This window comes from Nicrophorus vespilloides, unplaced genomic scaffold, assembly GCF_001412225.1.
Source record: "Nicrophorus vespilloides isolate i.1.1-1 unplaced genomic scaffold, Nicve_v1.0, whole genome shotgun sequence".
Lineage (NCBI taxonomy): Eukaryota > Metazoa > Arthropoda > Insecta > Coleoptera > Silphidae > Nicrophorus > Nicrophorus vespilloides.
Window position 1 is genome coordinate 1 of NW_017099825.1, and position 72,089 is coordinate 72,089.

At 28.9% G+C, this 72,089-nt stretch overlaps 2 protein-coding genes and 1 long non-coding RNA gene across 3 annotated transcripts; all 3 read right to left on the bottom strand.

The window, feature by feature from the left end:
* Window positions 1-709: 709 nt before the first annotated feature.
* On the bottom strand, window positions 710-13,435 carry LOC108565707 (hydroxysteroid dehydrogenase-like protein 1; the record flags this gene model as incomplete). The annotated part of the gene is given in 5 exon segments (XM_017925293.1): window positions 710-930; window positions 2,711-2,821; window positions 3,997-4,119; window positions 6,614-6,786; window positions 13,247-13,435. Coding segments are annotated over 4 exon segments (627 nt in total), but the record flags the coding sequence as incomplete, so codon positions are not given.
* An 11,013-nt stretch (window positions 13,436-24,448) lies between these two features.
* On the bottom strand, window positions 24,449-36,292 carry LOC108565709. The gene is made up of 2 exons (XR_001891185.1): window positions 35,643-36,292; window positions 24,449-25,313 (listed from the first exon to the last, which is right to left on the bottom strand). It is a non-coding gene; the product is annotated as an uncharacterized LOC108565709 (long non-coding RNA).
* A 34,851-nt stretch (window positions 36,293-71,143) lies between these two features.
* LOC108565708 (nuclear cap-binding protein subunit 2-like) lies at window positions 71,144-71,701 on the bottom strand. Its single transcript, XM_017925294.1, has 3 exons — window positions 71,651-71,701; window positions 71,379-71,596; window positions 71,144-71,321 (listed from the first exon to the last, which is right to left on the bottom strand). Exons 1-3 carry the CDS (start codon window positions 71,699-71,701, stop codon window positions 71,144-71,146), a joined length of 447 nt encoding a protein of 148 aa, XP_017780783.1.
* Between the last annotated feature and the right edge of the window lie 388 nt (window positions 71,702-72,089).

The following is a 72,089-nucleotide window of genomic DNA, read 5'->3' on the forward strand; positions in this document are numbered from 1 at the left end:
TCCTTTCCCAGGGTTTAATAATTTCTTTTTAAATTAAATATTATTTTTTAAATTTCAATTTAATATCAAAACGTAATTTAAATTACCCTCATCACTGCTTTCAACATTTTGGGCCGCACTTTTTGACATCGTCAATAAAAAGTCGTCTTAGGTCACTTTCAAAATTAGGATTTTCAGTATTTATATTATTTTGAAAATGTACGTGATATAAAATTTTCAAATGTATGTAAGTATATTTCAATACCGATTCATTTTTTTGACAGTTCAGCATAAATTATAAATGTCACAAGTGCCAACTTGATAAAAGATGAAAATGGACTTAAGCCACTTTCAAAATAAATGGCTCATTTGTTCTGTTATTTATTACATTTAATAATTCTTGTAGTTGACTCTAAGAAGATCATCAATCTGATATTCTTGTAACGTCATTTATTGGTTTGTGTATAAAGTTTCTAATTTGCCTTCTTTTTATCTCGATGATCCTAAATCTGCTACCTTTTTGGTACTTATCGACTACAAAATAGATACTGTCTCCTTTTATGATACAAAAGATCATTGTTTTTGAATTTGTCTTCTTATTTCATATGGAATAACATCAATAAAATTGTTGATTAGATGCAATGATATTTTATAATTTTCACTAATCATTAATTTGAATGTATTGATTTTCTCTAAGTAGATTTCTTTAAGCTCTTAGTTGTTATATTACTTTGGATGCAGCGTATGCGGTCATCAGTGGTAATGGTTGAAGTTCGGAGGCGGAAGAGATGTTGACGATGGCGCCTTGACCTCTGATCCTCATCTCTTCGACGAAGGTGCGCGTCAACAGCGTGACGGCGCCCACGTTGACGTTGATGATGCTCCACAGCTGATCCTCCGGCACCTCTCCGACGTACATCGGGTAGGCGTACTGCGATCCGACATTGTTTACTGTCGACAGAAGAAGAAGTGAAAGTGTTAGTGAACTTGTTTCGAGATTCAAAGTTACGGCAATCGGAGCATGTAGTTTACTAAGACTATCCGTAAACTACATGCACGAAACGTATTCAGGCCAAAACGTTTTACGTAACCGATCGCAGCCGCAAAAGTTTTTACCTTTTCCTCGTTTCTTAAAACCAGAAACAGTTGAAATGGAACTGCTCCAGGTTATCCCATAAACTATACACTTTTTCATAGCAAATCAATCAAGTTGCACAACTAAATAGTTAAAGCAAACTTTAGGAGTGCCGTAAAAGGAAAGCTAAAACGTAAATCAAGGCCTTTTATATAATAAGATTTCAAAAAAAAAATTATAGTTCTATAGAATTGTTATAAATATATTGAATATCTGAATTTATCTTAAGTATTTATGGAATAAATAATTGTTTTAGATAAGTATCATAATTAGAAATTTTTATCTAGTGCAGGGGTAAATTACCCCACTAGGGAGCAAAAAAATATTGTTGGGACTTTATCAATTAATTGATCTGATACCAAAATAACTCAATATTTATATAATTTGATCAAAAAAATATATTTTGGGTTAATACGTCTAGTCTAGTGGATTAAGTTAAGTAATATATAAAATAATACATAAATCAATCAAGAGTAAAAACTATTAATGGTTGTCATTTAGTTCAATGACATTGAAATCGGCAGTGATAACATACAAACATAATAGTTGGTACTTCTGACAGATATTCAAGTGTCATATTGGATCTATATCGCAAGCCCGACAACCGAAAGACCGTCTATTGAAATCCCGACTATATCAAAATCCCGACTATATGGAAATCCCGACTCCCATAATCCCGACAATCAAAATCCCGACTATATCGAAATCCCGACTACTATAAAAATGTTATTGTTGAAATTTATAATAATAAACACTGTCGGGATTTCGATATAGTCGGGATTTTGATTGTTGGGATTATGGTAGTCGGGATTTTGACATAGTCGGGATTTCGATATAGTCGGGATTTCGGTTGTCGGGCTTGCAATTGCCATCGGACATATTATACACTGTGTAGATATAATCTACTATTTTCATACAAATTTTTACCTAATTCACACAAATATCATAATAATAATTGAAGCATTATAGTTAATGAATAGATACAATATTTAATAAGCATATGATTAAAGCGTATCCAAAACAGCTATAAATCTAAATCCTGTTTCTCGTACAACGACCGACCCGAAAGATTACGCAATTTATTGCGAATGCTGCGCGATGTTACAAGAAAATTATGCAAATTATGGTCGTTGCCTCCTGCCGGTCGCCTGATTCAGAGGCCTTCTTTGTTTCGTTCATTTAATCGGTTCATTAGAGTGAGGAAATTCGTTTCACAAATCCGGTATAAATCAATAATTATCTTAAACTAGATTGCATGCAATTAAATGTACGTTCCTTCTAATGCATATGGTAATATGTACATGATACAATTAAAATCTTTAAATCTGTAGAAGTTAGTGTGAATAAATATTATTTTGTTAGAAACGAATTAAAAAATAAATCAATTTTAATTATGATTATTTTTTGTGATATTTTATGATATTTTCTTGATTTGATTTCTTGATAGTTATTTTTTCGGACCATAAGACGCATCCGATAAGATTCAATCAAATTTTAAGTCATATAAAAAGATGCGTCTTATGATCCGAAAAATATACTAGTTTTTTTTAATAAATATTTTTTTCATTTATAAATAAATAATAAAAATAAACTTACCTAAAATGCTAACTGGAATTTTTCCAATTTCCTTTTTGACAATATCGATGGCTTCTTGTCCTTTGGAAAAGTCTGCTACGATAATTTTAGTTTTAACTCCGAATTCCGACTCTAATAAAAACAAAAATATAATTATCTACATTAATTTTAGTCATTCATACTATTATGCAATTGAATATGACTATTATTGATAATTAATGCATATATTAAGAAGATTCAAATATCATGTGTTATATTATATGATCCACATTACATAATTTCTTTTGTTTATAGTTAACTATAGTTAAAACATTTCGAAATGACAGCTGTCACTATGAGTCATAAGAATTGAAGAAGGCTAATTTATAGTTTTTAAAAAATTGTAAAAATGACAGCTTAAAACATTCCAAAATGACAGCTGACAGGAACGCTGATTCAAAGTTTAAAAAACAGTGCAAAAATGACAACTTAAAACATTGCAAAATGACAGCTGTCACCATGAGTCATAAGAATTGAAGAAAGCTGATTTATAGTTTTTAAAACATTGTAAAAATGACAACATAAAACAATGCAAAATGACAAACGGTTTTACTACCATTTTTCTTCTGTTGAGATTATGATTTTATTTTGACATTTATTTAGTATTATTATGCAATTTTGTCTTGATGATTTTTTGAAAACATTGGCTAAAATCATATGTTTAAATAATACAGATCAAGGCAGAAAAAAATCGTTAAGATAAAATGTTTCTATTTTTATACTAATATTAAATATAATAGCAGAGCTGCAATTATGAAACAGTTAAATACTCATACTACTTTTATGATACGTATTTTAAACTCAAAAGTTTTGATTTGTCTTTGAACAACTATTGTAGCTGTCAGTGCATTTTAATCAAATGTTATTTTATGACAACTAAAATATGACAGCTGTCATATTTGTATGTCTCATTTCTGGTCACACTATATCTGTATAATGCACCATTACTATTAATTCTACCTCGCATTGTCCGTCTTCGATCAGTCAGGATTCACTATAGTACGATTTGAAAATTTCAAAACAAACTAAATATTAAATTAAATCACTTTTTGCGCAGTTTATCAATTAGTCTAATTTCAAATAATCCGGGATATTAGCCAATCCGATATTCCGCACTATGTGAGAACAGAACAAATAATATCCAATATGTATGTGTGTTTCTTTTCTAATTTAGTTACGTAAATAATTCAAAAGCATTATTATTTGTAGTTGTGATGAAATAAAAAAAATTATATTCTCATAATATTCGGAGATTACTCAATTCTTACCAATTTCTTTTGCTGTGGCGTTTAGCTTCTCCAACGTTCGGCTGACCAAAACGATGCTGTGACCCCTCTTTGCCAATTCTTTGGCATATTCTTTACCAATCCCATCTGTGCACCCGGTGACAACTGTAACAGAAATAGAGAAACGAAATCAGACGGCGTTGCGTAACGCTTAAACTACCGAGAAGATTCGCCTGTATATTTTTTTTCGGCAGATTTCTTTTGTTTGCAGCGAGATCTTTGGAACGGTTTCGTAAGTGATCTTCCGCGAGAAAGTCGCGGCGACACCAGAGAAATCTACAATTATCGCTATAATAATATAATGTACCATTTTTTGTCTGTTTTTCTTCAGATTGATACAAAGAGAGAAATTCGTAATTATTCTTTGTTGTGTTGTGAAGAACAAAAGCTGTTTTCCGATGCAATTGAATTTCCAAGACGTTGTTTTCATTAGCGACGTTGTTGTTTTTTTTTGCAAGTTATGCAACGCGTAGTGTTATATAAAATACGGTTTCGAGTGACGGGATTTTAATGAGCATTCAGCATTCAATGACAATAACCTGAGCGTTTGTGCAATTCGAACTGCTGCTGCTTGCAATTTTAGAATTACCCAAGTGAGATTTAAAATAAATCAACTCTAATTCAAAAGTTAAACTATTTCTCTTTAGTTTTGTCTTAGCAAAAGTAAATTTTAATAAATTGGAATTATTAAGTAATTATGTATATGAACGTTATAAATATTGATTAAGTTCGACGTGTAATTTATTAGAATGGTTCAGAATTAGTAATTTTATACTAATTGGCACAACATATGTATATTTGTGAAAATAAAAATTATATTGATAAATTATTCATAAAATTAGAAACTGCAAGTGAAAATGACAACAAAATAATATGATTTTTAAAGAATCACAATTATATTTTAATTTATCTCGTTTTAAATGAAAAAAAAAAACAACTATTGTTGTTTGAAGTAATTATTAATATTAATTATTTTCTCATAATTAGTCCAACTTAGTTTAGGTATAAGAATAAAAATAATATAATAAATGGGATAATTTAAGTATACATGAAAATATTAATCACAAATTTTATGTTTTCATTTCTGATTGGTCGAAATGAGCAATAAAACACAGTTTTTATACACGATTTTACTAATTTGTTATAATTAAAAAAAATATTTTTCTTTTGAGAAATTAACAATGTTGACATGTGATTGAAATTATTCGAAAAGATATATTTTTTTATCGTAATTTTCAAATTTATTTGGTAACAGTTTTTCAATTAAAAACATATTTTGAGCAATTAGGAACGTTGATTGGTGAAAAAGTTATTGAGAAGAACATTGCTTCATATAATAATAGATATAAGTAACATTTGAGTGTAATAACTCTCTTTAAAATTATGTGTATTTTTATGTAGTTGATTCATAAATCGTCGATGTCCTAGCAGATAAGCATGAGAGAAAACGATGGAGTGAAAGGTCACGATAATGTAGTAACACCATACTAAAATTGCAAACACGAGAGAATGTTAGACCGAAAAGTTCGTTAAACCGAAAAGTACCTTTGTTTGAATGTTTTGGTAAAAAAAGTTTGAAGAAAATCTAATTTTAATAAGATTGTTCAACTTGAAAAGAAAAATTCTTCTAAAGCTATTAAATATTAAGAAAAATTGTATACATAATGAAATAAATATGAATATAATTGGTTTCAGACAATCTTAGATTAGTAATAAAGTTCTTTAAATTGAAAAGTAAACATAAAATATGTTTGAATGAGAGTTTCTGACATGTTATCGTCATTAACTGAACATTTTGAAATAGTTTAATATATTTATTGGATATTTCAATTTATCAAAAGATGTTAGTTTTTAAAAAATTTTAGATAATTAAACTTAGTTTTAATGATTTTTTTTTTAAACTGAACAGTAAAAATTTGTAGAATACTGAAGAAAAGTTCCAGCGATTGGAACTTTTGGAAAACTGATGAAATAACTGAAAAAGTAAATTTATGATGATTTAATATGAAAATATTAGATAATTTAGAATTAAATTAGTATAAATTAGGATTAAAGTTAAAAAAAATATATTTCGTAATGGTTTGAAAAGTTAAGAAACATTTGAGAAATGATGATGATTTGATCATTGTCAAATTTTAGACAATCTTAGTTCATTAGACTAGTTTTAATGATTTAGATTGTTTTAATGAAATTTATGAAATGCTACGGTTTTGAAAAAAATTGATTTCATAGCTTAAATTAACGTAAAAAACGGATATTCTGAAATAATTGAGAAATGTAGAAATAATTAAGAGTTAAATTACTAATTATAATCAACTGTAATTTATCATTTAAATAATTTAATATTCATAGCAATATTAAAGTATATTATCTTAATTTGTGTACAAATATGTTTGGTCTCATATTCTTCAATATACACAAATATTGAAGGAATATAAGGTTCTCTAGCAATATACACTGTTCTACTAGATTGGCTTTCTAGGATTATATTTTACCAATTTTCATTTAATCATAAATCGATATTAGATGTGATTTAGATCAAGCATAAAAATATCATTTTTTTTTTGTCTAGTGAAAATCCTCGTATATTTGTACTCACGAGCCCAAAGACCGAACTTCTTCACCGACGATTCCTCCTCATTGGCCAATAAATACGGAGCTAAAATCGATCTCGTCATCTGCAGTAAATTCCATATAGTCTCGAACAGGAAAAATAACACTGCGAACGCCCCCAAAGCTGCCAAACACCAGGTGTACGTGTTGCAATCCATTCTGAAAAATAACTTAATCATTAATATCAAACTGAAATTATTTGCGCAAACAGTGCACTTTACAATTTATAAAACAAATAATAATAATGATGAAAACATACTTTGCGTGTTTGCATTTAATTGGATATAATCATATGTTTAATTGAACGACAATTGCTTCAGCGACCTTTCGATATTTCTTGCGTTTCTATGCACGTGTTTTTCAGGCCAAGTACGTTCTGCGCAACGAGTCGATTCGAAGGGCTCTCATGCAAGCAAGAAACAACTATTGCAGATTTATGTCTTCGTCTTATTTCAACTTTCCAAAGCAACAAAACGTTCAGTTTACATAGAGATTTAGTTACTTAGATTTCAAAATTTGTTTTACTTATACCAATAATTATAGTGAATCCGAACTGTTCAAAGCCGCACTATGCGAGGTATTACTGTTTTTTCAAATAATACAGTTAAAATATGTATAACAAGTTAATATAATTTGTAAATAAAAATGGAAATAAACTAATCTTACAAATTTCGTAAAGTTTTATATCTTTGCACAAGCTTTCAAAGCAAATTCCGGTAGTCGCATTAATAATGTGTGTGCATTTGCAAATAGACTCTTGCTTTGTACTAATATTTGCTCAGATTCGTATACGTCTGGTAAACGTTTCGTAAATTATCGAAACAATCCTACACAATTTGCGTATGTAGGTTAACAAAATCCTTCAAACAAAACTATTTTTTCGGTAAGCAGTTTCACAATGCATTCGTAAAACGATGATGATGCCATTAAGAAGAATTTCTATGACCTTTTTCGATATAGCAGCGAGTATCGAACGAAAGTTATATTATATATCCTGATTATTTTGTACGTCTGGAAAAAGAGAAAACCGAAGATTTGTCTTCAAAATCTAAATTAGGACAACTAAATAATTTTAACTATGTTCTTAAAGTCCTTAATTACGGATGCAATTAAAACGGTTTGCATTGTTAGTCGATGCTATTGAACGAAACGAAAGTGGGAATTCACGTTTTTGCTCACACCCCAATTCTGATGAGGGGAAAAGGAAACAAAAAAATTTTCAACTTGCTTTCTACAATCTCAGCGTATTACTTTCAGAACATTATAATATCAGCCTTGAAACAGAACTGGATAAGTTTTTTTTGGGTTCTTGCATAATGATTTGGAACTAATTCTTCGGGCTGGAGCAATTATTTTATTTTAAATGAGTAATGTTACGACACGTTCATTGCAGTGAAACGTGAATTAGCGAAATCGTTAAAATTTCAGTAATTTTAAATACACTTTTGTCATCAGTATAGATTATTTTTTGTCATATTTTTTCAATTAATATAAAATTGCAATTGCAAGAATTCAATGTTCTTCAAAGTTTGGACATTTTCTTTTTATAATTTTTCCATTAATATAAAATATTGAAAACAAAGTGGAACTCCAATAGTCGCCTTCTTTAATATTCGTCTTGTTATTTTGTTAAAATTCTTGTTTGATATTCGTGAAAATTCAATATTCGTCCCACCTCCCACCTGACTTGGCCGGTGAGCCAACTGATCGTCTTTTGACCGGCTCAATCTCGAAGTGTGTGTTAAGTATTATAGGAAAAATTTGTTCGATATTCGTCTTTTTTTTTCAATATTTGTCCCCTCCTCAGAAACGTATTAATGACGAATATTGGAGTTCCACTGCATATTACAATATATATAACTATGTTGTATATACATGGCGAGAATATGTGATTTTGTGGTAAACATACAATTCGTTAATCGAGGTATGACTGTATAAATAATTTAAAATGTTGAGTAAACATTGGAGCTAATACAAATTTGTAAATAAATAAAATTTGAATTGTATTTTTTATTAAAAAAAACTTAACCTCTTAAATTTTAGGCAGTTGGAATTAATTCATTAAATAATATGTAGTGTATACGCAGCTTTACACCTTATATTACTCAAAATTTGATTATTAGATATTTTTTGTATATTTTATTTATTTATCTCTTTAGCTGTAAATACATACATTTTTAATGTATTATAAAATTAAGAATTTTTTTCATTTAATTTGTGTTTTAATAATGCTAATATTAAACATACACAAAACTTCAATGAAGTATATTTTAAATAGTTTAACCTTTGTATTGTTGATATTAGAATAAGTTGGGTTAGATATTATGTACATCTGTAATGCAAAATTAACCTAAAAAACTAACTAAATATAAAATACAGAAATCTTATATAATCTAACCTAAAAACATATAAAATAAAAGAATATTACAAAAAGAACATGCTTGATTTTTCACTCCAGATTGAAAAAAATTATTAGCCTGAATATATTTATAAACCAATCCCACACAGTATTCGCTAATAACATTGCGTAACTTCAATGCGTAAAATTTAATATTAAAAAATGCACGTGGCACACATTATAAACTTGTACTATTCAAATTAAATCGATACTTATTTTCCAACGGATACATGTTTATTGCGTAATTCGATATTTGCAGATGCGATGTTAGTTTATGTAATATTATCAGAAGTAAATGTATATGAAATATCACTTGTAATTGGTAATTTCGGCTTGAAAGTTACAAATTTCTTGTAGGAGAAAAAGAAAATACTTGGATTTGCGTGATAATTGATAGAAACTGGGTCTGCACTCATTATTATACGTAATTAGTTGGCAAAATATGTTGCGTAACGCTTTTGCGTATAGTTTAATTTTAAAAATGCATATGACATATTTATATTAATTTTTATTATTAATATTTATATAATTTTCATCTTGTTTTGAATGGAAACTTTATTGAAAATGTATGTATTTTAATTGAATTTGGATTTTTATTTTAAGTTCAACTAGTTTAGGTTAATTTCATTGCATTACATATTGTAAAAGTATGATAAGTTTGCATAACAAAATATTTATGTTACTTAATGTCAATCTAAAATATATAATTTTAGGTTAGATTAGGTTTTAATTATTTAATCCATAGTTAAGTATTGTTAAATTAATGCTATAACAAGTTATATCATTTTAGATTAGGTTAGGTTTTACCCTTTGTGGATTATCGGCGGATATATCCGTCCAAATTTTATAGAACCGCAGTCATTAAATCTTAGTTCTTCTTAGCCTCTGCATCTGTTTTTTTCAGACGGAGCCGTAATGATTTTTCTTTAAGCTTTGACGTTAGACCTGTAAAGGTTTTGTAATTGTAAAACCCATGTTCAATTATATAAGGTTTGCTTAGGTTATATTTGGATAGCTTTGTTAATTAACGTAATTTTGTTCAAGTTGGATTAAGTTAGGTTAGGTACCATGGATTAGTATATTGTCATAGGTTGAGTATTGCAATATACATGATACCTAACCTTACTTAATCTAATGTTTAGGTTAGATTAAGTTAGGTTAATTTCCGTATATTGCAACTTAAATGATATCTAACCTAATTTAATATTATCATAGTTACGTTTAATTTGGTTAGGTCTGAAACATTTGTTCAATAGTTTTGTAATAATATTTAACCAATGATTGTAGATTGAATTCAGAATAGTTTTAATAAATTTGCAAAGCTTCTGAAGTATTATGTAATAATTGGTTAACTTAAAAAAATGTATACCACATGAAAATGTCTTAAGATTAAAAAAATGTACTAAGATAGAAATAATGCAATAGGTTTTTAGTATGCATATAAGCAATTGCTTAACAATGTTAATGAATATCTTGATTTAAGGAAGCGTGTCTGTGGGAATTCAATTAAATGAAGACGATTGCATCTTAATGATGATGATGTTGCAATGCTTCTACCATAAGCGGCGCATTGCAGTTTCTCGCGAAGTGCTTGCATTTTTTATTCACACAATTAACAAATCAATAAGATTCGATGTGAGCAGGAATTACGCGACACCAGGTAATTTCTAATTTATGAACAGAAATCAAAAGTAAAAGTGCAATTTAATGAGGAATTAAACATTATTTTTCACTGATAGTTTTCACATATATTTGACATTTAAGGAATGAAATACGTCAAGTAGATTTGATTACAAATATACGGAAATTTAAGAAAAATCCGAGGAGAAAGCTCTCAATGAAATTGGTAATATGGTAAAAGACTTGTTCAGGATTTTAACCTTTTATACCGGCATCGAAAAGGTGTAACGTCAGTGTGTTGCTTAATGCATAATGAATGAACCTGGTGTAATGTGTAATTTTCGATTGCATCAGGTCTTGAACTATTCAAATGATTTGTTTAGAAAACGTTAAATTGAAAGTTGAACGTTTTATAATGTTCTTTAATTATTGCAACGTTTGCAATAAATACAATTTTAATTAGTACAATTACAACAAAACTAAGTATTTGAATTTGTTAAGAAGATTTCTGTTTATTAACTATGACGTGTGTTTTATGAGAGTTATTTGTACTTTGAACTTTCAAACATCAACCTTTAAATAAACAATAAAAAATCTTACTATACTACTACAACTTACTATAAAAATATAAACAATCATCAACTTTGAAATTTTAACTATTAACCAGTAGAAAATTATAAACATTCTAGCTTTTAACCATGAATTATATTAATTACTATTAATTTAAAATATATTCCTTTATTCATTTACACAAAATTTGTTATATATCTATTATATAATATAAAATTAAAAATATATAATTTTCTAATTAAAACTTAAGTTTAAGAAATCAATTTAAAAGAAGGTTAAAGTGACAAAAAAGTGACTTTTGAATTAAATAATGAACACTAATAGATTATTACAAATTATTGTTTTTTCTTTATGTTGAAGGAAATAAAAATGAAGAAAAATAATTGAAGCATTTTCGTTTCAAAATAAATAGACTTTCGAATCTGTTGCGATAATATAAATATAAAAAAAATAGATATTTAGAAACATATTTCGGCATCAAATCGAAGCATGAAATTAGAGCTCTTATAAGTACACACACTTTCGTAATTGAAAACCGAATGACTCAGAGATATATTTCAATGAGTATTTATTTACTTCACACTTTACTTCTTAATAGTTTTTATAATTTATTTCAAATTTGTATTTAACTTTAGTTTAATTGTTGTTGCGATTTTTATCATTTTCAAGACAAATTTATAATATAAATAATGATATTTGTATCTAATATTAATTGAAACTTATATGATTAAACATTATTTGAAATAATTATAAAATTTCTAACAAAAGTAAAGATATAATTTTATGTGTAGTTTAGAAAGTGTATGAAAAATTTACAGTATTTCCAAATTATAATTATCTTTTATTTTGGTATCTAATTATTTTTTAAATTATTACAATCAATATGATAAAATATTTCTATTTTTAACTTCCTTCAATAATTGGCTACAAAAACAATTGTTAATTCAAACGAGGATTGATAATGTTAATTACGAACCAATTATAAGTAATGAGTAAACTGATAACAGTTATTTTGCAATAATAGTTTCAATAGTAACAGCAAGAAAAATGCATTATTAGCTTGTTTAGCAATAGAAACAACAAACCATGCTTTTAATCACTTCATGTTTATTAATAGTATGCGACATAAATTTGTTCATCAAAATAAGTATACATTTTATATGACATAGAAAAATTAACAGCAATTTGTATTCCATCATTTGCTGGATAAATCGATTTCTATTAGTATTCAATTTATGCTGTAACCTTTACGTATTACTTATTTGTTAGTTTTATTACAGTTTGTTTTATTATATAAAATAGATATTAAAAGTAGAAATGTTTTTCATGTGTTGTTTATTTAGACTTTACTGTTGTTTATTTATTACTGTTTAATAATAAATTTTGTTTATCACTTTCTAAAACGATACGAAAAAAAATAAGAAAGATAAGATTATTTCCACATAATAATAACATAACAATTTCAGGTTTCTTAATTGACCAATAAAAATATAGAATTTCAAATGATAGAAGTAAATAAATGAAAGTTACTAATAATTCTAATTATATTTATATTCTACATAAAAATGTAAACGACAAGAAATAAAAATAAGAACAAGCAAATATATAAAAATCATGCAAATTTTCATTACAAAAATCGTAATAAAAATTATATTAAAAAATAAACAGAAAATATATGACAATACCATCATATTAAGAAGGATTTGTAGTATCTTAATGTAATAATAAAAAATTGAAATTTTAAATATTGGAAGCAAATATATAAAAATCATGAATATTTCATTGACAAAAATTCTAATGAAATAATTATAAAAAAAGATAAATTTACAATTAAAATTTAGAAAAATAATAATAAGTACAAATTAAGCTCAGATTAAAGAAATAATTTAAATAAAAAGTATTTAAAAACAAACGTATAAATTGTTTGATTTTTATTTTTATTAATTTAACTTTTCTTTTGTTGATTCATTTGTACAGGTTTACTAAAGTCATGGTTATTTATGAATAAATTAAGAAGTATTTAAAACATACCTAGACTATTGTTTTCCGTTTGTAATAAATTGTATTTTTGTTTGTTTATTTTTTTTTTATTAATTTAACTTTTATCTTGTTGTTTCATTAACACATGTTTGTTTGTTGTTGATTGGTTTACTGTTTTGATCACTTCCTCTTTACACTTTTAATGCGTTAAACTTCATTGGAGTGACTGAGTGGCTTCGGATCGTAGCCTCATGACCCTAACAATTGTATGATAATGCCCCACTTTGTTGGGATCGAGAAGTGGGAACGCGCACCATATAAGCAAGCAACAAACATATTCCATTCCGTATACTCTCTATAAGCCCAACACACTCACTCACGATTTAGCGAGAAGCGAAGAAAGTAAATTTACATTCATGTGAAAGCTATCAATATCGAAGTTAAACCATCAAAATTAACGATCTATTCTTTAATGCAGACGTTAATTAGGGAAAAGCCTTATTGATATTCTATTCAATAAGTCTCTAATTAAGAAAGTTTTTTTTGTTAATTAATGAATCAGCATTAAAAATAAACTAAAAATTTAACGAGTTTTTATTAACGAAAGTATACAAATGAATTATTTTATTAAAAAAATACACACTTTCTGTATTTAAGATTAAATTATTGATCGAGACGTGAAAGCAAAAGATGTAATGTTTCCTTATGAAACTTTCTTTTCGCACAACCGAAAACGTGCTAATTTATAAGAATATAGTAAGAACAAATATAGTATTTAGTTTTTAGCGTTAGTTCAGATCTTATACTAATTGTGTTTCCAAACATAATAAAAAAATTAAAACAAAACTGAAAACAACAGATTTTTTTAAATTGAAATTCTAAAAAGTTAATAGTAGATTCAATTATGTAATAATTTTATTACAATTCGGTTACTTTTCATAAATCTACGATTTTCTCTAAATTTTTAGAATTTAAGAAGTTTACAATGAGATTGATGGAAAGAGTTTATTATGTAATTTTGAAATTTTTCATATTTAGTTTGTTTTAAATTATAGGAATATGTTGATTCTTGCAACAAAAAATTCAATATTCTCATTATTAGACTATTTTATTTATGTATTCATTAGTATCTAATTAATACATGAATATTTCCATGGTTTTTCTTTTCAATGACAAAAAATTTCCATTGCATAAACGTAGGAAGTTTTCTTAATAATATTTTTATATTTTCTACTCAGTATGTGTTTATCTTTACCAAACACAAAGAAATAACTTCAATAATATTTGTACAAATATAAACTTTTTTTTTATTATATCAGTGAACTTTTAGACGTTAATCTTTCAACAAATTGTTGCAGTTATTTCTTAGAAGTTTATAACGTTCCAAACCTTAATTAAACAAGAATTTGAACTAATAAAAAAGCTTTTATTACAATTATACAAAGTGCGAAAAAAATATATATACATAAAACATCTTTTTTTTAAATATTTATTTTTATTGTCAAACGGTATAAAATCTTGACAAATATGCAAAAACAAGACAAATAAAACCGTTAATAAATCATTTAGAACGCGGATACATAAATGAAACACAAGTACTACCTATGGGTCAAAATGACCTTTTATTTTTGTATCTAATTATTTGTTTAATTATTACAATCAATATGATAAAATATTTCTATTTTTAACTTCCTTCAATAATTGGCTACAAAAACAATTGTTAATTCAAACCAGGATTGATAATGCTAATTACGAACCAATTATAAGTAACGAGTATACTGATAACAGTACTACCTATGGGTCAAAATGACCCGTCTTTTAATAGTATTGATCCGTTTATTATTACAGTATGAGTACATGAGAAACCAAAGTTATTTTACTTTGAATTACAAATATTGATGATATGTCAAGAACGTATTTACTATAGACGGGTCAATTTGACCCAAAATAGACTCTACAATAAAATAAGTACCTCTCGCCGCGACACATTACAAGAATATCTAAAATATACGTTAAAATGATACAAAGTGTAAATTTAATTTCTTTGAAATTTTATTTCTATGTTTATTTTCAAACATGATAAAATCTTATGCAAAAAAAAAACGTAATTAAATAATTTAGAACACTAGTTCTGTGTTCTAAATTATTTAATTAAACAAGTCTATATTAACATTATACTAAGTGTGAAAACATTAAGTGTAAATTAAATCCAATTTTTTTGAAATTTTATTCCTCTGTTTATTGCCAAACTCTTAAGTAAAAAAAATCACATAATGTATGTTTTTTCCTTTATTGACGCAAATGGTGCGAGTTGCAGCTATTTATAATTGCTTGGATGCTTCTTCACGTTGGATAAGCACGATCGTCGCACTTGAACTACAAATTTTACATGGTAATAGAGTTGCGAACTTGAAAAACAACCAGTTTCAAATGGTATCGTATTCCATCATTTTATAAATTTACACGTGCGTCGGTTATCTGTATGTGGCAACAAGATTACGCGAAGGAATTTTTCGAACCGTTTTGCGCACATGGATTGGAAAAGAAATGAAGTTATTATGACCTTAAAAGTATACAAAGAGAAATAATAATTGTTGTTTTCAATTTTAACGATTTTCGCATACATTATTTATCGAAAAGTCTTGTTTTGTTTGTTTTAAATTGTAATTTCGTCTTTTTAGTGTAGACACATGAAAATATATTGAAATTTATCCATTTGATTAATATATGTATATTAATTCTTCTAAATTATATACAAGACAGACCATTTATTAAAATTGTTAAAAAAGATTACAAAAGATTAAATAACTGAAATTGGTTAAAATAATAACTAAAATTAATATATTACAATGAGACAACAGTTACAAGTATCACCAAACATGTAAACATATAAAGAATATATTTAAATTAATAATTTATTTATCGAGAAAATTGATTTAATAGATTCTTATAATTAAAGTTTTATTGAAAAAGGAAATTAAAGCTGTTGTTGATTGAATTTATCGAAAAACAACAGTTCTTTTTCTTAGACTCATTTAATTTGTTTAGAATCTCTTGTAGTACATTGATTCATGTTGTTTAACTATAAAATGAATCTATTGATGACTTGAATCTTCCTTCTTTGTTTTTATTTTCTTCATTTCTTTATATTATTGCAATTATACCTGAATCAAGTGCAATATGGAGAAATGTGAGGTGAATTAATTGTGAAAATTAGTATTTAAGGTGAATTATATCAAAAAAATGCAAGCACATTATATATATGAATTTATAAAGAAATTTATATAGTGTGGCTTCTGATTAATGGATGGCGCTTGTGGTATATTGACGCATTAACTGATACAATTTAAAAATTTGAATTTAGTTTCAAACAAAGTATATTTTTTGATAGAATAATAAGGAATTTATTAGTACATTTTCAAATCAGACAAATTTATAAATATTTATTATTACAAATATTAGCTAAAGTAGGAGTAGAAATATTTCGTAAAATATTTATACTTTAAATTATAGATTATTTCAATTTTGTATTATTGTCTATATAGATTGGCCTTTTCTTATTTATTTATTTATTTATTGTTCAATTTTATTCTTATTTACTTTACTTATTGGTTTCAAAAATTTGATTTCAAATTTTCTCATAGAAATATTTGTATAAAGTAAAGATTGTACTTTTCCTTTAAAAAAAACTTGATTATTTTCAATTTTTGTTAGTAACTAATTCGTTTTATAATTTGATTTTAAATTATTTAAAAAAATGGTTTCATAAAGTGAAAAATTATATATTATTGATAATCTAGTATTAATATTTTATAATTTAATGCTGGTCAGTACAATCAGTGATCTAACAAAATGCGGCCCAAAAAAAAACGTAAATTTACACTTGCGACTAAAAATATTAATTTATGTGTGACCCAAAACAACTCGTTTTCTTCTAATGTGGCCCAAAGAAGATAACAGTTTGGAGTTTAATTTATTTGTTATATAAAGAGTGTCCCAAAATTAACGCAAGATTTGAATTAAATAGCTTATGATTCAATAAAAAAAAATCACAATCTGAAGACTAAAAACTGTGTTTTCTATTTAATTCAAATCTTGCGTAAATTTTGGGACACCCTTTATATTTGATTTTAATTTGTGTTAAAAATATAGATTCTACTAGCCTTTTTATTGTTGTAAATTTTGTCTACTATTAATAATCTATAATAAAATCTTTCAGTTGGTCGTTTTATATATACTGTTCGTTTTTATCTGCAGGAAATCGTTTAATAAAAATGAAGATTCTACTAGCCTTTCAATCTCGCCGAGAAAAAAAATTGTATTAGGTAAGAAGCTCTGCATTCGAGCGAACCGTATAGAGAGGAGAGACGACTGAGATTTTCCGCTATAGAAGCTGGAGGCGGCGTTCGAATCCCAAAATAATTATGTGCGGTGGGAAAAGAAGTTTAAATTTAAAACGGCGTGAACAGGTGGGAGAGTTATAGATTTTCAGATGCATCCAACCGCAGATAGGCGTGGGGGACGAAGGGGGCAACGATGAAGGTAGGTAAGGTGAAGAAGAAGAAAGGGGGGCGGTTGCTGTCCCGCATTTTATCTCAATTTCCAGGTCAGCGGTACGACAATGATGCACTGGCTTTTCTGCGAAACTGGGGGGGTCAAAGGGGATGCGCACCCTCTCAACTCCCCCTTTAACCCCCCAAAAACGGCACGGCCTAGATGTCTAGATGTACGGTTTGTGCAGAGCAAAACAAGGGTAAGTATATGTGTGTGTGTGTGTTTATATGAGAAGGAGAGAGAAAGATAGTGTAGGGTGTGCACGAAACCGCAGGGGATGCGGCGTCGGGGCGAAGAGGATTCGCTAATTGTTACATGGATTTATGCGGCGCAACCGGATTTAAAATATTAACCTCTGCACACTCGCATACACATATATCTATCTATATACATATATATATAGAGAGAGAGAGAGAAGTCCACCGACACAACCGGAAAGCGTCGGGGAAGAGAAATTGCGATTTTAAATTAAGCTACGCAAATGATAATTGGGATAAATTGAAATAGTTTCCGGGTCAGGGAAAGGACTTTTCCTCCCTGCCCCTTAAAGAAGGATTAAACTGAAACGGAAAAAAATGTGTTGATCGTGCAAATTATCTCTGGGAGCTGATGTGTCCTCTCTTTCTCCACCCTTTGTTCCCTGCAGTTACCAAATGACCTTTTCTAATTACTGTGAGACTTCTCGGCTCTTTCGTTTTTTCTTTTTCATCTTCTTGTTTCATTTCATTTCTTTCGTAGATCCTATCCCTCTGACTCTTTCCCTCTGTCTGCTTCGCCGGAATTACGATCGTATTTCTCTCTTTCTCGTGCACGCTCATTCTCTAACTCTTTCTGTTCCTCTTTCTCACTTGAACTCTGCTGGTACGAATGTAACGAGGATCGCGCATTAATTCATAATGAGTTATGGGGGTTGAGAGGCGAAAACAGCAGGAGAGAGCTAAAATGCTAAATCTGAATAACTTGTCACCGGAGGGGTCTGATTTATAAACGGGTCAAAGTTGAACTATCGACGCTCGACGAGTGGAATTCCTGCACACTCTAATGCCTATTTGGCACTACGAAGTTTATTCGTACTTTGCATTAATTAATACAATACCATTGGCGAAAGGCCTCAAGGCCGTCGGCCCATTGTTCATACATTACGCGGTAATAATTTGTCACGACCATTGGTAAAACACCTCTCAGTTGAATTGAACATCAAGATGATATTAATTAAAAAAATCTTGAAAATTTCTTAATGATCATTATAGTATTTTCGAAAGTTATAATATAAATAACTAAAATTTTAAAGAATTATTTGATACTACTATTTCTACACAAAACTTCTAAATATGTCAAAAACAAGTTTTTTTTTAACAACAAACAGGAAAGAGTGAAATCATTTTTTTAATGATTCTTAAATTATTTTTAGTTGTTCCATTTTCAATAGGTTAATATTATTAGTATATATATTTTCAATTGATGAAGCTAATGTAGATACAAATTATAGCTACAATTTATACTCAAATGTACCTTTTGTATTTTGTAATTATTGAAACTTTAAGTATATAGTAAACAGGATTTTTTGATAAAATAATCAGCATTTTTTAAATTTATAGTTTACTAATTTTTTCAAGCTTATTGAATATAATGAGCTACAAATTCCATCTATGACCAAATTGACTTTGGCAATTGTTGAAGTTTCTGAAAAACATCAGTAAACAATAAAAGTTGATTCTTCTAAGTATTTATTTTTATGGTAAATCTTCAAATATTCTAGTCTTTGCAAACAGTAGCAATATTATATATACAAGTTGTCTAAAATACTGTTTAGGTATACACAAAAAATATACTTTAAGATAATATAAGATAATTTGAAACAAATGAACCCAAATGATAATTTGAACTATTATACTTTTTTGAACGATGTTTTTCCTAATTACTTTAATATAATAATATTCAAATTATATAAAGTACTATGCTGTGCCATCTTATATCCAATAGGCATAGTGCATAAGGACCACGAGTTTTTTGGGTCGAGAATTTGAACGAGAATTTATCATGAAAAACAGAAAAATATTTAAATTAGAATCTATCTAACTTATTCATAGGACCCACGAGAATCTTAATAGTGCCCTGATACCATGGGGTTTTCTCATATACAGTAATATTTTTGTTAATATATAACATTTTTTATTAGAATTTTGATTGTTCTAAATAGTCTTAATTGTATCTTATTAATATGATGTTAAATTTTATAAGATTTTGTTGTTTGCATTATATATTTGTGTAATTGATCTTTTTTTAAATTATTGATTGTTTTTATCTTGTTATTTTTTACTCTTATTATCTTCTCTTTTAGTCACAATTTAGTATAAAAGTATTTATTCTTAGTATATATTTATTTAGAATTAATTATGTATCTTTATTTAATTAATAATTCAGTATTTTGTAACATAACTCAGTACAGAATTTATGAAAACTATGTGAGAAATTGTTCTTCAACTTATATATAAAAGCTCAAAATCTACACTTTATTAAAAGTTTAGGTGATATCTACAAACTCATTTAAAAAGTATATTTATTCTTCTAAATTTCAGTTTACAATATTAATATATATTTTAATTCATACTCATTCTTTTATTATGTCTACTGGTATTATTATGTAACTGTTAAACTAAGTATAATGCTTATTTTTATTTTATTTTTTTCTTAAATAAAATATAGAATTAATGTTTTGATACGAATAACTAATAAAAAATGAATTATTGAAAAAATCTACTATAATAAGATTATGAATACAAAAAAAGACTAATTTTATAGTTTAAGAAATAGTGTTGAGGAATGTCACATGTCTTGATTGATGTTTTATTGGATAACTATCAAAGTTAAGATTTTCTTTTATGTAATAAAGAAGTGTTAAGACCAAAGCACTTTTTAAGTGATAACATTATTTCATCGACGCAGAAAGCCTTCGGTAACTTAATTTTCATCCTTCAATTTGCTAACAACTACTTGAATGTGTCCTCGATGTAGTGGTGGATCGATGCTCGCAGAAAGACCCCAGTTTTTACACGTTAAATTTGCTAACAACAACCGCATTCCCTTCACGTATATATATTTTTTTCTTCTATTATATATTTCGAACATCCTTGAAGGACCGCAGTTTCTCTCCGGAATCTGTAATCGTCCCTTCAATCGTTGACATTCGTTTTTTTTTAAATAGATTTACAAACTGTTCATCGTCCACCCTTTACATCCAATCTGGATCTATGGTTAGTATGAGTGTGCGTTTGAGGGGGACCATGTTTTGAAAAATCGATGGTCGCGAACCGCCTTTTCTTGATAATCCTCCGACCCATAAATATCCGTAATGCGCTCGCATGGCCGCTGGCTGTGAATGAGATAGGACTCTGCACCCCCTCTAATGTAGCCTCTGCACTAGCTTTCGCCCTTAGCCTTAACCAAACCAACCCCCCCAAAACCCCAACCCTAACATCCCTCTCATATTTGCTCCCCATTCAACCTCCTCCAACACAAGGCCACCCACACAACGGCCTGTTTACTACCACTGTAAAACATCGCAATCTCTGGACCAAAAGGAGGACAAGAAGGAAGAGAAGAGAAAAACGAACAAAAAAATGAGCATACCATACACGCACATCTATCTGGATGGAAAAAAATAGAAATGAGAAGAGGATGAAAAAAATATATATATATTGAAGAAGAGATTGTGGAGACTGGATACATCGACAGTGTTATTATTAACGTGAACCCAACAGGGCGCTCCATTAAGCACATTTCGTTTTCACGCTGCTGATTTCCTACGGCCACTCTTTTCTTTTTATGAACAAAAATAACATAACATATATCATCCAATTACAGACGCGGATGAAATAAATCAGGAATGCGGATACGGAAATTGTGTAGCAAATAGTATAAAAAAAAGAAGCAAAATCGACAACGTGTACAACGGGTGTGTTTCTATAAATACGTTCATATGAATGGTTTGCAGCGTGATTATAAATGTCTGGGTATTTTCTACATGTTCTATTAATTGATTCAATTTGTGACATTTTATATTTTCTATATATATTTTACATTCAATTTTAGTTAAATTTATAATAAAGTAACGAATCATTAATGTTTTTTTTTTAATTATATACAATTATTTACATCAATTTTAATAAACATCAAAATAAAAACTTTTGTATATAAACTAAAGTTGTTTAGTTTAATTTGTATTAACAACTAAAACATTTTGATTCACAAATAGGTCTTGTTGCCATTTTTCAATCAAATTCAATTAAATTTTTAATGAAATGAATGTCAAATGATAAAATCTTTAATATTTTATTGTTCTTAATTTTACTTAATATTAATTGCAATTTATTAGAAGTTAATAAATACTTCTGCTATAAAAAATATGTTAAATTTGTAGAAAGTAACAAATTTTCAAAATATTTGAATAATTTTATAATTCCAGACAAAATTATCAGTTTTTTTTTTAAATTAATATATTTTTAAATTATTTCTTAATAGTAAACATGAAATTACAATAAACTTTTTTAATTTTTGTAAAAATTCTTACTTTGATTAAATGGAATAAAAATTAACAAATGTTTTAATTAAGTCAGTTTACATATAGTTACGTTGAACATGGGTTAATTTATAATATCAATTAATCTACTCTGTTCTTTTGTCATTTTTATATAGCAGAGGTAGGATAACTTTTTGGTACAAAGAGCCAAAGTATACAAATAATATACTTACATTGAAAATCATCTAAAATCGAAATAAACTTGGAAATTTTAAGTCAGAGGAATATCTTATGAATTTACTTATAATATATTTTACAAAAGCATTGATCATTGACATCATCAAAACTTCTGAATTTTCATGAAATAAAAAAGTCTTCCAGCCAAGAAATAATAATATAATGTACAAATTTATCTATATATATTTTGCAGAAAAACTTAAATTATCAGATAAGTTTCATTAACTAAAACCTATGTAAATTAATATATAAATCTTGATGTCTCTATTATTATTAACTGTGAGTAAATGTATTGAATGTTTGTTAAATAATTGTAAATATAATTTTTTATTATATTCCCAAAAATCAATGATTAAAATCCATATATACAATAAATTTTAAATGAAAAATGTTAAATTTGAAAAAGTACATGCAAAATTTTCATATTTTAGATCATGTAATTAAACAGAACTGTAATTTTTTTATTGCAATTTGAACAAAAAATAGAAAACTATTAGAAAGAACGGAAGCATAGATTTTTTTTTCATATAACATACAAGACAATAAACCCAGATAACTAAATTACTTAATGTCCTTTTAGTGATGAATTTTAAGCTTTTTTTTTAATAACATTCGTATATTTAAATATATTGACAAACAAAAATATTGTTTGAAAACTGAGAAAATTCATTGAAATTACAGCAGATTATATAAATTTATAACAGAAATGATGTAAATATTAGAAAAATAAATACTTACCTTTTTAAATAAATTTTTATTTAAAGGAAATTGGTAATAATAAATATAAAATTTCCTTTTGTATATTGTTATACAATAAATTATGTTTACAATTAATGTAAAAATATGATACTAAAGAAAAAAAAAAACAAATAAATTATTTCATTTCCAAAATTTGTGTATAATTTATCTTTTTAATAATTTGATTTCACATTTAATTGAAAAACACTTAAAGGATTTATGTAAGGAAAGAGAAACAAAAACAACACAGATTTATTTCCAAACCATTTTATTCCAATATAATAATATCATAAGTGAATAAATACATTTTACTTAGGGCCGAAACCCCGAACCTTTATTTATTTATTTTTATATATATATATATAATTTTTCTTCCAATTGAACCATTTATAATTAATCAATTAATTACGTAATATATAATATTCAATACTCTTCTGAATCGGTTTCATATTCGAATTGTGTGATATACATAATATTGAGCCATGCGTTTATTTTATTTATTTTTTTAAATGTTTACTTCTTTTACATTATTATTTGTTTTATTATTATTCATCATACAATAATCGTTACCTTACAATAATTTCCATCATATAATTTTCGTAATAAGTATATATAATATATATATATAGTCTCTGAAAGGCCACACTATACGCTATTATTATTATATTATATAATTTTTCATTTCATCTCGTCTTTAAATAGAGCCGTTCTCCACGTGTTAAACCGAATCCCCTTGTATAGAGGGGGTTTCACAAAATTTCGACTGTCTGCTTAATCTTGTTAATTTATTTATGTTTCTTTTTAATCCGGGAGAGTTTGAAGGGCAAAAACTACTAATCTCTACTCTCGTATATATCACTAGCCGAACTTGATCCAAACATTGCATTTGGAAGCTTCTTATTATAAGTATTCATCAATTTTTTTTTACAAGTTTGTATCACGAAGATACACAACTTTTTTTTTTATAAATTTTCTTCGTTTGGTACTAAAGTCACTAAAGCTAAATTCCGTAATATGCACCTTGTATTAAACTTTTGTTCTCGTTTTTTTTTAATCCTTGTATATGAATTAGTAATATAATTGGCTTGAAAATACTATGTTATTATTTTATTATATATTTTTTTTTAATATTTTATAGGCCGATCTTGGACTCTCCTTTTTTTTTGGTTTAAATATTTATTAACTTGTTTGTTTTTTTTTTCATCTTCTTTAAATATCAATCGCCTCTGATCCCTGGGTAGAAAGACGGACGATCCAATATACAATATAAATTACGTATTTCATTCTTGTCTTAATTATAATATAGTATTATTACTTAAGTGTTTATTAAGTTGCATAAAATAAGTAGGTACGTTATCAATTTTTTTTTGTCGTTTTTTTTTCTTGTTTCTTTAATGCAACGGAAAATAAAACTTAGTTAAGTGGTATTGAAAATATTGCTACAAACGCTTAAAAACCTAAATCTCTACTTATAATGACAATAATAAACATCAGAGGGTTACGTTTATTGCTTTTTTTTTTAATTCTTAGTACTAGTCGCGTTTCCGTTTTGTTCCTTGCAGTACTCTTTTTTGTTTTATTTTATTTTCTTAAAGTTGGTGGGCTTTGGATGCGGATTGGGGATGTTTTCCGCGCGGGTCGCTTTTCTTAAAAACTACTAATTATAAACTTTCCTTATATACAAATCTAGTCGATCCCGCGGGGAAACTTCTCGCCTCACAAAGGAACGTTACTCGATCCTTCCTACGAATCCTTTCGTGGATCCAACAACGTTCCGTTTAACTATGTACAAAATGTGTATTCGATGTGAAAATTTGAGCGTTTCTTGTTTTGTGTGGAGTTCCGGAAGTCGGCGGTGACACGGTCGCCGGTTTCTGCAGCTCGTGTCCATCATCTTGTAGTCATTTTGGAAGGGACGACGGCCGAGCAAAGGAGGGTTTGTGTCCTGATCGGGGACACGCGGTGGGACGTGGACTTCTTCAGGTCAACAAGAGATCCGCGTCCGACGGCGGTTGCCTTCTGTGCGCGGGGTCGTGTCCTCAAAAGGAGGAAAGATGGTGGAGGAAACGCCTGGAAGCAGAAGAATAAGAAAAACAAGAACAAAAGAGTTATTATATTGAGGGTGACCGGCAGCTTTAAAAATAATCCAGAAAGGGAAACACGCGATGGCAACAAATAAATATGTTTTGTTTTCGACGCCGGAGCGGCCCACGTCTCCTCCTCTTTCTCTCTTTCTATTCCGTTTTATATGGATACATTTGTTCCTGTCCGTTTTCGGGCCTCTAAATCACTAGAATTTATCATCATTTGTATATATCGCACCACAATTTGCATTTAATCCTCGTTTGTTCCGAAGATGTTTTCCGCACTGAAAAGTGGAAATACGCACAACAATCATTCGCAATATCACAAATTAATATGACTTTTAATTATTACTACTATTATTATTGTTACATTTTCAACGGTTCTCATCGATTATTTCCAAAAATTATTTCAATTTTGCAAACATTTTTTTTTGGAAAAAATTTAATGTTTTTAATGTAGATTTTCGTTAAATTTGACAAAAATTTGATATTTTTGATATATTGATATAAGTTCACACAATTTTTTTTATGATCAATGATCAAATAGACAATTCATTGATTAGTAAGCAAATGATTCAAATAATATTAAGTTTTGTATATTTTTTTGCACGGTTTTTCGTATTTTGTAAATGTAAGAGTTGACAAGGAGAACGTAATGCGCATAAAAAAGACAAAAATAGAACAATTTAGTATATTTCTAACATAGTAGTACACTTCTCTGTTTACTATCAAGTGTAAATATGTACTAAAGTTCCATTAGATTTATACCAAGTTGGCAAATTATAGTGATATAGGAATAAATACATTGACTAAATATCATACATTTTTCGTCTATTAATTATTACTTCTTGAATTATGGTTTTAATTAGCGTTAAAAGTATTATGTTTGTTTATAGAATTCGTTTAAATTTAATTAAATCTTTAGTCAATTGTCATAGCAATGGTGAGATGACACAAATTACAATAATATCATTAATAATTTCCAAAATGTTGATTTTTCTGTATTTCACTTTGTTAATTATTTACAGTGATTTTTTCTATATTTAAGTTTTTCGAATTTATTTACAATTTTCGAAATTTAGATTTTTCCGTATTTTAATCTGTCAAATTATTTATAGTAAATTGCAAATTTTGGGTTTCTCTATATTTTAGTTTCTCAAATTATTTACAGTAAATGTCAAATTTCAATTTTTTTAGTATTTCAGTTTCTTAATTTATTTACTGTAAATTTCGAACAGTAAATTTAAAATTTTGATTATTTCGGTATTTAATAATATTAAACTTCGAAATTCCATTTATTTGATATTTCTGGTTCTCAAATTATTTACAGCGAATTTCTAATTTTGTCAATAATTTTACTGTAAATTTTGATTTTTTCAATTTCTCACATAATTTGCAGTAAATTTTGAATTAAGTATAAATTTAAGTATTTCAATTTGGTAAATAATTTACAGAAAATTTGAAATTTCGTCGTTTTCAGTTTTCCAGTTTGTCAAATTATTTAAAGTAAATTTCAAATTTCGAAATTTCTCAAATAATTTAAAATAAATTTTCACTTTTTCAGTATATCAACTTCTCAAATTATTTACAGTAAATTTCCAATTTTTCAGCATTTTAGTTTCTAAATTTAAAGTAAATTTCAAACAGTATGTTTAAGATTTTGAGTATTTTGGTTTCTCAATTTATTAACAATTCTACTGTATTTCAGTTTCTCACACAATTTACAGTAAAATTCGAATTTCTACGTATTCAGTATTTCAGTTTGTCAAATTATTTAGAGTAAATTTCAAATTTCCACTTTTTTAGTATTTCAACTTCTCAAATAATTTACAGTAAATTTCCAATTTTTCAGTATTTCAGTTTCTCAATTTATAATAAATTTCGAACAGTAAGTTTAAAATTTTGAGTATTTCGGTTTCTCAATTTATTAACAGTTTTACTGTATTTCAGTTTCTCACACAATTTAAAGTAAAATTCGAATTTCTACTTATTCTGTATTTCAGTTTATCAAATTATTAACAGTAAATTTCAAATTTTGGATTTCTTAGTATTTCAGTTTCTCAATTTGTTTAATTTTTCAATAAATTTCAAATATAAGAAAAAAATAATAATGAAATGTGAAAAATAATAATCTTTCTACTATATCTATTATTTCAATATATACAATGTTAAGACTTTGCAAAAACCAAGATTTTAAATACGACTTAAACCATTATATAGCTCAGTTACTTTATAAGTACATGAAATAGTGTAATAACAAACGTATTTTATAGGCGACACACCAAGGAGAATAAATACAATAAATTGTGTCTCAAAATTCAAATAATGAAGGAATTTACGAATTCCATAAACTTGACGCTATTTATTTTCATTCCCCTTCGCATTGCGCGACATAATTAATTGTCCTGTTTCCTCGCAATACCAGCAAACAAATCCCCCTTCACTAAACATATGCAAAAGGCAATTGATGGATATGAGAGACGTGTTTCTCTTTGATTCTGTACATCTCGCTGTACAAACAAACAAAAAACGAATCAAATGAAAACTCATTTCTCTCACGGTATTATTTAATAGAGTGCAAGAGCTTACGTTGCCCGTGTGCGTTCGGTGCCAAAAAATGTTTCGTGCACAACAATTTCGGGTCCGGGTCCAGGAAAAAATCAAAATAAATAGATAGAATCGCGCACCGATTTGTCTGTCGACGCCAAGATTTTCGACGCCTAATCAAAACATTCACAATTAATGCTTGGAATCTATTGCCCAATAGGAAATGCAATCGTGATATATTGTTACGTATTTTCAACACTTTTCGTAGATCATTTAATAAAGAAAATAATTTAAATTTTGTGTATTTTGAAAATAAATTTTTAAGTTATTTTTATTATGTTCCAACTGTTCATTTTTTATATTCAACAGTTTTTATTGATAATTTAGTTAAATATATAAATTTTGAAGTAATTTTTATTTAATATTCTATATTTGTAAACCACATTACATTTATTAAGTAATAATTGTAATTTACAAATATTTATGTTTTTTTAGTTTAAACTAGTTCCAATTTTATGATTACATTTTCAACAGTTTTCATCAATAATTTATTAAGAAAATAAATTTAAAGAAAAAAAATAATTCATCAATATTTCTTTTTTCTTATAAGATTTTTACTTCTAAAATAGATACTTTACAATATTATACCCAAAAAATAGTCAATTAACGCACCTTTACGATATTATATAATTCAGATTTTTTAGATTTCTGTAAATTATTAATTAAAAATATCTTTTCTCCGTACTTTATATCAAAAAAAAACTGTTGAAAACAAAATAATAAAATATAGTTAAAAACATTAACATTTGCAATTCGAAAACTATCCAAAACCAAGCCTCTTATTTGATTGATTGTAAAGAAACATAACTTAAAATTTATTTAATCAAAACTGCTGTAAATATAACAAAACTTAGGTTTTTAAAGCATGATGAAATTCTAATGTAAATAATTTAAAATTCAAAACATATAAAATTTATGTTTTCATTAATTATTCCTGTAAAATTACAAGATATAAATAGTTTAGATTCTAAAGCTAAGACTATTTATTTTTCATGATGAATTAAATTAAAATTTATTAATTTTTTTATCGAATCATATAAAATTAATGTTTTTTTTTATTTAATAATTTCTGAAAAGTATTGAAAAAAAATACATAGAAATCTCTTGTGAAACTGCAGTATATAAATATTTTAGATTCTGAAATTAAGGCTGGTTAGTCACCACGATCAAGTAATGAATATTAAAATTTCTTAAAAACTAAATAATAAAATTTAAATTGTCTTTTTTTAGAAATTATTGAATACAATTATTGAAAGCTACATAATATAATGATTTTCAATTCATAGCCTGTTTAATCATCACAATGATGAAAGCTAAAGAAATTGTTGAAGAAAACTGTAAAGGTATTAATAAAATAGAAATCAGTTTAAATGTAATGCACATAATCAATGTTTGATTGTAATTTACTTCTACCTAAAAGTGTGTATTTAATTCCATCAAGTTAAGATCGCAAGAAACGATAGGACAGTTGTAAAAAGCGCACTAGGTCTTTGCCCTTTTCTTATCAACGGAACTCGGTCACGAAACGGATGTAGAAGTAAAATATTTTATTGCACCCCAGGCCTAATTTATATCGCCCCAAAGTGGTGCCCAGCAACTTTGGCGACGACATGGTTTTCGTTGCATCCTCGCCCGCGTTCACTTCTGCAGACATTCCGCCCCATGCGGCGAATTGCATAAAAGTCGGATCGTCATTCCGCACGTGATTACGTAACAACAGAAGTAAATATATGCCCCGGTCCGTAAATAACGGACTTTCGGATCACCGATATTGCTTTTGGGTTATTGTTACGTAAACACGAGCGCGAAAACTCGTTATTAAATTCCCAGGATTGTTTACTGCTGTTTGAGTTTGCAGCTAAAGCAAGTGTTAGATCATTGGTAGTAAACATAGAGAGGTTTAATGGTAGTAGTAGTAAGATGATGTGGGTATGAAAAGGATGATGAGTTTGTGGTGTATGTTCTAGGATTAGAGATAATTTTCACGCATTCCCTCCTTGAAAGATACATATTATAAATAATCCGGCGTGATGGGTCTCCTTAGTTTATAGAGGACGAAGTTACGAGGGGCGTATGGGATACAACGTTGCGCTAATAATAGTTGAGCTAAAACTATTCCTGTCCCCGCGCTGGCCGGCTCGTCACCATAGGTCAAGTCTGAAGAAATTCACGTCCACATTTACGACGAACGGAATGGCCAAAAAAATACGATGCACTACGATGAATAATTATTATATTTCGAAGGACGATCGCGATGAAAACTTCGAACAACGCAACAACAAAAATAATTTTATATATATTTCACAGGAAGAGATAGAAAATAAACTTAGTTTTCGGAATGAAATTTATTGTAACGATCACTTTATAAATACATCCCGCACGGAAACGCTTTGAAATGACAGTTTTATAACAGAAGTAGTCAATTTTTTTTTCTTTTGTGAAAGAAAATTAATTTCAATTTTTATCCGAAATTTGCAATAATATTAATATTATTTAGAGATGTTTTTATTAGAAATTATAAAAATCCAATAAGTCTAGTTGCATAATAAAACAACATTTTTGTTAAATAACTTTTATATATTTATTGATTGGAATTTGGGAAAAAGGGCACATTTATAAATTTATTTACAAAAAAGGTAATCAAATGTGTTATTAAAAACATTTCTAAGCAATTATCTTTAAATATATTTGAAATAAAAATTGAATACTAGTAGATTTTTCAATATAATTTTTATTTAGTAAATTAATTTAAATTTTATACTGAAATTTCTAATAACAATTATTTTATTCAAAACAATTTATATCGTGAAATTGTTGATTTTATAATTATTTATCTTTGTTCTGTTATTATAATTGAATGACATAACAGTTTTTGTATGTAAATATTTTATGAAATTCTGTAATTTTTGTAAAAAAAAAATATTATTTTTATTAAAAATATTCTCTCAGAATTTATCATTGCATTATGAGTTATATTTAATAGTTAAGGTTTGTAGATTAATATAAAGTAAAGACAACATTTATAGCATTCTGAATAATGAAAGGTGACTGCTAAAAAGGTATCTCAAATCTAAGATCTTAAGAATAAGTTTAGACTTAAATTAAGTTAAGAATTTTTGACCTTTTCAATTTTTTAATGTTTATTTATTTTACTCAATAAGTTTGATTACATAGAACAAATCTTCCATCAAATATTTTTTCACTCTCCAATTTTTACTACAAAAATGTTTCTATATTTGTCCCATATTTATTTAAAAGTGCTATTAAATACATAACTTAACAAAATACACATTCATCTATCTACTTTTATTAATTTACTGAATGATTAATTTCGACATACAACTTCTCACTGTAATATAAATAAATTTCATAAAAATTCCACAAATATTTTGAGAAAACAAAAGTTATTTTTAATGTTTCTCTATTAATACATATCTGTACTATTCGCAAATATTCTAATAATATAGTATTTTTATATAATTAATAAGAAAGAATTTCACAAATTCAATATGACAAAATTTGGTTTTTGTTTAGTAAATTTTTAAATAAAATTAATTACTGAAAATTTGTAAAATATTTTCTGTTTCTACACGTAAATATAAAAGTTATTAGTTATGTTATGCAATTGCACGTCTCAAATTATAATAATTCATGATAAATCGTAATATTAGCAAATATTCTAATAATAGTTACATAATTTTTATTTTATATAATGAATACAAAAAAATTGTAACAATGATATATATCCAATATAAAACTGTAAAATAGCTATAAAAAAAATAATTAAATTAATTTATACTAAAAATCTTTTAATTTTAAGTATAGGAATCAACAAAAAATACTATATATCTAAAAATAAAATACACTTAGTGAAGTAAATTAGCGGATGGAAATATATTAATCGTGAATGGGGTTTCTTTCCTTTACGTGACTCGGTCTTATTATTAGATTTAGCTGCGTCATTCGTAAAAACATTTGTGCACAAAACTCTTATTTCTCTCTCTTTCAACTGAAGTAATTTCAAGGCAGAATCTGACAAAAAATAATGTTTCTTTCTTTAGTTACCAGAGAAGATTTATATACGATATTTGTGTCTTTATTTCGTTTTAGCTTTAGTAAATATTTTCATACGTTTACTTAAACAACGTTTTGCTATTGAAAAACATGTCTCAACTTAAATGTCATAATTTGAAATCAATATTTTTAAATAAACTAATTTTATATGAATTTTGGTGTAGAAAGAAAATAATGTTTTTACAAATTATTCAGAAATTATTAAAAATTTCCAATAATTCATACATGTAATTAATTTAATAAAAATCCTATAATACATTAGTTTTATAGACAAAACAAATGCATCAAAAACTATATTTTTGTAATTATCTCTTCGAAATAATTTCAAGCTTTAGTATTTATAGTTTTATATGTCTTAAAGTTCCTTCCGTAAATTGATATTTAGAAACTTTGTGTGTATAATAAATTTAATGTCTCATAGAATATAAATACTTCCCAAGTTCCGCGTTATCTTTTATGTTCGTTTATAAGTTTGTAAATATTAGCATGTTAAGTTTTATATTCCTTGCTTATTTTGTTATTATATACTTGTCTAATCTATATGGATTAGCTTAGAAAAGATGAATTTTTATATTAAATTAATAAATTTAAAAATGGAATGTTTTAGTTCTAATTGATCCTTTTTATATATACACTTAGAAAATGATCATTCTTGGTATTTTTCTATTTCACATTTTCACGAGAAAGAAATAAATAAAATCCCGGGAAAAATTTAAAAAAAAAATAAATTTAACTAAGAAATATTTACTTCAAAAACTTATATTTTATTGATGATGAAGTACAGAAATTTCGGAAAAATCTCGGAAAATTCATTGAAAAGTGAACTAATGAGAACCAAACAATTAATTTAATTTTAGTTTGGAAAGAATAAATGGAATAGATTTCTATTATAATATAACAACATATAGTGAAACCTTACATAATGAGCATTTCGCTTAACGAGCAAAATTAATTGTAAGAAAAATGAGAAGATAAATCCCGGATTGTGTGCCTGCTACATCATTTTCTACAATTGTTTCACTATACGAGTACTTCACTACACGAGTAAAAATCCGGAAATATTGGAACGGTTTTATGTGGTAATAAAAGTAAATTATTTTCATTTCAGTTTAATGTTTCGTTAAAAGTTACACAACCAAATAACAGTCTGTTATTAGATAACTTTATGAACTTGTTTAGGTTTGGAATAATGTGCTGCAATGGACAAAAATAAAAGTGCGAAAGCTGTGTAAAGCAGTGATAGCAGATTCCAGGCATTGTTTTATATTATTATAACACCGACACGAATAGTACTAATTTTTTTTATTCTCAACCCCACATAAATTTCGATTGAGAGCGAAAACAAATCGGAATTTAATTTTCGATGCATTTAAATATTTGCACGGGCCGAATTTTCTGTTTTCTCTCTCTCTCTTTCCATTATTATCCATAGGGCATAGTGCCATCATCATCCAACCCTTCGCCCCGCGGCCGAACAATTGGATTATTATGGAGAGCCAAAGCCGGTTTTGATCATTAAATATAGTAATGTGCGGATTTCCGGTTTTAATGGGCATAATCCGCAGTTTCAATAACAGTTAAAGCGGACCGGGATTTTCAATCGCATGCGACTCGTATAATCAGGCGTGCATTCGCGCATAATCCTGCAAGGATTTATCCGTGCGTTGCTTTTCCGTGCAGAAAAGTTTAAACGGAACTTTCTCTTAACAAGAACAAAACAGAGACTATTACAATTTTATGAGTATAAGAGAAAAATAAATACACTTGAATTTATTGATGCTCTGCAATGCAGTCAAAAAATAAGAAAACCATATTGACTAGAATTGTAAAAAAAAAAAGTTTGTAAAACGTTTTAACATACAATAATCAAATTTCTTTTAAAACTGGCAGCTTTTTTTCTTGGGTTATAATTATATAAATGTTTTAATAAACATTATAATAAATTACAAAATTGATTAGTTCTTTCGACTATCGACCAAAATATTTCTTCCTATTTATATAATTATTTACGTTTTGACTTGAAATGTCTCCAAACTCAGAAATATTAAAATAAATGTAAAAAATAATATCAAATTGAAAAACACTTAAAACAGTTTTTTTTTCAATATTTCATGTTGTGAATTAATATTTCAAACAATTTTGTATCTAACAATAGAAATAGTTTCATTATTTAAGATTATTTAATAATTAATTATAATTTTTAATTTGTTATGTATGTTTTATTCAATAATAAACATTATTCTAAATTTTACGTTTTTTTTTAATCATTTTCTATACAAAATTACAAAGAAATAACTAAAAATCTTTATAAAATAATACAGTATTTTTATTGTATATCCATGGTTACTTGTAAATACGAGATGCTAATAAAATGTAATTCAATAATAAGTCTTCAATTTCAATACATTAAAAAAAATAAAATCTATAAATTTTACAGTATTTAGGTAAATATTAAAGCTTCTATTAAATAGATTAAATTTCAAAGCTTTTCAAACAAATTAATTTATTATTAGAAATTATCAAAAGGTAATAAGTACTAAATGTATTTTAAAATAATATAACTTTTGTAATATATTAATTATTGTTCAAATGAGTTAGTTGATGGACAAATTGTATTTTTTTAAACGCATGGTGTATAATCAAGTATTCATAATCTTGTACGGATTTCTCCGCGAATTGCGTTACGATGCAGAAAAGTTTTCTCCCGAAAAAAAAAGAATCGTAAGAATTGTTCTCTTTCTCTCTCTTTCGGGGGTTCGTAGAGATAAAGGAACGAAACAGAGGCGATTGCAATTTGGGGTGGCCGGAGAAGGGAAATACATCTTGAATTTATTGATGCTCTGCAATGCAGTCAAACTGCAGTTTGATATAAATCAGATGCTCTGTGTGTGTGCTGGTTTCAGGTTGTTCTCTCATTCTTCTTTTATATTTTTTTTATAAATCTTCGTCTTTCCGTTTTCTTTACTATTTATACTTTTTATTTGTTTGACGATGCGATGAACTGAGGAATAGTGGTTGCTTCCGCGACGATCGGAAAGAGTGATTTTTTTTTTGGCGGGAAACGAGCTGGGTGTGTTGGAGGGGCATTCACGGGAATTTTGGCGTGCGTCGGGGATTTCCCCGTTATTGGAGCCAAGGTTTCTTTATTGGAGTAACACTCTCTGGGATGCCAATGTGCGTGTCCATTGACGGCTCCAGTTGGCACAGGGATGACCAACTTGAGCCAACTGGGGTGCACTTCAATGTTTACATACGTGCAAGCAGTCGTCTCGAAGCTCGGCTCCTCAGTTTGCTGCGAACGAGCTTCAAGCCAAGGTATACCTTATTTACTCTCTCAACGACTCTCTACCCTTCGACTGATCTTCTCTTTGGTAATCTAGCGTAGGTTGCACGGTGAACAAACGAGTGAAGAATAAGAAGAAGATGAAAAAAAGGAGGACACGCATTAAAGAAGCCGGGGGACTTCATAGAATGGAGCGTTTAATTAGTGAACTTTATTTTTAGGATGTTCTTATTAATAGACGTTCGCGCGGCGCGTCGGAGAAATAACTCTCGCAATGGAGCTCTGTTTCCGGAAAGGTACTATTGAATATATACAAAAAGTGCAACAACGTAAAATTGGTGTGGGACTTACTCAAATCGAATTATGTGAGGTGGTCGGTCTGCATGCCTCTTCGGGTCTTAGGAGGCGCGCCTTCGTATCCTAAGCTCTCCATAACAGGTGGAAGTAAAGGGAAGAACTCTTGTCTCTCTTCTTCTGTGCGGTGATGGTGTTTATGTGTGTTTAAGTACTTCGGCTAACGCATGGTTCGCATATTTTTCGTTGTTGTTGTTGTTGTTGTTTATCTTTCAGTTCGAAAGTTTGTTGTTGTGGTGATCATCATGTGCGATCATCATTGGGGGATGCTGAGAGCACTCGGAGCTCGGGAGCTCCGCGTGCGGACTGAGGCTGCACCGACGCCTGGCCAGACTCCAAACGCGCGGCCCCTCGGCGTCCCGACGCCCCCTTCGGATCCCCCCACCGACCCCCCTCGCAATGCGCGATGCAGTCACACACACACATACAGACACTCGTGTGCACATGCAGAAACACGCATAAGCCACATCCACGAGACAATATGCATAAGTGTTTATGTGGAAAAGCTTGTGTAAAGCCAGTGTGTAGGAGGAAGAGGGATGGGACGAGAAGGCGGAGGTGGAGTTGCAGGAGACAGCGTGCAAAGAAAAATATGGATACGGAATTCTAATTGCGAAGGATTAAAATTATGGAAGATGCGGGGGTTTGGTTGTTGTGCGTTTCTACTTTGAACTGGGAATTAGTTTCCATCCGGTTATACAATAACATAATTCATTTACTAAGAACTTTTATTCTTCATTGAGTACATAGACTTCATTTGAAGTTAAGGATTAATGAAGAATAGACGCAGAATAAATGTTTATGTTCGCGTGTAAAAAAATCTTACTAATACACTTTAGTTGAAGCTTGTATAAACTACAAAAATAAGCATGTGTATCAATCATTTATTTATATATTAATGTACTTGACTTAATAATTATTATAATTATTATAATTATTCTTCTTTTTCCTCAGTTTCTGGGGGTATAATATTAAAAATTAGGCTTTATTTAAAGCTTGAAAGATATATAGATATAACATTAATATCATATTATATAAAATCAAGAAACAAGATTCGTTTAAAGTTAAGGATTGATAGAGAATATTTCCTCATACATTAATAATTACGTTGAATTCTTAATTATTAGGATTCTTTGATAGTATGGTAGAAATTGAAAACTAATGCATCATACATACTTAGATTTATTAACTTATTACAACAATAATCCAGCGAATACATATAACTTTTAACAAGCATAGTGCTTAACTCTTAGTTAACTTAATATATCAAATATTCTTGATGAAGTACAAATAATGCTTGTGAGAAGTAAATAAATATGTGATTCATTCTAAAACAATTATTTTGGATCAAGTAAATAGAAATTTTGAACGAATATGATTCATTGGAAATTTGGATAAATGTATCATCAAATTGATTTGACTTTTAAAACAGCTTTAGACTACTATTAATCTCTTAGAAATCACTATCAATTAAGGGAAAAAAAGTTTGTATTATATTTTCGTAAGTTTTTATTTCACACTTCTAATTGAAAATTTCCGTTTCTGAATTAGATACATTTAATCATCTTTTTTATTAAGTTTATCCCTAAAACCAAACTTTTCTGTTTGTTTTCATAAAATATCTAAAACTAATTCTGTACACTTTATTTTTAATGAAAATAATGGATTTTTTTCTCTCACTAATACACAAAACTTACTTTTGTATTTGAGAACACAATCTCAATTTTATAAATTAATTTAATTTGAAATTTAACTGCAAACAACATACTAATAAGAAAGACGTAAATTGTAGTAGACTTTAGAAAAAAATGTCTGTATATATATTTTTTCTCATACCGATCAATCTGCAATTTCAACATTGTTCGTTTTGCATCCACGATGCGGCTGATACTGATATACCTATTACGGATTTACCGAACTGATTGACTTCCCTAAAAACGATGGATCAATCAGGGGATTTGCAAATGGAACAGATTTGTAATTCGATTCTCTACCGCAAACAATGATGTTCTAGGTGTTTTGTATTGCATCATCATCGAATCCCATTTATTAGATAGACTACGAATATTTGCAATACTCAAATTGTTTTCTATTATTTAGGAGGTGTTACTTAACTTAAAGTAGTTAATAATCTATTAAGAATTTGTAAATCTGAACTAAATTGTAAAAATTTGATCATCATTAAGTATTAATGCAAATATTTCACCCAATTTGGAAACATTGATGACCCATTCGTGCATTATCAGTAAGAAGGCAATATTACGTGACAATTTACAAGTAATTTGTACTTCGCTACGTGTGATTTTTACAAGTATTGTCAAAATATTAATTTGAAAGTTGTTTGAAAGTTCCAAGTATCAAGTTTTCAGTAGATATATTAACATTTACAATTTAAATGATAAATCTAATTATATTTGTGCTACGCATGGAAAAGTTTGAAGAAAATGTTTTTTTTTTTATAAAAAAAATTGAGAAAGAAAGGATAATAAAGAGCGACGATGCGAATGGGTCGGAAGGACGTAGTAAATCATAAAACTTGCGCTAATAAATATCAATTAAAAAGTTTAATAATTATTTTCAGGACTATTTCTATTATCGAGTGCGTTTCTCTTATAAATTTTTCGTAATTCATCCGGTCACACTCACAAGGATTTATGGATATATATATATATTTCCGAAATGCGATTGGAAAATTGGTAATTTCGTTCTTCGAGGAGAGATAAATGATGGGTGCCGCTCGGTGCGTTGTGAAATTGAAATTTATGGCGGTTTCACAGAAGTCTTCTGCATGAATAATAATGATGATTAACACGCGTCGTCCTGGTCAAGGATAATCCTTTATTTTTGGCCCGCAGCCGAAGTCCTTCGCTCCGATTTGTGAAGAACGTACAGAGGACGTCATCCTTCGAACCGGGCGGCAGTTACAGTTAATAATCCCGCTCATCCTTCCCATCACAACGATATTTATTACAAAACGGAACATTGCTCTCGTATCGGAATTTATTCGCATTCTCAGAATGTATGCATGCATGTATGTAGTAGCCTAGCATGCAGTGCATGTGTCGTTTGTTCGCTTCTCTCCTCCTTGTTGTTGCTGTGTGCGAATCGTATGCAAATTGTTATATAAATAATTCAAGTTGCGCAGTAAAAGAGAAAGAATGCTCGGAAATCGGACTGAGGAGGCGGCGGCAGCAAGGCAGAACAGAGAAGAAAACATAAATATGAAACAATACCAAAAAAAAAAAATGAAAGAATTATGGATTGATGAGGAATGGAAGAAAGAAACTATTTCGTCTGGGAATAAAAATAAATAATTATAGAGTGGTCGGAAAATTTTACAAGTATATAATATGCATATGCCGTGTTGTATTTATTTACAGTTGGCTTCTATTATTTTTACTCTCTTCTAAAAATACATCACCAAGTGTAATTTTTACTCATCGGCGAGCTGCGAGATGGTCGGAGGCGGCGGATGTCGCAAGAATTATGTCCTGCGACCAGACGACAAATACAACAAACCGTGCGCGCTGTCCCCGGGAACCGCTGGAGAGCTTCGCGAAAAACGGCGTCAAACATTCGGAAAATTTCGTTTCCTCTAGCTTCTCCAAAATTTATGGACCTCTCGGGGCTCTCTGCTCCAGCTGAAAAACAGAAGAAATAAAACAATAATAAAAAGGGTGCTGCGAGAACGTAAGAAGTCGGTGGTGGAAATTGATGAAGTTAATGTAGGATATTAATAAGAAACGAAAAGAGATTTTGAAGTTTTCAAAGGGCGATACAAAATGTATTTTGTTTAAATAATTAGTTTGTGAAATTGGTTTGTAATTTTCAAAAAGAGAAATAACTTAGAGATAAAAAGGAAAAGACGATACAAAATTTATTTTGTTTCAATAATTAGTTTGTGAAATTAGTTTGTTATTTGTAAAAAGAGAAAGAACTCACAAAGATAAAATGGAATATTTAGATCCAAATAAATCTCTTTTTTCATTAATACAAACAAAAAATGAAGAAGGTATATAGGTCGAGGTTGTCCCACATTTGCAGTTTTAACAGTTGATTCTACCTACTGGTGTCACAGAGACGCCGCGCGAGTAACTGTTGATTAATATGTTACCATTAACAAAATTCAATATATACAATTTTTATTGTTTATTTTCTTTAATATTTTCATAAAATTGTGTAGAAAGTATCAATTTACTGTTACAATACAATGTTACTATTTAGAAATGTAATATTTATAATCTATATGTAAGTTGTTATAAACTTTTGTAATACAAATGTTGAGATTTTCATCCATTGGATAATAGAAATTTCTTAACTAATTCATTTAATACGAATGTTGAAAATATGTTCATTTTCTATTTCTTATAATTGTTTATTTCATTACGAAAAAGTTGTCTATTTAACTTGAAAAAAAATGCCTTGGGTTATTGGCCGCAGTTTTTTCTTGCTAAAATATGATTTATATTTCTAATTTAGAAACACTTAAAAATAATGAAATAATACTTCAGACGACTGCGAGGAAATTTGCAGAAAACTAAGGGGATTGTAAATATATATAATGGACTTGAAACAAAACAGAAAAAACAGATCATGTTTGCTTTTCATTTTGCGATTTGTTTCGCTCGAGGGGTGGAATTTATTAAAGGTTCCTTTTTTGTTGTTGTTTTGAGGGAGATGGCAAAAAAAAAGAGGAGAATATGTTGTGTATGTGGAAAATACGATCTGTAATCGCGATATAAGCAAAGCGCGGAGAGGCAAAACGCATCGACCACTGCAGCACAACGTCGGTGGGGCTTCGCCGCCCCCACACGAAACGAGCCGCCTCCACCGCCGCCGCCGAAAATTCCCCAACAACCACTCCTCCTCCTCCTCCCTTTCATCCTCTTCCACCCCCCCGCACCGCGCTTAGCCGGAAAAACAATTCGGGCCGACCCTGACGCGCCAGTCTGTTGTCTGCTCCATAAATGGTAATACTGCTCTATTTTATATCCAAATATAACATTACAATTGATACAAGTTCTTTCATACAGAACATATTAAGGATTTTCTATGATGCCATAAGGGATGAGATATGATGTCGTGTATGGAGTGGAAGCGGCGGGCGAAGACGGCTCTCTCATCCTCTCCCTCACCCTTCGGAATGCAAATCAATAGAGTGGTGAAACAGCGAGATTTAAATCAAGCGAATTTATTGCTCTTTCCATTACTGCGAGAAAAAGGAACTAGAAGAAATAAGACACAAAAAAAAAAGATGTATGGATGAGGAGAGGATAACAAGAGGCGGATAAAATGAAATGAGATGAGGAGGATGAGGATCTTCCGGACGATACAGATAAATAAGAAAAATGCCGGCTCTCCCCACTTTTCGGACATTATCCCAGTCGTGTAAAGGCCGATATTAGGCAGATGGCGATTTAGTTTATTTGCCAGTTTATTGGCAAACACGGCATTTTGGCCGGGCTGGTAATTACCGCGATACAGGCTCTAATGTTACTGTAAAGATAACAGCCCCACGGTAATTACTGACACACACTACAACCGGGCCGTTATTTAAATAAAAACTCCTCCTGCGCCACTACACTACGACTACAAACTAACACAGCGACCACTAAAACTGTAGTACGAGCGGCTGTAAAAACGTACGACGAATCTAAAAAAGAAATCCCCTTGCGATGGAGAAGAGGCGGAATGGAAAGGAGGAGGACTTCATTTAAATTTCATGGTAATGTTACCAACTATTAACGTAAACACTGGGACGCAATAGAGCTTTTCTAATTTACAAATGTTTTGTGCACTTAAACCCCTGAACTGCACTCGTGGTTTTATATAAAAGGGAGAGAATATGGGAAGTAGGTAAAAGCAAAAATCCTTGTAAACATCCTTACTTATTCTCAATGGAAATCAACATAATACAGCTTTATACATTTTACATTTACATTTACATCCACATCATTTTTATTTATTAAAAAGAAAACTTCAATAATATCATTAACATTACTATATTATTTACAACATTAAGAGAATTTCGGAAAACAAGGAATGAGTCTAAAAATGCTTTAAAGTTTATAAGATTTGTTATGGATTAATCATCATATTATAAAATGAAAACTAGTATTAACAATAACAGGAGTTTGCAACCTTTTTCTGATCAAAGACTTTTATAAAAGTTGTTTTTGGCGCCAATTTAAGTAATTTTTATGTAATTTTCAACTAAATTTGAATTATTGAATGTACAATTTTACAAAATTATTTATTATAAAAAACAAACAAAAATGATGTATCCACACTGCACGTAATATGAGACATAAATGTTTATCTAAAAGTCTACTGGTTATCATGGAAACCAACAAAAGTTAAACTAGTAATTTCATTATTTAATATCTACGTTTAATTTACAGATTAGTAAGATATTAAGACTTATTAGATTTGTCTTGTTATTAATGATAATCTAAAGTATTTGTTGTTGGATGTACCTAATGTTTTCAATTATGATCACACAGATGAAACCAAATTTGTAACTTAAAATTTGGTTAAGTTTAGTTACCTTAAGTGTCTTAAATAAATTTGCTTAAATATCAACTCTGTATCCATAAGTATTAGAAATAAATAAAAATCCTAGCAAAATATAACTATTGATCCCAGACGTTAGACTTTATCCTATTTAAACGATAAAGCTTCTTTAAAATGCTTATAACTTCTCCTCCCAGTTGGAATTAAGTAATTCGCGCCGAGATTTAGCCAAAGTTTAGTGCATGTCTCTTTTGCAGTTGTTATTTCTTTTATATTATTTATTTTTTTTTGTCCTCGTGCATCTGCGAAATATGTAAAGGGGATTTAAGGATAATAAAAATAAATTGCAATTTCCGGTTTCTCGGAAATATTGGTCTAAAAGATTAGACGTAACGAGGAATTATTTCGGTTCCTTTTTTACGTCTGTCGCACTGCTGGCCAGCTTTCACATGCATTATGCTTTCCTCTTCGTTCCTTTCCTCCCTTCATCAGGATCTCCGACGAAGCGTACAATAAAAAAATAGCGGATTTTCGCTTGGAGTTATCATGTTTCTTTCCAATGAGACAAGAGAAGAAATCGAATTAGAAAGAAAGTGATTCAGCATTGTTGTTTCTATTTTTTTGCAAAATTGATTGAGAAAATACAAATTAATTAAGAAGGAAAAAAAACAATTAGAGACTTGGATCTAGACATATTTTACCTATTAATGAAATATACAAAGTTTTTACAGATGAAATAGTCAAAATTACATTGACTTTTAACAAACGAACGAAAGAAGACATAGTCATAACTTCAACATTAACTAAAAAGAAACCAATCTTTATATAATATATAAAATATGTTAAAAAATGCTACAAATTATGTGTATCATAACAATTGAAGGTACTTGGAATCATTGCATTGAAGTAGAGTTTTTTATATTTTTTAACTGAGGCTATTGAAAAGATTAAATAATGTTTGTTACAAGTTATTTGTTTCAGGTATTTTATAGAATAACTACATATTTAGGTTACTACCTAGGAATGCAATATCAAAAAGGTAGTAGAATGGATGCACTTTAGGGAATTTTCATATCGTGAATGGGGTGGTGAGAAGAGGTGGCAGTTTTATGGTATTCTTGATCTTGGCTACCGCTCTTCTTGAATTGTGGCTCACTTTGGTCGCTAACTATATTACATCCACTTGCATGGAAATAGCTCTAATTTCCTTTCCGGGTTGCGGAGGACAGCAGGCCGAGCGGAGCGCACCGAGTACTACTCGTTCAAACTGCAATTCCTTATTTTCCGTCCATCTCTCTCCCTCATCCTCTACAGCCCTACAACCTCATTCCAAGTTCTCCAGCTCACTCTTTCTCAAATCTCGCACATATGTTTACTGCGGAACTTCTCGACTTCCTTCCTTCCTGTATGCAGTGAACGCAGCTCTCTCTATCTTTCTCCCTCTCATACACACACATACACATTCTGCTCTATCTTCGAGCTCTTCTTCGGTATTGCACCGTCCATAACCTCACCATTACTACCAACTCCGACAATTAAACTTGCGCTTCACGTCTTTATTCAAATTACTCGCGATTATGCATCGCCGTTCTCTCTCACCCTTTTGCGCTCCGAACATTCCGCTCGCCTTTATATGCATTTGTGCACATTTTACACGGAAATCCACCCACCCACGCTTTCGGCCTTATTTACACCATCGTTTTCACGTCTGTTTAAACGACATCTACTTAACTGACGTTTAACAACGTTTACATAAGAAACGTTCTAGTTTGCTTTTTCATTACTTTAATTAAACTTACCGCCGATGTTTTCAGAATCATTTCACTTTTAATTAACTTTAAAACTTTGCTATATACAAGCACATACAACCATAATAAGACAGCTAAACAAAACATTATTTGTAATGTACACAAAATACTACAAAATAAAAACTTAACGTTTGACATAAATCATATTTTAGTATGCAAATATAAATTCAATTATTTCAGAATTAATATCATAAATTTCAACAATAACAAAAAGGTTCGAATCCTACCAACAATAAAATCCTTTGTATAGTCTATAATTACAGAAAAGGTGTCAGAAATAGTGCCGTAAAAATTTAAAAAAATTATAATCAAAAGAAATTATATAACAATTTTTATGTGTGTATGCAGTATTACAACATGATTTCAGTTTCAGTTTAATTTATTTTTATTATTTTTACTTTCATACAAACATAAATTAAACTATTTATAAAATGAAGTTCGAATATTTATTAATAATAAGTATATATAATTTTCTAGTCTAGATTAATTACCAAAAAAATGCACAAAAATAGCGTAAATAATAGTTTAAAGCATAGTATGTAGTAATAATAATAATAATATACTTTAATAGTTTTTTTTTTCCCTTATATTTTGTCTCCTTGTAGAATAATCAACTCATTTTTATTAAATAATAAATATTAATAAAATTCTACTATGTTGAAAACTATTATTTTCTTGCTATTAATATTAAATATATCATGAATTTATAAAATTACATAAGGAAACTCTGCTAAGAATATATGGTTATGCAACTTTTCAAACAAATTTACTAAATGTCACTAAGGCGACATCTATTATTAAGAAATAATAACAAACGATTTAATTACTTTTTACCAAAAATAATTATTTTCGTTGAAATATAAAATACAAAATAGAAGTAAATAACTTTGATTAATTTAATATTCATCTCTTTTTTGTTTGGAGGCTTTGAGCACACGTAATACACATACATTTAGTGACTTTTTGAATTTGTAGGCAACCAAACTATCATTTAATTAAATTTTATCATATATTATCATAGGCAAACATATACAATATGTAATTATTAAATGTAATTACCTAATAACATATTAATACTAATATATACTTATTGTATTGTTATTATTTAAATACAATTATTTTTTTTGAGTATGAAAATAGATTTTTAGATCTTCAATTTAAAATAATTAGTGGACATTTATAACTAATTTTTGTTAAATAAATATTATATAATTCATTCGTGTTGTTGTGGTTGCATGAAATTGTGGTATAGAACTTTTTACTTATGACGGTAGATGTGAGGTTACAGTTCACTACTGACTCTACATTAGTTTCTTATAAATCTTCAACAGATGGCGCATCAAGTACGTTCTTATGATTTTAAGCTTCTCTTGTAATTTACCAATCGATGGCATCAATTATTCAGTATATTTTTCTTTCTGAGCATTATTTATTAATGCGACAACTGTATTATGCAAAGGCGACATGAGAAGGCGGAAAACCAAAAATAATTTTCAACGCACACACAAATATTTACTTTGGGATTTTTTCGCCGTGTTTATTTGGGCAAAGAAATAACCCGACCCTCAGCATCCAGTTTCTCCATACATCTAATATATATATATTTTTGTATTCTTCGTGCATAAACAAATTTTCAAACCGCAGAGGTGGAGGTCGACTTTTATGGGATTTATTTATCTTTCTCCCGAGATAAAGGGAGGAAACGTAATGGACGCAGCGCGCTAAATAAATTTCTAACATAATATAATGGTACTTTCAGTTTTAAACTGAAGGGGAGATGAGCGGGCTTTGAGAGTCGCGAAATCGGATAACTAGGATATCGACTAAGACTTTAAGTGTTTCGGATCAGAAAGTTTTCGGGGAAGGGAAAGTGCTTTATCGGACGATTAAAAGTGTCTGCTGATATTCCCACAAAAATTAAGATAATAAATTATTCAAAGATATCTGAATTAGAACAAAAAGTAATTTTGGTAAATCATATAATTTTATTACGTTAAAATCTTGTAATTTTACTAAATTATTTTTTGGGAAAATAATATTGATTAAATGAGGCAATTAAAAGATAGCTGAATTTTAGTTAAATTATTCAAAGATACCTGAATCAGAACAAAAAGTAATTTTGGTAAATCATTAAAATGGGAAAATCTTGTAATTTCACTAAATTATTATTTGGGAAAATCATATTGATTAAATGAGGCAATTTTACTTAATTCAAACATATCTAAATTTTAGATAAATTATTCAAAGATATCTGAATTGGAACAAAAAGTAATTTTGGTAAATCATATAATTTTATTACTTTAAAAATCTTGTAATTTTACTAAATTATTTTTTGGGAAAATCATATTGATTAAATGAGGCAATTTTACTTAATTCAAACATATCTGAATTTTAGATAAATTATTCAAAGATATCCGAATCAGAACAAAAAGTAATTTTGGTAAATCATATAATTTTATTACTTTAAAATGAGAAAATCTTGTAATTTTACTAAATTATTTTTTGGTATTGATTAAATGAGGCAATTTTACTTAATTAAAAGATAGCTGAATTTTAGATAAATTATTCAAAAATATCTCAATCAGAACAAAAAGTAATTTTAGTAAATCATTGAAATGGGAAAATCTTGTAATTTCACTAAATTATTCAGATAACTGAATTTTAGTTAATATTTTGAAAATTATTTTAATTTATTTTGAGATGAACTTGAGATGAATGTTAACAAAAAGTAATTTTGTTTGATTTTAGTAAATTATAATGAAAAAATCCTGTAATGTTTCTAAATTATTTTTGGGAAAATTTACGAAATGATTAAATTAGGCAAGTTTAGTTAATTCAAAGATAGCCGAATTTTGGCTAATATTGTCATGTTTTATATAACTTGATAAAATCATGGAACTTTTTGGTGCGTTTGGGGATTTGCTATAAATAACATCGAGTATTAAATTTACGGCGATTTCGTTTGTTTGCTGGGCCTCCTGTATACAAATTGGATTTTGGGGACGTTTACGGTTGTTGGTATAGGATGACAACAAACGTAGAGAGAGAAGAGAAGAGAGAAAAAAAAAAAGAAAGGAGTAAAAGCAGCGCGTGCTGTAAAAAAATGTTGATTGGCTTTAAGGAAGAAATATTGCAAATTGGAATTTCGGATGAAATATGCTTCGGCTCTGGGTTTTTCGATCAATTAAATAATCTGCGGATCGCATAAGATTTATACTTACATACGGATGCATAGAGATAGAGAGTTGGAGAGGAATGGATGCATGGGTTGAGGGAATGGAAGAGAAAGAGAAAAATAGAAAAGGGAACGAGGGAATATTTCCCAAAGGGTTTGACCCAATATCGGGTCCGATATCGGGGATCCTGGAAAACACAAAATGCACACGCACTAAATCGACGGCTCGACAAATAAAATACAAGGCGAATGTGCGGAGCTGCAGTGGACGAAGGAAGGAAGGAATGAAAGCACGACCATCGAGGATAAACTTGTGTGCTTTTTTTTATCTATAGCAGGAAATAAATGCGAGGCGCGTTTGCCAAATTTGATTTCAACCTTCTGATAGTGATGTTATAAAGCCACAGCCAGTTTGATTAATGTTCAATTTTTTTATATTTATTTAATATTTCCTGACTGAAAATTTAATAATATAAAATATTATACGATTTTTTTTTAAATTTATTAACTTAATTTAATTACTCATTTATTATGTTGTGGAATATTTCGGTAACATCTCTAAAGAACTAATGTTAAAGTGTTTACGGCTCCGTCTAAAAGATAGGCGGATATATCCGCCGCTCACCCGTACTAATCTTACTAATCGATCTATTTACAATAATTAGTTAAGATAGAGGTAACATTATAAAATAAAATAAATATTTTTATATTGATAATAAATTCATTAACACATACAAACTAATTAAGAAAATATCAAGATAATTACACGATTTTTATAATCATCATTTCGTATTAATAAAATCAAGTAATTTTATTAAAACGAAATGATGAAAATTCCTTGATTCTAGCAAGAAACTAACAAAATTAGTCATTATAAAACTATTATTTATAAATCTTGAAACAAATAATCCTATCATTATTTTTATGAACAAAAAAAATTAACGGTTCTTCAAATGTTTCCACCGCCTCCTTATTTTTTGCACCCGAGGCTACAAACGCCTCCTAACTAGTTTCACCTTTTACCTTTGTCTATAATTATCCAAAATATTATATTAAACTATTATTTAATAAACACATCAATAAAATTCATTTTCAAATTATTGTTAAAACTATAAATTATATATGTTTATTCCATTACGTAGAATTGAAAACTTTCTTACTGTAATTGGTTAAGTATACTCGTCTCGTCTATTCACTACATGAATTTTCCTTTTTATAAAATTATTTCCATTGATCACAGAAGTTTTCTTTAGATAAACTTCTTATAGTTATTTAATTCTTGCAATATTTATTTCATAAATTCCATTAAATAAACAATTTTCAGTATGAGAATCAACAGCTTGGTTATTATTATATCTCTATTAGTTTAGAATTGTAATTTTACTTACTTTTTTTTTAAATAATTGCATAATAATCACATACTTAACTATATATTGAAATTATAACCAAATTATAATAAACTTTTCACTTTTTATTAACCATTTTTTTTGTAATTATTTACTTAATTTTTATATTTATTCTAATTAATGAAATATTACTGTTATTTATTGATTATTTTTAATTTTATATGTAGTTTTATAAATGTTTGTACTAATCTTTAATGCCTAATAGAAAATATGCATCAAATTCAATTAAATCTTTGGAAAAAAATAATTTCAATTTTTAACAAATAAAAATACAAAAGGCAATATACGTTTAACGTAATAAATACAAAATTTTACATATGTCACATTTACTATTATTGTATAGAAAAAAATGTACAAATTCCAACATTTTAATTTATTTTTTTTTTGTTTTGTACTTGTTTTTTTAATGTTTTTTAACGTAGCTATTATATTTGTGAAATGTGTTTTCAATGTGATTTTGTTTATTTTATATAACATGAATAAATGCATGCATTTTAGTTACCTCAAATAACATGAATTAAATATGTGAAAGCATCAAAATTGCAATTTGCTAATGGTTCTACGTTTTACATAATTTGTGATGTTGATGTTTATTTTTCTCCTTTTTTTTTATCTAAATGAATAATTTCATGTAAAATTTGTGTATAGGAGTTATTACCTGATGGAATATTACGTTTATTAAAATAAACAATTTAGTTTACAAAATTATTTGAAATGTCGAATTTTGTTAATAATTTTTAAAATCTTTGTTGAATTCAATAACTGGTTAATTGTGATTATAATTATGTAATAAATAAAAGTTCATAACAAAAATGTACAAAATTTGTAGATTTTTTAAACTTTTCATTTGTATACTTATACTCATAAAAGAAATTCATTTTCATGAAAAATATGCAAGCAAATCCCATATTATTTTTTAAATAATTATTTAATAAAATTTCTTTAGTTTTTTTCTTTATTAAAAAGTTTCATGAATGTTATGAAAATTTAACTAAATATTAGTTTTTTTTTCTAAAATTATTTAGAAATGTGTGTTAATGGTGCGTTGTATTACAAAACTGTTGATGTTGCGCGTTTGTTATTATACATATTTTTTTTTATCTAAATGAGCAATTTCATGTTAGATTTGTTTGCGTTAGTGTATAGGAGTCATTAGCTGATGAAACACCACCGAAAATTCAATTGGTCTCTTGAGAGACGAAAGCACTCTCGACTTCGGGCTGTTGTGTGCGTTCTCCCCTGCCTCTCTCACACATATATAATATTTTTTTTGGTGCTGGGGAAATGTTAAATGGTCTTTACATCATTGCGCGTATGGTGAAAGTTATTTTTCTCTCTCCCCCACACTGTTGTTTAATTGAACGTGCCGATTGTGAAACGGTTCTCGAAGAACAATAGAAAACGGCTTAAGGGTTGCAGGTGGCGCGACCCTTAATTGTGGTTTATGACCAGATCTTGGACGTCGGGTGGATGGAAGTAGGGGTGTGCAGGATGAGTCTTGGCGCCGTAAGGGTTAATTTCATGCTAAACTAGTTTCAGCAGTAGAGGACGGGCAATATGCACCCCCTTTATTAATACCGGCGATTTAAACTTGAGCCGCCCCAAAATACTAATTAGCATCGGATTATCGTGTGATGAAGCGATCTCGAAGTGCGCCATCAACAGCACCAACAACGGCCTTCCAGCAGGAACATATGATAAACCAATCTGACTGCAAGCGAGGGTGATTTAAATTTGAGCGGATTAACTGTTTACAATCGAGTTGTAGGAGACAGACACATACTTCAACAGATGATCTTCTTGGTGTTAGATTCCGAAGAGGTGTTGATAATATTAATTTTCAAAAGGAGGAATTTAGTAGGTGACGTTGCTTTGTGATAACTCGAGCTTCGAGGATCAGAAGAAGAAGGTGTGTATGTGTATGCAAAGAGGAGTATTCGTGGATTGTAAAGTCGGGTGTCTCCTGATGGGCTTTCGCACATACACGGCTCGCAGAGGGTGGGTGTGAGAATAAGAGAGAGATGTTGAAGGAGCAGCGAATGCATGCGACTAAGAGAGAAAGAGAATCCTGAGGGGTCCAAGGATCAAAGGACTCGCCGTACGTGATGCATTATCCAGCCCACTTCAATATTCACTTCGATTAAATCTATTCTTCCCGTGAGATTGTGCGAGAATTTAAAGTATTGTTGGGGGACATGCGCTGCATATGAATATATTATTATGTTCTCAGCTGGTGCTTTTTTTTCCCTTCTTTTTGGAGTCTTCGCATCTCGCGTACGCTCTCTTTACCTTGGATATAATACACAAACATAGACTGTATGTGTCAAGATGCTTACAGGATTTGTCGGGTTACTTTGCATACGTTTTACGAGATCTCCTCCGATAGATTTACGGCGATTTTTCTTTCAGGACCTTTGCCTGAGATCCCGGACGCACCTCTTCATCCTCCGGCAGGATCAAAGTCTTCCGCTAATTAGCATCCCACGCAAATCCCGACACCAAAAACTTACGCAATTTCGCGCCGAGGATTTCCTTTTTTTCCTGTTTATTCCATCAAAATTGAATTAAGCACATAATCCGAACGAGGATTAAGCGGAAAGAAGTTCGTACTTTTAACATTGTTCAGGATTTAATTACACTTTCCTCAAACTCAATGTGTTACACACTGTGGATTACCTAATATTACATAATATAAAAAGTAAATATTGTGAGGAAACAAACTATTTAAAAGAAAAAAATAATTTGTAAGTTTCTTTAAAAGAAAACAAGGTATAACAAGTTACTACACATTATGTAAATATGTTTTTATATTTTGTCAGAAATAAACTTTATCAACTACATAACGACTTAAATGTTTTTTAGTACAAAAATTGGAATAAGCGATGGACATTTTCAATTTCAAAGTGTTCAATTTTTGGCATATGACAAAAAGTTGCCCAAACTTTAGCATCTACAAAAAAATCCATTTCCTTAATCATTTTCATTTAAAGCGCATTAAAATAAAGAAATATCTTTATGAATTGACATGTTAATAGAAAATTAAGTCCAAGTGTAATAATATATTAAAAGTAATTAGAATTACATGATTGAGTCTGTCTGGTTTGTCAACAAGATCATTAAGAGAAGTGTACATAATATCAACTGCATAACAAATTATATGTTTTGATGTCTTCATATTGAAATTGTCTTCATTTTATCAACGACAACGAAAAGCTACACAAAATATAAACCTTTTCATCAATAATCGAATGTTTTCCATCATTAATCGAAGAATAATTATTCATATTTGAACAGTGACATGATTTTATTATATCAGGACAAAAATAATCCAAATTTTCCATAAAAATCCAATTTTGAGGAATATCCAAAATAATTTCATCTGAAGTAATTTTAAAGATAATTTAAAAACATATTCATTCAAAACTAGAAGTTATTACAACTATTTCATATTTTCTTAAATTATATTATTAAGCTACATTACTTCAGTTACTTATATAAAGAAATACCATAAGAAAACTCAAATCTATTTTCTCTTAATAACAATATAACTTTGTAATTTATATTCTAATTTACTAATTAGAGAATAATTAAAAAAACTAAACACAAATAAGAATTGTTTATTTTACTTTTAATTTCCATTTCCTTCATTTACATTCACTCATTCCCCTCACAATTTATGAATGTGATGTTTGTTTTACCCCACGAGAAGAAGTAAAAAAAACTTATATAATCTATTTTAATTCCCTCTCAACATATTTCATCGTAGACAAAGTTCATTCCTATTCCCCAAATTTTCATAAACTTTTAATCAATTAGAAGACCCATCTCCTCTCTAACTTCATCTCTTTCTCACTCTCGTATTTAAAGCATTTTAAGCACCCTCTTTGATAGCCTAAACAAGCAAGACCATATACACTTATGTTGTCTCAATCATCTGTTTTACATATGCTCTTCGTTCCCTCGGAATTCATCCGTGTCCTTTGACGCTCTCCCAGACAAGGCATAAAAACAAGCGTTTAATAAATTAACATGCCTCTCGTAAATTAACTGGTAAGTAGAAGTTATGAAAATCTCCGCGTAATATGCGTAATAAATTAAATTAAAAGTTATGTGTTTTCTATACATGTTTCTTTTATTTCACTTTATTTATTAGTTTATACTTTTATAAGTAATTTATATTCTAACTCTGAGAAAAAATACTACTTTTGTGTGTAGTAAAAATAATAAAATAATTTATTTAATGCAATTCACACCAAAATTATTTTCAAATTTATTAGAATTTATCAATTTTTTACTACAATTTTGATTAATTTATTCATTTGTAAACGGTATTGTTTTTTTATATCACCAATCCAATTAATGTATTTAACACTTATTGCTTAACTATGAAAATCAATAGAAACACTAAAAACTATTTTTTAAGAATTTAGTTTTTAACTAAAATAATTATCTTAAAAAACGATTAAATTTTTCTTGAAAAAAAATGTAACATTTATCATCGTTTATTTCTTTGATTTGTTTACTCACCGAACATCTTTTTTTACTTAACGGTGCACCTCAACACTGGGATTAAGTAACAAAGCTAAAGAAACAGTGGCTTTTGTTGAGCCCTAATGGGATTTAGAGTTTCCATCTATTAGACTTAAGACGTGCGCGTTTTAAGAAAATGAAAATAATCTTGCCTGTTGTCTCCCCAAGAAAATAAAAGGACCTGCTCCACCGTCCTGAAAACGCATTTAATTTAAGTCGACCTAAGCCCAGATTTCCTGATAGTTTAGTCAAGCATTATGACTTTAACGTGAAAACCACACCGAAAATAAGCTTTGTTCGTCGATTCTGTTAAAACACAATTGTTGTTCTTAAATGGAAGCATTTACATAAGAATCTTTGTGTGTCTGTCCAATAAATTATTTACATTATAATAGTAAATTAGATTTTTATGTATATAAGATTTACTGTCTTTTTTTTATAATAATTTTTATAATTGAGAATCTGAAAAGAATAATTGAAGATATTTACAAAATTTTAAATGAAAGTATTATAAATTTAAAGAAAATTACCAAAAACAGTTTTTGCTTTTGGAATTCCCATTTATTAATATTTAAAATTGTTGGGTTATTCTACATTAACTAATAACATTAATTAAGTATTACACTTAAATTTCGATACCTCGCATAGTCCGGTTCAATTCCGTCAATTTCCAGGGCTGTTTGAAACCGGACTAATCGAGGAACTAAACACACAGTAAGTATAAGCAGTACAAAAAGAGACTTGACTGTGCGATTATGTATGTATACAAAAATATTTTTGTGTATTATTTTTAATATTTTTAAGTAAAATTTAGATTGTTTTGTAATTTTTTAACAGTGAATCCGGACTGATCGAAGCCGGATTATGCGAGGTTTTGATGTAAGTATATCAAATTAATGTAAGGAAATTATTAATTTTATTGTTGAATTATTAAGTAATAAAAAAAAATGCATTTTTTGTATTTATTTAAATCAAATTATTTACATTTTGTTATGTAAACGTAAAGGTAAATAAAAGTAGATTTTGTATTTATATATTTCTTGCATTATTGTCGGTATTTTCAAATGAAACGTTTTGTTATGTAATTAGCGGAGAAATTAAATAACTTTATAAGGAAAAAGGTGTTCAATTACGTACATACATTGTGTTTTGGATGAAGTGCGTATACAATGTGATACTTGGATGTTCGACGCCTTGTAATTGAGAATGATTTGGAAAATTGAGCGTGTAATGGATAAGCCGTGACACCGAAACTTGGTCTTGGGAAAAATTGAAATTTTTCAGTAGGGGTGACGAGAGATGTTTTGATGCCTTTCGGTGCCCCTTTTAGCCGCGGCTCAAATGTTAATAGAAAGCAATTAACGTAAGCATTCTTCCCATTCTTCTCAAGCTCTCTACCTGTTCGGCTTTCGATGCCGCAAATAATTGCCGCTGTTTGTGTGTGTGTATACATAAAGGAAGAACAACGAATGTAAACGAAACCGTTAAAGCGAACCGATCGATGCAATGCAACGAAAGGGTTCCAAAAACTGGACTCGATCAGATACGATAATCCCGAGGCAGATGTACCTGTTGTTCTGTTATGTTTCCTCATTCTTAGTCGCTGGATTCCGGGATGAGTCTGAAATCATCAAAAGAAAGGGCCGCACGATTTCAATGAAAGCGATCGGCCAGGCGCGAAATCATCCCACTCATCCCGAAGGATGAGATGCGCTGGCTTTTGTATTGTCTTGTCCGTTTATTTCTGCTAATGCCACCTAGGCATTGTTCAAGGATATGCCCTCATGTGTGTTGCTGCTTCTTTGTTTTTGCTTTACCAACTTCACTTAGTCTTTCTCGTGCGTTCCACATCTCTTTTCCTCGACGCGCGAATGTTTGAAAGCAGCCTTTGAGCCAATAAAAACCGTTTTAAGTGCATCCAGCCGACGCCGGAATAAACACATTAATTATTAAGGCTGTCGTCTAATGGCTTTAATTAAGTGGACACATGTTCTCTCTTTTAATTCCGACTACATTTTCTGTTCCAAATATACTAACACAATTTATACTTTTATATTTAATGAGGCTTTGTATTTAACCTCCTCAACACAACTCACAAAAAACTATCGTTTTCAATGATATTACTGTTTCGTTTCCCATTAATTTATTGAAGATGAAAAAAATGCAATTTAGTAAATTGTTCTATTCATTAGAGAAATTTATTAACCATTAAAAAAATTAACCCTAATAACTTACAAAAATATCCAAAAACTGTAGAAAAAATGGTAAATTTATAAATTTTCATACAAAATTTTTCACATCTTGCCAATTAAGATTTGTTTACAAAATTATTCTGAAAATTTATACAGCAATACCTCGCATTGTGCGGGTAATTGGACTAATTATTAGATTTTAAAACCGCATAAAAATGAAGTGTAAAAAACAGACTTGATTGTATAATTTTGTTAAAATTTTTACTAAATTAAAATTTTGTGTTGAAATTGTACTATAGTGAATTCTCACTTATTGAAACCGCACAATGCGAGACATTTGCTACATTTTATTTGCGTCAAGGACAGAAATTTAAAATGTATTAAATTCATTTAGTTTTTGTATCATGCTTAATTTACATTATTGTTTCACTAACTCTAAATTTGCTTCATTATTGAAAATAATTGAATGATCACGAAAATTGAGAAATAGTAAATGTAAATTTACATTTTTTGTCTATACTTTTAGTATGATTTGAAAAACACATTTGTTTCAGTAATATAAAATAATTGATTTTGAGAAAAACATGACACCAAATAATATATAAAAAATTTGTAAATAAATATCTAATTTTAGTGAAAATTGTCAAAATATTATAACTAAATACAAACCATATTTCATGTTCTGAAAACCTATCATAATCTTAATTGAGAAGAAAATTATGTTTTTTTTAAGTAATTTTTTGAAATACACTTCATAGTTTAATACATAATAAATCGTAAATTATTGATTAAAAATTGATGTTTTTTTTTTATGAATCGTTTTTATAGTTCGATATTTTAATTGGAGCTATTGAAAATGTATATAAAATTCACATTCTAAATATATTTTCTTCCAGTTGCACACGTATTGAAATAACGATGCACTCAAGAACAATATAAAAATGTTTTCTTGTCGAGTACAAATTGAATCAATTATTCTACCTACACCCCACTTCTCGTCCGTCATTCGTTATGCTGGAAGTGACTTTAGATCTTTTTCCAATTATGTATTATATACTTCTACGACGAAGTGTCTCTCACCCTTAGCTGTCGCATCTTACAATTATTTCCGCTTTCCTCAATTATTTTCAGCGTCCCGAACGTTCGCTCCAATAACTATAACTGAACGTAACATTTCCAATATATTTTACTCAGAATAAAATATATGCTTTGTACACGATCCAGAAATCATATTACCTCAGTTTTTTTTCTTATGTTAGTTATGTTATTTCATTATTATCAGTAATTTTAAGATATATACGATAATGTTGTTAAATTTGAGCAATTTTTAGTTAAATTATCACTTTTTCCAATACATTTTAAAAGAATTATTTTTTTATGCATTTAAAACATTGCTTTACATTACAAAATTTTTAATTACTATAATTTAGATTGAAATTTATCTAGAAAAAACATAGAAAATTAAAAAAAATCAAGTAGAATTCTTGGATTTCACAGATTTTATAAAAAAATTATTACTTTTAATTGGATTTAAACAATCAAATATACTTAATTGTAAAAAAATCAATAAAAAATATACTTTTCTAATTCTTGATTTAGAAGATTTTGTTTCATTTAATTTAGAACTCATTTTTTGTTAGTAAAAATTCATTGTAATTATTTCTTACATAACAAAGTAACAAAACTAAAGGTTAAACTAAATTAATAAACAATAATTATTGCTGATATTTGAAATTTAACTTAAATTTTATCAACTGAAAACAATATTTAAATTCGTTCTTTTTTTCTTGGATTTCATAGATTTTATAAATACTTTATTACTTTTAATTGGATTTAAACAATCAAATATTCTTAATTGTAAAAAAATCAATAAAAATTATACTTTTCACAACATATTTTCCAAATTTTTAATTTAGAAGATTTTGTTTCATTTAATTTATTTCTCATTTTTTGTTAGTAATAATTCTTTGTAATTATTTCTTACAAAACAAAGTAACAAAATTATACAAAATTAATGAACAATAATTATTGCTGAAATTTGAAATTTAACTTAAATTTTATCAACTGAAAACAATAATTAATTTCGTTCTTTTTTTTTTCATTATCCGTGTATGTTTGATATTGTACATTGAATAATCATATCCGTTTGTTTAATGTATGAAATCCATGATCATATTATTAACGGGAGACGCATAAATTATAATTAATTTTGGGCACACAATATTAAACAGCAATTAATTGCGCGCGGGCTTCGAAAGGCCGAAACAAACCCCCTTTTCGCCGCCTCCGCCTGCTGCTGCAGCCGCCTCCGTTGCTATTTATTATTATGCCACGAGGATAATCCCGTGCACATCTATATTGTGCATAAATAGTCGATACATATCATTATTTCATTCGAACAATATTGCGGGATAAGTGCATCAATATTGAAATCAGGATCTACACGTAAACGGATTAGGTATCGAATCTATCACATCATTTACAGGTGGCTCTTGTTTGTCTGTCTGTAATGCACCCTTTTTTAAATATAATTATACCATTATATATACAGTTATACCTCAGTTAACGTTACCTATGATAACTTAGTTTCAATACAACAAAGTTCGAAAATTTTGATAGTTCTAAGAATGTAGTCACTAAGAAATGCTTAAAATATGACTAAAAGTTGTATTAAAAGAAGAAAAAAAGTAGAGGAAGTTAGAAATGTATTGAATGCAGAAGATGATGGTATTTCAGTTGAAGATTTAGAAAATCTTTAGACAAACAAAAAAATAAATTTCTGCCGAAAATATGTTAACAACCAAAGATTTAATCAAAGTCTCGCATTTTCATAAGATTCGATGATTTCACCACTGCAGTGGCCTTGCTTGCAATTTTGCATAATAGAAGTTTTCTGTTTAAAGGATAGAGCATATATATCCGCCGGACGTCCACAAATGGTTAGAGGGTCCTTAAAGCGATCAGTGTTAAAAGCAATTCTTAAATAAAAATTACAACCAACTTCAGACTCATATTTTAATATGTAATTTTACTTTGTATGTAAATTTATTAAATAAAACAAAATTGTTCGACAAAAAAAACTTTTTATTTGTATGCCATAGCATTTTTACCTCTGAAAACGAAATAATTTGAAGGTAGAACGCATCATATTCGTTAATCGAGGTATGAGTCTATGAATTATCATCTGTTCTCTTCATTATACGATAATAATTGAATGGATATGTTACGAGTCATTTCGGAACTACTTCACTCGCTTTATTGCTTTCGATTACGGCCAATTCATAAATGCAGTGAAATGGAGGGCCATAGAATGGGTAAATTTAGTTTATGAATATTTTACAAAAACAACGTGATGTAACACAAATAGAATGATGATGATTTCGCTATTTAGAATTCCCGGTAATGCATTTTCTCCCCGTTTATTTTTCTTTTTTTTGTTTGTTTGTTGTTTTTGTAGTCACATATGGCTGGTGATTATTTAAGCTGTTATTAGGGGTATTCTATATTGTTTCCATATCGAAAGCTTTTAGTTTGGAAATTGATGTTTCTTTTTTCGCGTTGCATCAAAATTATTAGAAAATTAATATAAACATATTAAAATGCTTTATATAATATTTCAAATTTCATTAAAAATTAATACACAATTCATGACGTAATTGAAAGACAATTAGACAATGAAAATATAAATCTTCATTATATACAAAATGTATTATTGTTCAATATTAAGATTTTGTATGTACAAAACAAAATGAAAACTTAATTAAGAAATATATTTTGTTGTTTTGAAGCTTTTCAATTTGTATTTATTGTGAAAGATGTACAGTAAAACCTCGATTAACGCTGATTATATATAAGTTAACCCTTTGAGGACAGAACTAAAAAAATGTACTTTACACATTTTTATTTCTACAAATTATTATTATTTGTTAATGTTTAAATAAAATTATGATAAGAAAATGTGAATAGGATGTCCTGATTATCCTCCAGAATGTGGTTAGTTCCTGTTTTTATTAAGACACAAGTCCACAAATCAAGCATTTCCAAATAGTTCTATGCACTTCTTTTGATGTGTTGCAGTGTGCACATCGAAGGGGCATATGTGCTGATTTATCATATTTTGGCATACATTTTTTGTATTTGTTTCTTGCAGTTTCGTTTGACTTTCTACCATGTTTTATGACCAGTAGCTGTTAGACGAAACATCTTTGATGGCATCTCGTCAGTATTTCTTTCTCTAAATAAAACATATGCATTCACAATGGAAGAATCAAGAAAATACCAAAAAATGCGATGCCGCCATATCTGATACATAGGCAACATATATTCCAGAAAGGTTTTTACTAGAAACCGGTAGGAACTTTGAAAATGAATTTTAAATTTGTGTTGTAAATTTAAAGTTGTCCTAAAAGGATTAATCAGAATTTGATGATTTTTTTAATTTAAAAAAAAATAGATTTTTTTTCTAATTTGATATAAAACACTCTTTTTTACATTCTAAGAATAACAACAAAAAGTTATACTATTGATTTGTTCTTGATCTTTAAAATATATTTTTAATTCATTTGGTTACTTCTAAAAACAATAAAGATTTATAAGTATTTCAAATGATTAAAAAGTAATATTTATTGGTTCAGAAACAAAATTTGTAAGTGAAACTTTATAAAAATATAATATATTTTATAATTTGTACTAATTAAAATAAATTGACTGCAACAATAATTGAACTTAATTTTTAATACTGAAACTTAAGTTAATGTTGTAGTGAAATTCATAAATATTTTAAAATCAATCCATTAATGAAATTTGTTTTTTTTTTATTATAAAATATTAATTTTACAACATATTTTGGAAAATCTGTATGTTTTTTTTTTATTAATTTTTGTGTTATTATTAAATTTATTATTTAGTCAATTTGGTCTAACTTTAAGTAAATCTCATTTTATTTTGTAACGTTTAAAATATTAATTAGATTTAAATTGGATTCAATTTTACAATTACAACAAAATCTATATTTATTTATTTTTTATAAACAATATAAATATTTCATTTAAAAGTAATTTAAATAAAATTATTTTCTCTTAATTTTTTATTTATTAAATAAAGTAATTAAATTTTATTATTTTTCTCTAAAGTATACAATCCATGTTCATATTGGAGCTTCCCAAATAGATTTATTCAATATTAATCTCTTTTTTTGTTCATTAATTCAGCAACTAATTTTCATACACACTAAACTCTCATTAGGTCTAACGTATTAATTTGATAACAGTTGCGTTTTTATCATAAACAATAATACCATATTGGTATATAGATGTATATCGATGTTAATCCACAGTTGATGCATCTTCATTACTAAACAAAACAAAAAAAAACGATGACACATGGCACGACTTGATGCAAACCGGCTGACTTTAATGCTGGCTAATAGCCGTTCTCCGGTAATTTGGAGCACTTTTCCCCGATAAAATCTCTGAATAAATGCGGAGCTCTCCCCTTAAAATAAAACAAATGAAAAAAAAAAAGAGAGCGCACGTTATAATCGATTAAATCTATCCGCAGTTTTGTAAATGTGTCATGTCCACGGCCCTTAATTAAGACCCGTCTCCCGACGACATAAACAATAGTTAATTAACATTTTTCCGCTAGCGATGCCACTTAATTAACAGAGAACAACTTTTTAACCGCTGATTTTTGATTTTCTATATAGTTTCCTTGTGTCCCTTACACACACACACTTTTTTTTGTTCTGGTTCGGTTTTCGCTGCGCATTCTTCGATCCGCAGATGTAGGTCGGGAACATTAATTAAAAGTTTCTAATTAATGGTCGTCGCTCGTTCGTTCATCTTTGCCCTTTTTTTTTTGGTCGGTCCTCCAAACCCCCCGACATTTTTTTTCCTGTTTTGTCCCTTCCTCTGTTTTCACTAATACTAGAATGTGCGCTTTAGTTTGGTGACCATCCAAATTTTCGGGGCTTTGACAAACTGAAGTCGTCGCAAATAAAATGGACGGGAATTTCCTGTTTCCGGTTTGGAGTTGGGCCAAGAACGGTCGTTTTAAAAAGCAATCCGAGTCGAGGAATTAAGCAATTTCTTTTAACTATCGAAGTCGATTCTGCACTACTACTCTTTGTCTTCGTCCTTATCCTTCTTGCATTCAGTCACAAAACAGGCAATGATGAATCGCCGGGGAATAATTTCGACGTCGGCCCTTAAACCTCCCGGCAATTAAACCTTGGGGGAGGACGCATGTGGCCGGTGTTGAGGCCCAATCTATCATTTCGTCTCTAATTACCAAGTCCGATGAAGTGCGGAGCATTAATAATAAGTGTGCGAATGGAGGATCCCATATGGAAATCCAAATTGTTTGCGGTTGACGCTTCTGGAATTGATGCAGCCGCTTGTGGCTTCTTCATTTTTCCTTCGGTTTGGAGACATGAGTGGAAGTGAGAGATGATTTCACGTGGATTTGTGTGATAGAGAAAGATAGTTTATCGGACGTGGGCTGGAGAGGAGGTCTTGGCAGTTGTAGTAAGTAGTACTGCTAGTAGGTATCAATCAGGCATTCGCCACGAGATTGCCGAACGCAATTACCACTACGTTGGTGGGCTTTGATTAAGGCGAAAGTATAAGTATTTTGTTCGTCCTCTCACATCCGTTACTCTTCCAAACACAGCTCAATTTAAAAAATAAAGAAATAAACTTCTAGAGTTAATTTACCAACTTTCAATAGTTATTGACAATGAAAAAGTTAATTTAGTTTTTATAGTCTACAAAAAGGTTTTGGCATCATTTTACTATATAAAAAAATCGATATTGTATCGATATTTTAAATTATGAAATTCTTGAGTAAAACTTGATGAAATCAATTTCTAATATACTTAAACTAAAACTTATCGAAATCTAAGTATAACTTATGTACCCCAAGGAACTATACTTTGTCTTATTTCGCAACTTATCTAAATATAAGTTGTAGATAAATTTACTATCAACTTAGTATATAGTTTTTGGGCTTTATAATAGAAATCCACATATACTTGCTTTGGTGTGAAGGAATATCTTTCTCATTCTTTCTCATGTTAATTTACATTTAAATTGATGTTTATAATGAGAAATATTATTAAGTAATTGATAAAAAAGTTTGTAAACTAACATCGAAAAAGTTGACATTTTTTAAAATAATATTTAAAACACAAGAAAAGTGTACATAAAAAAAAATTCTCAGTATGTTTGGTCACCTTGGGTTTATTGCATAAGTCGAAGTATGTTAATTTTATTATGAAGAAAAGTTGCTAAAACACTTGACAAAAAAATAATGATATATTATTATAAGATATCTGAGAAAATATGGTAACATTGTAGAGTGACTTTGCATTTTACATATAATCAGTTAAAAAATTGAAGTGTTCGAGTTCTCACTTTGACGATTTATGGTGATTTTATACAAGGATTAGCGAATCAGTAATTTCCCATGCGCAATTTCGCAGTCTCGCCGATTTCGGGAGCGGCCGAAAACCAATTTTCTGCCGTTTTTCTCTTATCCGCCCTTATTATTATTTTTTTTTTTAATTCCATCGAAAAAATGACCGTTTCGTGCGCAATTTGTCGGCGATGAAATAATGAAAAATAAAATTTAAAAAAAGGAATACTGTATGAGGGGGGTAGGGACATATAATCCGTGAGGGTTGAAATGAAAAGTGGCTTTGCGAAAAAGTGAATTAATGCGATTAAGCGTGTATATGAATTAGATTTTAAATATTTAACAGTGAATTAGCGATAAATCACGCGAGCTTGAGCCACCTTCCATCCAACCCCTCCGCTTTTTGTCACGGATAAATATTAAAAGCATATTTCACACGTCGCATTTCACGAAAACACTTATATTTCCATGGAAATTAATTGCGTACGCATTCGTCGGACACAATTATGAATATATTTATATAGCGGCGCAGCTGAAATTCCGGAAGTTGTTATTTTCGTACGCCGTTATTAATTGTCGGTGTATTTTCGTACTTCCTTAATTGTCATTATATCAGGATAATTGGAGCATTTTCCTACTAAGTTAACATATTCTATACTGAATACTTGTCAAGTAGTATGTACTGAGCTACTCGTAAAACTATATTCACAAAAACCTTACTTGAAAAATATAATAGCACACAGATAAATTGGATAGAAATCTCAAAGCTAATGAAAATATAAGCTAATGAATATAATAAGTGCACGTGTTGTTCCCCCTCATGTCAACTTATAGAAAAGCTATAAAAAAATACTCGAAATCAAATATATTTAAGTGGACACAACACCTTCACGTTAATTGTAGAAATGTCAAATTTAATGAAAATATTGTCTACTACAATTTAAATTCACTCTGCATTTCAACTTGATATTTTTCAATAATAATTATAATTAGTACAAAAACCTTCCCCCTAATATCAAATTATAGAAAAATCTACTGAAATAAATTACGCAAATTTAAATATATTTGACTGGACACAAATTTAATGAAAACATTGTCTATTTGAACTCTACAATTGATATTCACTAGTATTATTTCATAATATCTTCATTTAGTATTGCGTAATGAGTAATAATCACTTAGAGATTTTAATTAACTTGGACACAACATCTAGAATCTAATTAAATTGACCACACATTGTGTAATAACACCAAATGTTACCAAAATTAATGATCAAAAGAAACAAGAAACGTACAGACAACAATAAAACTGCTGCATATTGCAAATTCGATACAGCAATATGTAAAGGGTTGGGGAAGATAATCGGCGAGTTCATAAAAGCTGTGGAGTCATTAGACCGAAACCTGGGGGTCTGAAGCGCTAGACTCGACGAGGAGTAGCTGTAGTTAAGCTGCTTCCTCTTTTTCACATTCTATCTGTGTGAGTGTATTTTTTTTTCTTATCCCGTGCACGAGGGGATGCAAAAATTGTACGTAAGAATGGAGAGAGGAAAAGGGAACGTGGAGTGGGCGAACGAGCCCTCGCCAAGGCATTGTTATGATGTCGAGTGGCGGTGCAATTTCAATTAACAAGGAAATACGAGGGGAAACGGAAAAAAAGCGAGAAAATCTGAGTCTGCAGGAGACAAGCGAAAAATAAACAACAACAACAGAAAAAGTTTCTACTTATTATGTTCTTAGGTAGGTGTTACTTCACATGCAGTTAATTACTTACAGTAAAAAAAAAGTACAATACAAGTTAATAAATCTAGAAAATATTGATCGTATGAAGTTTATTTCTTGCATTTTTACACCTTAAATTCTAATAAGAAGTAACGAATGTTTCAATATAATTAATACAAATTAAACAATATTTACAAACATTTTATACACAAAAGTCTTCAAATTATTTTTTTTTGTTAGATATGTAACAAAAAATAAATATTTTGATTTGAGTTATGTATGATGTGAAAAAAGTACTTGTAAAGAATCGAAAATTGGGGGAAATATTATGGGACTCTTGGGAAGGACAAAGTTCGGAACGTGAAATTTTATGTTACGTGTCTTCCACCAATTAGAATTTTCTTGACAAAGTGGTACGATCAGTTACATAATAGCAAAATTACAATGTGTATAACGTCAGATTATCAATCAAATGAAATTAATATTGTCCATTAATTATTAATGTTTGTTAATATTTTTCAAAAAATTTGGTAATATTTACTAACATTTAGATAAATTTAGTAATATTTATCAACATTTTGTAGAATTTCGTAAGCATTTATTAGAATTTTGTACCATTTAGTAACAACTTATATTCCTAATATCAGTATATTTTTAGTCCTTAATGATTTATATCAGTAATGTTTTATAAAATATTAATTTCAAAATCCAAATGAGAAGTAAATAAATTATTGAATATTTTTCTAATTAACTGTGGATTTTGGTAATAAATAATGGATTTAAGTTATTTGCATCTGATTTTCAGTTCTATAGAGATAACAAATTTAATTCTGGAGGTGAAGAACTGAAGTTATAATTTGGCTGTAAATACGTCTATTTAAATAAATTATGAGTTGCCAGAAATATGTGCACTAATATTGACTGTGCAAACATAAAATAACGTCGGCTCGAAACTCAAAGGTGGAAACCGAGCCCGAGGTCTAAACGTTGACAAATATGTAATGGAAAAGGCAATAAAGCCGTTTCACATTCTGTTGAAAAATCCACTCAGCCGCTGTCGGCAATCTTGTAAAAGTTAACTTGAAAGTACGATTTTATTAGTCATTGCATTGCCGCACAAAGTCAATCTCGCATGCAAACAAAAAAAAACACGTACTCTTAAACGTAATCATAATGCAGTTAAAAATAAATGAGCCACTGCGAAATTGCTAAATAAGAAATCAAAAACGTAAAGTTTTGTATACATTTATTGTATAATTACTTCTTTTTTCAAATTTGATCCTAAATTACAGGAAATTGACAGATAGAAGCTATTGATTGATAGCTTGTATAGTTTATGAGAAACACGATGATTTGTAAAGATACCTGGTTTAATAAAATTTTAAAAATATGTTCGTTTTTAAAGTTTTACAATATCAACAATATATTCAATAAAACTAAATAAAAGTTATATATAAATATGTGCTTTGTACAATTCAAAGAGTTGACAATATTATTCTTGAGTAAATCAAAGGTTTAAACTCTATTAAAAAGTTGATATTAGTTCACGAGGAAACAGCACGCAGGGTGTCGAGAATGGCTCGGCAAATACAAACCCTATTTTATTCTTATTGCCGGAAGGGATGTCGGAAATAACTGGAAAACATTAGGGTGCAACAGGACCCTCGGAACTATCGAACTACATTATGTATAGGTCGGAACAATTATTTAGTTTCGTTAGGCCGTATTTTGGGATTTTGCGGCACCAAAAACGCCCCACATTCACAGATTTGCAAAACATCCGCAGGCCTCGCAGACCCTAGTTTGTACTTCAGATTCAGAAAGGATTAAAATCAATTTGTAACACAAAATCAATAACAAATTCACTTAATACAGTTTATACTTATGATTCATTCAAATCTGTTTTAAACAAATATAAATTAATAGTAAATATTTGTATAATAATATTTGTTTTTCAATGATTAAAATACATTTTATGATTCGATAATTTCTATTTCATTCATAAAGATATTCTTTACAACTTATAATAATTAAATATTTTTCAATATGACATTTCATTGTCATAATATGACCATAAATTGATGTTTATGTTGCGTAGGAGTGCTTTTGTCAAGTTTGATTTTTGACAGTTTTGACCCTTAAACTTTGAAGGTTATATATCTTAGGTGTCCCAAATGCTATAATGCTGGAATATTGGACATTTATCTTAAAAATGACCCTAAAATGACCTTTGTTCTGTATATAGCTGCTGAGCAATTCATTCAAATCTGTTTTAAACAAATATAAATGAATAGTAAATATTTCTTTAATCAAATTTGTTTTTCAGTGATTTTATCAATAACATATTTCGATAATTTGTATTTCATTCATATTCAACCTATAATAATTAAATATTTTTCAATATGCCATTTCATTTCAATATGACCTTAAATTGATGTTTATGTTGCATAGGTGTGATTTTGACAAGTTTTATTTTTGACAGTTTTATCCCTAAAACTTTGAAAGTTATTTATCTTAGGTGTCCCAAATGCTATAATGCAGGAAATCTTGGACTTTTATCTTTAAAATGACCCTAAAATGACCTTTGTTCTGTATTTAGCTGCTGAGCAATTTAATGATTTTGACATGTCCTAAGTATAAATTAATTTGTAATCAACAATAATCTATGAATCAATCATGATTGTGTAATGATTACAAAACATTAATATTACATAATAAATTACATAAAATCCAGATTAATAAAGAAAATTAATATATTAACTAATTGGATAATTTTTGTTATAGAAGTCAGTATTAATTTGGGTTTTGTAATGTAAAGTCAATAGGAAATCTGTGTTCTGAATGTTCGAGATTACGATTTCTTGGATAGTAAAAAAAAACTGCGCATAATCCGTTAGAGATAGGAGAGATGTACTTATAAATTATATAACAATCTTTATCAGCTCGAGATAAATTATGTTTGTTCCGTTGGCAATAGCCATAAATTCCAGGCTGCGAGAGACTTAATCTTCGTGCCGAATGATTCGGGAAAAAGGGCCGTCGGCGCATACAAATTTCATCTTTGCCCTTTCCCATTTCGAGCAACCCACGCCAGGAATCCGAAGATGAGAATAAGGATGAGAATGAAGGAGATTCGCAGCGGCTGTTTGTTTGGTTCTGCTGCCGCCGCCGCCGAAACAAACCGAAGAGATAGCCTCCTCGTCCACTAATAAATAAACTGAAATAAATATTGTTTGCACGGGGCAAATACACCTTTCATTCCAGCAGCGGCGAAAGGTAAATACCGAAACTATTGTTGCACGTAGAGACAGATGTTTTCATTTCTTTATAAAAGAAAGAATACAAAATAAAATAGAGATCATATTTTGTACAACCGCTATGGATATGTTTCTATTTATTTTTTTTTGGCGAGCTTTATTTTCGGTTTCAGGCGATCTTCACGCTCAAATGAACCCTTTATTGAATTTCGCCCTTACCTTTCCGCCCTATTCCCTTTTTTTCCATCATCTCTCTCTATCTATCTCTTTCCTTTTATTTCTAACGCGCTCTTCATCAACCATCCAAATTCTTGAATACATTCCCCCTGTTTGCAAACAAATTACAAACCGCCAAAAGAGGAAGCAGCTCATCCGATCCTTAATGTTATTTTCTTATTTTTGCGCCAAGTAATCGCGAGTTAATTAGACGTTTACTCGCGATTAAATCTCATCGTCGTCGTCTCCGGCGTTTAACCCGAATTCTTGAAATCGTGACTGTTATTAAGCATAAAGTTACACGCTTCCCGTCTCGATCCGCCATCTGTTCTCGCCGTCAGCAAATTCCACTTACAAAAATGAATATTTTCTCTCCTCTATTTCATACACATAATACAAAACATATTTTATTTGCATACTCAAAAGTCGTGATTTCTATCTCCATATTGTTCTTGTTTGTTTTTTTTTTATGTTGTTCATACTTCCATTCGTTTCGTTTATGTATAGTTTTCACTTTGTTTGATGGTTGAAAGCGCGAGCCCTTAATTCGCGAGAATACACGGCAAATTAAATTTAATCCGGAGGAAAGTTACACTCGTTCGCGAAATGAAACAACAGCAAACATGAAGGAAAACTGCTATTTACTAGATGAAAATCCACTTTTAAGATAACTAGACAAATGTGATTTATTTTACAGACGTATTTCATATCTAATAATTGAATAACTGTTCCTGACAAAGAATCTATACTATCATACAATAAAATCGTTTTTTTTTAAATACAAATTATCTAAATTGTTTAAATGATTACAAAATTTAATGATTTGAACTTGTGCTTTTATAACAATTTTTTTTCCAGTTTTAGATTAAGCTAGTATTAGTATTTTATTCAAAGAAACTCAATTAGAGATAACTAACTTTCAATTAACATTAATTATTACTTACTTATTATTACTTAAAGTGTTATAGAAGCGGTAAAAGATTGTAATTAATCGCATATATAATAAAAAGTAAGTTATATAATCATTGTTGAAATGTAGCGATGAGCAGATCATAAATATGTTTATGATTAAAGTGTTAAAAGGTATTGCGAGTATGTGTTTACAGCCAGCAATTGTATTAAATCTGAGCTTGCTGTTGAAGTCGAGTGTATTGCATCAGTGGGGTGCGGGGATGATGGTTTTGAACGCAGAACGAGGTGTTGTGTTTCATAAATAAATCGCTTAAATCATGATTTGTCCCGTCGTCGTAGCAAGTCATAAACTTCTTGACTTAGAGCCAAGACTCCGCCTCGTGTCGTCGCATTCTAATATTTCACCTCCTTGTTACTCCTACTGTAATCACCATAAATCACGAAGCCGTTCTATTAGAAACGCGACAACGGACCATTGTCTCTTATAAATCGCATTTCTCCATCTCTCATTCCATCCACATTATTTTTTTTTCTTCATCCCTCCGGCTCTCTCTCCCAGTCATCCTTCCCAGCTCGCCACTTCCTTCCGCTCCTTATTTATTTATTTCCCTTTTCACGCATGTTAATCTTCCACATCCATTCCCCAGTCCGCAATTCGTTTTCTGGTACATTTGTCTGTTTGTTTGGTTTTGTTGCGCTGCTCAAGATTCTTTAGACACCAAATGTCAATCTAATAAATAGTAATAATGTAGAATTGTTCACAAGTGATGCAGTTTCTAATTATTTACAACACAAATAATGTACAAATTTTTGTATTCATGTATATAACAATTCAAGCAATAGTCTTTTCCGGTTCAGGAGAACCACCGTATTCTTCTGAACCGGAATGAAGAAGCAATTCAAAGTGCAATGTTTTATCACGAAATTCAAAGTTTTCCATTGTTTCGAAAATTACAAAAGTAGCATCATTAAAACCACTGTTACTTGTAAACTGAACTTCAAATTGCCATGAAATTTTGACAGGCTTCAAACCTGAAGGTTAGTACTTCCTAAAAATCATATGGATTTGTCGATAGAGGCGCCATCTATATGTCATTCTATGAACTTTTTGATGGTATTTATGTTAATTTAAAGAATAAAAACTAATTACGTATTTAAGCTTAAATTAATAGATACAAAATAAAAAGAAAATACAAAACAATAAAACCCTTCATTGTTTTATGTAGTCAATAACTTTTAAAAAGTTTAATAATTTAAAAATATGTTCGTTTTCAAAGTTTTACAATATCAACAATATCTTCAATTAAAATAAATAAAAGTTATATAAGAATATGTGCAATTCAATGTGCAATGTTTTATCAACACACGAAATTCAAATTTTTCCATTGTTTCGAAAATTATAAACGTAGCATCACTAAAACCACTGTTACTTGTAAACTGAACGTCAAATTGCCATGAAATTTTGACAGGTATCGCCTGAAGGTTGGTACTTCTTAAAAATCATATGGATTTGTCGATAGAGGCGCCATCTATATGTCATCCTACGACCTTATTGATGTTATCTACGTTAATTTAAAGAATACAAACTAATTACGTATTTTAGCTTAAATTAATAGATACAAAATAAAAAGAAAATACAAAACAATAACACGTAAACAATAACCAATAAAACACTTCATCGCTTTATGTACTCAATAAGTTTTAGAAAGTTGAATAATATAAAATTTCCGAGAAAAAAATAATATGTAAACTTGTTTATTGGCCCTCGCCTTTATACAGTTTCACTAGGTTCTCAGAAAACGTTATCAGCTCCACTCACCTCGTTTTCTTGTATTGTATACCTGACCGAACACATTAGGCCGTCCCTATAAAACAACAACTTATTAACAATAATGTTATGCTTTCTGGACTAATCGTTCCGTCTCGTACAGATTCAGGAATTGCAATTTAAGCTTCAGCAGCTTCCTCAGACCTTTCTTGACAACTTGCGGGAATGACAAAAGTCCCAGCGTGTGACTAATTTCATAAATTCTGCATAAATCATAGCCTCATCTATCCCTGGAAAAGCAACAACTATATCTTGGATAGTGTTCTTGATCAAATGCATCTGAGATGTGTGCAGGATCTGTTGATATAATCAAAACTGAGTCCCGTACTTTTGAAAGTTGAATACCTAAAGTGCAACTATTTCATAACATTTACCTTGCCTTCTTAAAAAAAATACATACATGCATTAGGTAAGAAACAAAATAATCAATTTCTGTGCAAAATTATTATTCTAGACTTTATTATATACAGTAAAATATTGTTCCACTCAAATGGAATTGTTTTCAAATAAATGTTGTTTTAATTTCAAAATTTCTGAGCCACAATTTTCCCATAACCTCCCCTGCCTGAATCATAATCTGTTCTATATTCATCACGAACTTGTCCACCAGTTTTACCTCTGCCATACTGTCTACCTTCAATGAATCCTGCATCCCAATCAGTTCTCACTACTCTGTTATCCAAAATAGTTCCATTAACATATCTACAAAAACAATATATTTTTAGTCACTAATTGAAGCACACTACAATTAACACTTACCTTAAAGCGTTTCCAGCATCTTCTCTATTATAATATTCCACAAAACAAAATCCACAAGGTGTCTTCTTGTATTTATCTAATCCCATGATAATTCTCTTAACATCTCCACATCTACTAAATAGTTCGTATATTTGTTCTTCTGTTGTAAAGAAAGACAAATTTCCTACATAGAGAGTAGTGGTTAATCTCAAGAGTTTATCCTGGTCACCTCTACTACCCTGGAATAGTTAAAAATAAACGCATGCATTCAAAATATACACAATTATATTTACCTTAAAAAGTTGGTCACGGTATGAACTCAGTTTAATTGATGGTGAAGACATTTTTGGATATTTTCTAGAATTCTCCAATAACCTTTCAACACAAAAGCTCAACTAATACTGAATACTATTTTTGTTTATATATCATTGCAAACATAAACGTGAATATGAAAATTACCCACTGATACCAACAGTTACATTGTCACCAACAGCAAAAAATAAATTTAAACTATTTAAGATTTCTTTGAAAAATTCATCATTTATGAAAAAATATTTAGCTATAATAATTACGATAAATGACACCAAATTAGACACCGTTGAGAGTATGTTAGAAACAAATTTAAACTAATCATTGTTTATTGATATTTCACGAAAAGCTTGAAAAAATGGATAATATAAATAATATTAAAACCATGAAAATATAAATACATTTTTAGACGTTTCTTAATAT

Coding starts and splice junctions, on each gene's coding strand:
- LOC108565708 (XM_017925294.1), bottom strand. CDS start 71,701: ATGTCTTCACCATCAATTAAACTGAGTTCATACCGTGACCAACTTTTT. Junction 71,597..71,650: donor ACCGTGACCAACTTTTTAAG/GTAAATATAATT, acceptor TAACTATTCCAG/GGTAGTAGAGGTGACCAGGA. Junction 71,322..71,378: donor GATGCTGGAAACGCTTTAAG/GTAAGTGTTAAT, acceptor TTGTTTTTGTAG/ATATGTTAATGGAACTATTT.